This window comes from Phaseolus vulgaris, chromosome 4, assembly GCF_051622355.1.
Source record: "Phaseolus vulgaris cultivar YP4 chromosome 4, ASM5162235v1, whole genome shotgun sequence".
Lineage (NCBI taxonomy): Eukaryota > Viridiplantae > Streptophyta > Magnoliopsida > Fabales > Fabaceae > Phaseolus > Phaseolus vulgaris.
In genome coordinates this window covers 39,406,866-39,478,954 of record NC_143501.1, presented here as the reverse complement: position 1 = coordinate 39,478,954, position 72,089 = coordinate 39,406,866, and the positions used below count along the sequence as shown (strand labels likewise).

The following is a 72,089-nucleotide window of genomic DNA, read 5'->3' as shown; positions in this document are numbered from 1 at the left end:
TAGTCTTTATTTTTTTTAATAATAAATTTTTATGTGATGATAAAATAAAATAGTTTTTTTATGAATTATTTTACACAAATAATAATATTTTTAAGAACATGTTTGACAAACATCCTTGATATATATATTTAGTATTTTATACACAAAATTGATAAAGTTAGTTTATATAAACTGGTCAAATGACCAACTTGATTTAATAAAAACATTTTAAAACACCAAAACCAGAAATTTTAAACTTAAAACTTAATAGAGAAAAAAAAAATATTACTATGAGAGATTAGAGTTTTTAATCATTTGCAAATTCGTTACAAGAATAAACTCATTAATTGTCATAAGTATGAGTAGATCTATAAACGGAAATTAGGAACCCGTTAGAAACATCCCAACGTAAAGACAAACTGGGATATTAAAATAACAAATTGGGCGAAGAATCGAACCCAAGTCCTTCCAATAACCACAAAAGTTTTAACCAATAACTAGAGATGTTATTTAGTCATATTATCATTTTTATTATACTTATTATTATTAACATAATTTATACATATTAATATTATATTAACATTATTATTAATATTAATATTATATTAACATTATTATTAATATTATTATTATAATTAACATTATTATTAATATTATTATTATAATTAACATTATTATTAATATAATTATTATAATTAACATTATTATTAATATAATTATTATAATTAACATTATTATTAATATTATTATTATAATTAATATTATTATTATAATTAATATTATTAATATTATTACTATTATTATTATTAACATTATTAATATTATTAATATTATTAATATTATTATTAATATTATTATAAATATTATTAGAAATATTATTATTAATATTATTAATATTATTATTAATATTATTATTAATATTGTTATAAATATTATTTGTAACAGCAACTTTTCTTTTTAAAAAAAAGCAGAAACTGAGACCCCCCCACGCACAGTTTCTCTTCTTCTTTTTCTTCCTTATCTCCATTTCTCTCTCTCTCTCTCCAATTCTCTTCTCTCCCTCTCTCTTAATTTCTCTCCCAATCTTCATCTATTTTAGAATCTGATCATACCACGCTGTAGCTGAGGAGTTCAGGAACATTTCTACCCGATCAGATTTTCAAACAGAGTAAGTTCATTTTTACTCTAAATATCTTTTGTTCTTTTTTTTTCCTTAGGATTTAGTCATCAATCTTGGTGGGGTCAGTTGAGAAGTTTAATCCTCTCAACTTATTATATTATATACTGAAATTTTGTTCTGTTTGGATAATTTGCATTAGGTCCGTAAATCTTGAAGCTTATCCAAACGGTGGGGAATAAAATTCTAAAAGTTGCTTGGAAAGCAAGCAATTGAGGTAAGGGAAGCTAAATTTAATTTTTAATAGAACCCTAGGCTAGAAGATCTGGACGTGGAAGGGACGTGGTCCCAATATTCAATTTCTCTTGCAGGGATGTTGTGTGTTTATATATATTGGATTGTTTGTTTATATATTATTTAAATTTGTGGAAATATTCGGTTTTGATGATTTAGTAGTAAAGTGTTATTTTTTATGTCAAATAAAATTTTGAATGTTGTGGATCGTATTTGGAATGATATTGTATGATGAAATGGTGTGAAATTGAATTCATACATTTGGGATAATGTATGGACTGATGTTTGATGTGTATTAAGTATTGATGCCTATGTGGTAACAGAGATCTCCGAGCTTCCCTGATGATCTAAGTCACATAGACTAAGATATCAGGTGGTGAGAAGCTGATGGGGGAGTTCATGCACACCGTGACATATAAGATGCAAAACTTGGGTTGTATTGAACTTACCCTGATCCTGTCTGTTGGATTCGCTGGTAATCTTTAGATTAGGTGTTAGTCTCTGGTAGGACTTACTTAATACGGGTCTTCCGGAAGATGTTGTTTGTTGAATATCTTGGATGTGTAGATCCATGTGAGATCTATGTGATTGTTTTAATGTTGGGATTTGAAGAAGATTGTATAATTTGAGAAATTGATCATGTAACTTGGTTTTCTCTTTTGATTTAATTGCGTATATTATAAAATTCTATTTTCACTAGCTTACCCTTACTTTTCTTGCTGTGTTTGAACTGCGATGACTGTACTACGTACACGAGCAGATGATCTTACAGGTGTCTGAGGATCAGAAGAGTTTTAAGGCGTTGATTTTGAAACTTATATTGTAAATATTTGTATTTCTATATGTCATAATCACGTATTAGGAATATTTTGAAAAACTGTAAGCTTGTATAGAAATATGTAGAACCGGTATTGTAATAGTTATATGTAAATTATGGGGTGTTATATTTAATGGTATCAGAGCGATTCATCCTTAGGATAACCTGAGGGTAGTGGGTTTATTTTGTTTCTCTTGCGTGTAGATTTTTGTTTAAGTCTAGCCTCAAGACTTAGTTAAAAGTTTCTATTAAGATGTTTGACAAAGTTGTTTTTCTTGAAACCTTGTTTGTGTTTGAGTCAAGTTAATTGTTATGAATAAAGATGAAGTTATTAAGAATGAAAAAAATCTTGATAGAGTGGTGAGGGTGCACATTCATGACTAGATAAAGATTATTTTCTATCTTAATTCTAAGTAGCTAGAGTACATTTTAGAGATAAGTTTTGATTGTTTTTTACCTGTTTTGTATGATTATTTCTTTGAAGTTAATTTGTCTTAAAGATGTAGTTGGAAATTTTAGTAATTTCTAACCCAATTCTTTATGTGCTTAGTAGATGGCACGTAGACCACCTACTCCTACTCCACCAGTAGATATGCCCAACTTAGCTTGGGCAATAGAGATTATGGCAACAACCTTGCAACAACAGAGTGCTACTATGGCACAACAGCATCAGGCCGCACTTCATCAATTAGAAACAGCTAGATTAGCAGCAGAAGCATCTCAGCTTCATCAACAACCCCATACCTTTAGTCTGGAGGATTTTCTGAGACACAATCCACCCAAATTTAATGGCAAGGTAAATCCAGATGGAGCAGGCCAGTGGGTGAGAGACATAGAAAGAATCTTTGAAGCTACTCAATGCCCTGAAGAGAGAAAGTTATCCTATGCCATTTATTTACTAACTAAAGAAGCTGAATTCTGGTGGATAGGCATGAAGCAAATGATGGAAGACAAAGGTGAAGATGCTACTTGGGAGAACTTCAAAGTAAGATTCCTAGAGGAGTATTTTCCTGATAGTGTCAGGTATGCAAAAGAAATTGAATTCATGCAGCTGGAACAAGGAAATCTTTCAGTCACTGAATATGCTACTAGGTTCAAACACCTAGCTAGATTCTACACCCAGACCATAACTGAGGCTTGGAGATGTAGAAAATTTGAGTTTGGATTGAAGCAAGAACTTAAAGAAGCGGTGATTCCTATGTCCATTAGAGATTTTCCTGCTCTAGTGGAGAAAGCAAAAGTAGTGGAGAGTTTGAAAACTAGTAGCAGACTTGCTAAGCCTCAAGTGGGAGGACCTTCTAAAAGCATGCCTAAATATGAAGATAGAAAGAAACCTTATTTCATACCTCAATCTTATAGCAGTGGAAGACCCAGTTCTCAATCACACCTAGTTTCAGATGTTTTCGATGCGGTGGGCCACATGTTGTTAGATTTTGCCCTCATCCAGTGTCAAATGTGACATGTGATAGATGTCACAGGTATGGTCATGCAACAAAAGACTGACGTGTCCAATTGAGAGCTCCAAATTCTGGCGGAGTGCAGCAAGTACAACAAAATAGTAATCAAAAACCCAAAGTTGCTGGCAGAGTTTTTGCTATTAGTGGAGCTGAACCTTCACAGTCTGATAGCCTTGTTAGAGGTATTTGTTCTATCCTTGGAACACAGTTATCTGTATTGTTTGATTCTGGGGCAACCCATTCTTTTATATCTTTTGATTGTGCTAAGAAACTTAAGTTTCCAGTCCGAGAATTAGAATTTGAGTTGGTGGTATCTACACCAACAGAAGGTATTATAGTAACTTCTTCCATGTGTGCTGAGTGTCTAGTAATTATAGATGGGCAGAGATATAAGATCAACATGATTTGTATACCTCTAAAAGATTTGGAGGTTATATTGGGAATGGATTGGTTGTCTGCTAATCATATCCTTATAGATTGTGGTCGGAAGAAGTTAATTTTCCCTAAATTAGAAGGAGTACAGGTTATCTCAGCTCATCAGTTTGAGAGAGAGATACAAGAAGGTGCAGAATGTTTTATGCTCTTGACTTATTCTTTAGTTACTGATAAAGTACAAAAAGATATATTTGTAGTTCAGGAGTTTATGGATGTATTTCCTGATGAGATTCCTGGACTTCCACTTAAAAGAGAGATAGAGTTTGCAATAGACTTGATTCCCGGAGCAGGCCCTGTGTCAATTTCTCCATATCAGATGGCACCAGCGGAGTTAGCTGAATTGAAGAAACAACTAAAAGACTTATTGGAAAAGCAATTCATTCGACCTAGTGTTTCTCCATGGGGAGCTCCAGTGCTATTAGTGAAGAAGAAAGATGGTTCGTCACGTCTATGCATAGATTACAGACAATTAAACAAGTTAACATAAAGAATAAATATCCTCTTCCTAGAATTGATGACTTGATGGATCAGTTGCATGGGGTAGTTGTCTTTTCTAAGATAGATCTGCGCTCAGGTTATCACCAAATTTCAGTGAAAGCGGAAGATGTTCAGAAGACTGCTTTTAGATCAAGGTATGGTCACTATGAATTTCTGGTTATGCCATTTGGGGTGACTAATGCTCCAGCTATTTTCATGGATTATATGAATCGGATATTCAGACCTTTTCTTGATAAGTTTGTGGTAGTGTTCATAGATGATATCTTGATCTATTCTCATACAAGGGAAGAACATGCAAAACATCTTAGAACCGTCCTGAACATTTTGAGAGAAAAACAGTTATATGCTAAACTTTCAAAATGTGACTTCTGGATGTCAGAAATACAATTTTTAGGACATGTCATCTCTACACAGGGAATATCAGTAGATCCTTCTAAAGTGGAGGTTGTACTTAAGTGGGAACATCCTAAAACAGTTACTGAAATTAGAAGCTTTGTCGGGTTAGCAGAATATTATAGGAGATTTATAGAAGGTTTTTCTAAAATAGTGGCCCCTTTGACCCAATTGACTAGAAAGGATCATCCTTTTGCATGGACTGAACAATGTGAGAGAAGTTTTGAAAAGTTGAAAAGAAGGTTGACTAATGCTCCTGTATTGATAATCCCTGATACCAATCAGTCTTTTGAAGTTTTCTGTGATGCTTCCTATCAGGGAATGGGTTGTGTTCTGATGCAGAATAAGAAAGTTGTTGCCTACGCTTCTCGTCAGTTAAAGGTGCATGAAAGAAATTATCCAACTCATGATCTAGAATTGGCAGCAGTTATCTTTGCTTTAAAAATATGGAGACATTTTCTTTACGGAGTTAGTTTTAATGTGTTCAGTGATCATAAAAGCTTGAAGTATTTGTTTGATCAGAAGAAGTTAAATATGAGGCAGAGGAGATGGATTGAATTTTTAAAAGACTATGATTTCCAGCTAATATATCATCCTGGGAAGGCAAATGTTGTTGCAGATGCGTTGAGTCGTAAAAAGATACAAATGTCTTCGCTTATGATTAGAGAGTTAGCATTGATTGAAGATTTCAGGAGTATGAATTTGGAGGTTTCCATGTCTTCAAATTGCATTAGTTGTAATACCCTTGTTATAACTAATGAATTTCTGGAGAAGGTGAAGGAGAAGCAGTTGGAAGATTCAAAATTGAAGAACAACATGGGCTTATTCAATACTGACAAAGCTAAAGACTTCTCTTTCGGAGTGGATGGTATTTTGAGATTCAAAAATAGAATATGCATACCAGAGGTTAATGAACTAAAGCAAACAGTGTGATGAGAATAAAAAAGATGTTATCAATAGAAGAAATGGACAAGGGCCAAAGCATTTAAAGTTCTTCTTATTAGTCTTTGCAAAAGATGAGGCCCAAGCCCAAAGCCCAAGCCCAAGAAGGCCCAAGCCCAAGAAGCCCAAGTCCAAACCATGAGGGTCAAGGCCAAGCATTAAATAAAAGAGCATCATTTGAATGACTCTTGTAGGAGGTGTGGATATTAAATAAATAGGTGTGAATGTATTAAAGAGAGTCACTTTGTCCATGTGACTTAGTAGGGGGGTGTAGGTGTAGTTTTAGGAGGTGTCATAGTAGAAAAAGGTCACACCTCCCATGTGACTTGTTTTTTGTGGGAATTTCAAATGAGTTTTATTTGAAAATTCCCACCTATTTTTCAGCACCTCTAGGCTATAAATAAAGGTGTTTAGCTTGTACAATTCAGATTGGAATTTTATAGTAGAGAGACTATACTCAATTTGGGAGAGAATTTGTGAGTTTTTTGAGTCTTCCTCTTCTTTGCCTTATCTTGTGAGCTATGGTGAGCTTCAAGTGGTGGCACTCCATCACTTATCTTGGTTCAAGGTTCCAAGTGGCGTGAATGGCTTCTTCCAATCCTCAAAATCCAGCAAGCATCTTCATATAAGTGTCTTCTTTCCTTTCTTCAATTTTTCCATTCGGTAGTTTCATTACCTAATGTGCTTCCTTCATTTTCTACCATTTACATTCTGTTTTCCAGCTTTGTTCTTTGTTTCTTTTTCGGTTCAGTAGCTAGTTTCTTAATTCTGTCCAGTTTTTAATTCTTGTTCTTCCTTCCTTTTGTTTTGATTCAATTTGACAATACATGGACTTCAATATGAGTCTTGGTTGGTGCTTAGTTTTGGTGAGTTCTTGAATTTAGAACATTGATCCAATTCTAAAGTAAAGTGCCTTTTCAAATCCAGCTCAAGTTGTTCCTAAGAATGTCAAGAATCATGTGTTCTTGTAGTTACATTCACATCATGTGGTATCTAGAGTCTAGGCTTGTTTTTGCTTAATTCTTGAGTTGTATTGCACTTTACTTTCAAGAGCTCTTTAATTCAAGTTGTTTACCATTCTGTTTTAGGATTTATTTTGAGTTTTCTTGCTGTTTTCTTTTGTTACACCATGTGTTTGTGAAAAGGATTCTAGCACTCATTGTTCATATGAGTATGGCTGCTCTTTTGGAATGGCATTCTCCTTCCTAGAGCTGACCTTAAGCTTCCTTTCACTTGTGGTTATATCTTGTTATATGTCTTTTAATTTTGTAATCATGTCAAGTTTTGTCTTAAGTCATGTTATTCCATAATTGTCATTACTTCTAGTAGTACTTTTTTTTTGCTTTGATTGTTTCTTGCTTTGGTTTACTTTCTGTTTTGCGTTTATTGCTTGATCCTTTGTGCATTTTCATTTTTAGATTTGAGTTCATGCTTGTATTTGCATTCTATACAAGTTCCTTTACACAATTTCCATTATGTCTTTGCTAGTTCATCATACTGTTTTTCATTCCTAAATAGGCTCCTCTGTTTTCTTACAAACGTGCTACTGTTTTCAATTTACTGCAATTAATTGGCTCATAGGAAATTTGTGAAAATTTGGATTTAAATACTTCAAAGTGTTACAAAAGCATAGAAAAAAGAATCACTCAAAAATTCCAAGTACACAAAAAATGATAAATAAAATACGAAAAGTGTACAATACTGCCGAAAAGAATACGGTAATTGGGCAGCAATTTTGAAAAAATTATTTCTCTCAATTGGCTTACTGTTTTTACCTCATTCCAGTGCCATTTTTGAGTTAAGACATTGAAGTTTCTGTGGTTAATTTTTCACATTCCAGTTCGCTTTCAATCGGTACAGTTAAATCTGTAAACATAGCACAGTTTGCTTTAAAAAATAAAAAATAAAAAATTTCCAGTAGCTGTTTTCTGTTTTCTTTAATCTACTCTAGCACTTTTCTTTAAGACTCTTTTTGTGTGCCTTCTTTATTCATTGAGTTCCTTATTTTTCTTGATTGTCTTTCATTCATATTCTTTCTAGTTTGTCATACATTCCTCTCTGTTTTTAGTTTAGCTTTTATTGTTTACACCTTTTTCTTGCTTGTCTTTTTGTTCTTCTTAAAAGTTGTGTGGAGACTTGTTCTTAAGTAAGTTGGTTTGCTGTAACATATTTCACTTGAAGCTACTCCATTTCACAAGCAAGGCTTGGTTGAGGACAGAATATTTTCTTGGAGTGGTTTGAGTGCTTTCTTGGGCATTTTTCCAGCAACCTATATCTCACTGTTTTTAATTGTTTAACAAGTTTCTTTCACTGTTTTGTTTTCTGTTTTTGTGTATTTTCTGCTCATGGCTCATTTCTCTAGTGGAGAGTCCTCCAAACCGTGCTCACCACAAAAGGTAGCCCTTTATGAGGACTTAAAGAATGCCAAGCAATCCAATGCTCACTATCTTGAGGTGATAAGGAAGATGGAAGCACGACTCCAAAGTTTGGAGTTAAACCGAGAGGAAATGCATCAAAACCGTGAGCAAAGAACTCCTCCTCCTAGTCGGCATTCTTCAAGGCACTCCCATGGTTATTATGAAGACAATCCAAGGCCAAGACATCATCACCATGAAGAGAGGCGCCAACATGTGGCTGGCCCTTGTTCTCCTAATGTAAAACTTCCTAGTTTTAGTGGTGAAAGTGATCCCAATGTATACTTAGGATGGGAGGCTAAGGTGGACCAAATTTTTGATGTAAATGGGGTTAGGGATGAGCATAGGGTTAAGTTAGCTTCTTTAGAATTTTTGGACTATGCCATGCAATGGTGGCATCAATACCTCATGGACATTGACCTACACAAGAGGCCGCCCGTGGTCTCCTGGAACGATTTGAAAGCATGTTTACGTGCTAGATTCGTACCCCCACACTTTAGGAAAGACCTTATGTTGAAACTCCAACGGTTTCATCAAGGCGCGCTAAGTGTGGATGATTACTTTAAACAACTAGACACGCTTTTAATTCGACTTAATATGGATGAGAGTGAGGAAGCTAAGATAGCTAGGTTTGTGAGTGGCCTTCGAAGGGACATTCAAGACGTGGTAGAGTTACAAGAATATTCTTCTTTGGAAAATGTGGTGCACCTTGCTAGCAAAATTGAAAATCAACTTGCAAGGAAAAATGCTTTCAAAAATTCTTCTAAGGATAACTACTACCACTCTTGGAAAAATAAAAATAACTCTTTTTCAAATATCCCTTCTAAGGACTCTACTTTCAAACCTAGAGAGTCTAAGCCTTCCACTTCCAATTCTAGGCCTAAATCACCACCTAAATCATCTAGTAAGAAGTGTTTTAAATGCTTAAGCTATGGACATATTGCTTCTAATTGCCCTTCTAAACGAGCTATGTATATGCATGATGGGGTAGATAGTAGTGAGCATGAGTCCGAATCTTCTAGACATTCCTCACCTTCTAGATCCCCAAGTGAGAGTGAGAGTGAAAACCCACATGAGGGTGACCTATTAGTAATAAGACGCATGCTTGGACAAGTGTTAAAACCTTTTGATGAAACTCAAAGAGAAAATATTTTTCATTCAAGGTGTCTTATTAATGATAGAGTTTGCTCTTTGATTGTGGATGGGGGGAGTTGTGCAAATGTGGCAAGCACAAGAGTAGTAGACAAACTTGGATTGCCTACCATCTCTCATGCCAAGCCCTACAAGTTACAATGGTTGAGTGAAGTAGGTGAGATAGTGGTGAACAAACAAGTCCTCATTACATTTTCCATTGGCAAATATAAAGATGAGGTCTTGTGTGATGTTGTCCCAATGGAAGCCACACATATTCTTTTAGGTAGGCCATGGCAATTTGATAGAAAAGTTTTTTCATGATGGCTTTACCAACAAAATGTCTTTTAACTTCCATGGGCACAAAGTCATTCTTAAGTCTCTCTCTCCAAAGGAAGTTTATGAGGACCAAGTTAAAATGAGAGAAAAGAAAGAGAAAGAAAATGATATAAAAAATTCCAAGAGAAGCCTTCTCATGTCCACACAACAAGTTAAAAAGGTAATAGTTACTCAAAAGCCTATTTTTTTAGCTATTCCTAGGACTATTGAATGTGAGTCGGCTAAGGATAGTCCCACATGTTTGGACAATTTGGTAAAAGAATATGAAGATATGTTTCAAGATCCTCCTGAAGGCTTACCACCTCTAAGAGGGATTGAACACCAAATCGACTTCATGCCCGGGGTTTCTTTACCAAATAGCCCTGCATATAGGACCAATCCCAAAGAAACTAAAAGAGAAAATGAAAAAACAAATGAAGTACATGATAAACCGAGTCATAATACCTTCTCAACTAATTCAATTTTGTTGACTCGTGCTACGCCTACAAGGTATCCTTCTTCTTTGTCTTGTTCATTACCCAAGGTTCCTACTTATACACCATATTGGATGAAGAATGTTAAGGATGATTTTTTCATACCTTCTAGTTTTCCAAATAATATCATTTCTAAACAATCTTTTCCAACATGGGCTATGTATAGGACATCTTTTTCTGAACTCCCAACATTTCAACGTACTAAGTCATGTTTGCCTATTTCTTCTTGTATTCTCTTATCTAATTGCAAACTGACTTTGTTTTATGCAGGAGTACTGAATTCGTGGACGAATTCTCTCCAACTTGGGGAGTATGATGAGAATCAAAAAGATGTTATCAATAGAAGAAATGGACAAGGGCCAAAGCATTTAAAGTTCTTCTTATTAGTCTTTGCAAAAGATGAGGCCCAAGCCCAAGAAGCCCAAGTCCAAACCATGAGGGTCAAGGCCAAGCATTAAATAAAAGAGCATCATTTGAATGACTCTTGTAGGAGGTGTGGATATTAAATAAATAGGTGTGAATGTATTAAAGAGAGTCACTTTGTCCATGTGACTTAGTAGGGGGGTGTAGGTGTAGTTTTAGGAGGTGTCATAGTAGAAAAAGGTCACACCTCCCATGTGACTTGTTTTTGGTGGGAATTTCAAATGAGTTTTATTTGAAAATTCCCACCTATTTTTCAGCACCTCTAGGCTATAAATAAAGGTGCTTAGCTTGTACAATTCAGATTGGAATTTTATAGTAGAGAGACTATACTAAATTTGGGAGAGAATTTGTGAGTTTTTTGAGTCTTCCTCTTCTTTGCCTTATCTTGTGAGCTATGGTGAGCTTCAAGTGGTGGCACTCCATCACTTATCTTGGTTCAAGGTTCCAAGTGGCGTGAATGGCTTCTTCCAATCCTCAAAATCCAGCAAGCATCTTCATATAAGTGTCTTCTTTCCTTTCTTCAATTTTTCCATTCGGTAGTTTCATTGCCTAATGTGCTTCCTTCATTTTCTACCATTTACATTCTGTTTTCCAGCTTTGTTCTTTGTTTCTTTTTCGGTTCAGTAGCTAGTTTCTTAATTCTGTCCAGTTTTTAATTCTTGTTCTTCCTTCCTTTTGTTTTGATTCAATTTGACAATACATGGACTTCAATATGAGTCTTGGTTGGTGCTTAGTTTTGGTGAGTTCTTGAATTTAGAACATTGATCCAATTCTAAAGTAAAGTGCCTTTTCAAATCCAGCTCAAGTTGTTCCTAAGAATGTCAAGAATCATGTGTTCTTGTAGTTACATTCACATCACAGTGTTATCAGAAGGTCATAAAAGCAAACTCAGTTTACATCCAGGAATGACCAAGATGTATCAAGATCTTAAGAAGTCTTATCTGTGGCATGGCATGAAGAATGATGTAGCTAAGTTTGTAGCTGCTTGCTTGACTTGTCAGAAATCGAAGATTGAACATCAACGACCTGAAGGCATGTTAACTCAGTTAGACATTCCATGGTGGAAGTGGGATAGTATCTCAACGGCCTTTAACACTGTTTGCTATAGTTCATTAACCTCTGGTATGCATATTCTATTTTTGAATCTCAAAATACCATCCACTCCGAAAGAGAAGTCTTTAGCTTTGTCAGTATTGAATAAGCCCATAATGTTCTTCAATTTTGAATCTTCCAACTGCTTCTCCTTCACCTTCTCCAGAAATTCATTAGTTATAACAAGGGTATTACAACTAATGCAATTTGAAGACATGGAAACCTCCAAATTCATACTCCTGAAATCTTCAATCAATGCTAACTCTCTAATCATAAGCGAAGACATTTGTATCTTTTTACGACTCAACGCATTTGCAACAACATTTGCCTTCCCAGGATGATATATTAGCTGGAAATCATAGTCTTTTAAAAATTCAATCCATCTCCTTTGCCTCATATTTAACTCCTTCTGATCAAACAAATACTTTCAAGCTTTTATGATCACTGAACACATTAAAACTAACTCCGTAAAGAAAATGTCTCCATATTTTTAAAGCAAAGACAACTGCTGCCAATTCTAGATCATGAGTTGGATAATTTCTTTCATGCACCTTTAACTGACGAGAAGCGTAGGCAACAACTTTCTTATTCTGCATCAGAACACAACCCAATCCCTGATAGGAAGCATCACAGAAAACTTCAAAGATTGATTGGTATCAGGGATTGTCAATACAGGAGCATTAATCAACCTTCTTTTCAACTCTTCAAAACTTCTCTCACATTGTTCAGTCCATGCAAAAGGATGATCCTTTCTAGTCAATTGGGTCAAAGGAGCCACTATTTTAGAAAAACCTTCTATAAATCTCCTGTAATATCCTGCTAACCCGACAAAGCTTCTAATTTCAGTAACTGTTTTAGGACGTTCCCACTGAAGTACAACCTCCACTTTAGAAGGATCTACTGATATTCCCTGTGCAGAGTGACATGCCCTAAAAATTGTATTTCTGACATCCAAAAGTCACATTTTGAAAGTTTAGCATATAACTGTTTTTCTCTCAAAATGTTCAGGACGGTTCTAAGATGTTCTGCATTTTCTTCCCTTGTACGAGAATAGATCAAGATATCATCTATGAACACTATCACAAACTTATCAAGAAAAGGTCTGAATATCCGATTCATATAATCCATGAAAATAGCTGGAGCATTAGTCACCCCAAATGGCATAACCAGAAATTCATAGTGACCATACCTTGATCTAAAAGCAGTCTTCTGAACATCTTCCGCTTTCACTGAAATTTGGTGATAACCTGAGCGCAGATCATTTTTAAAAAAGACAACTGCCCCATGCAACTGATCCATCAGATCATCAATTCTAGGAAGAGGATATTTATTCTTTATTGTTAACTTGTTTAATTGTCTATAATCTATGCATAGACGTGACGAACCATCCTTCTTCTTCACTAATAGCACTGGAGCTCCCCATGGAGAAACACTAGGTCGAATGAATTGCTTCTCCAATAAGTCTTCTAGTTGTTTCTTCAATTCACCTAACTCCGCTGGTGCCGTCCGATATGGAGAAATTGACACGGGGCCTGCCCCGGGAATCAAGTCTATTGCAAACTCTATCTCTCTTTTAAGTGGAAGTCCAGGAATCTAATCAGGAAATACATCCATAAACTCCTGAACTACAAACATATCTATTTGTACTTTATCAGTAACTATAGAACAAGCCAAGAGCATAAAACATTCTGCACCTTCTCGTATCTCTCTCTCAAACTGATGAGCTGAGATAACCTGCATTCCTTCTAATTTAGGGAAAATTAACTTCTTCCAACCACAATCTATAAGGATATGATTAGCAGACAACCAATCCATTCCCAATATAACCTCCAAATCTTTTAGAGGTATACAAATCATGTTGATCTTGTATCTCTGCCCATCTATAATTACTGGACACTCAGCACACATGGAAGAAGTTACTATAATACCTTCTGTTGGTGTAGATACCACCAACTCAAATTCTAATTCTCGGACTGGCAACTTAAGTTTCTTAGCACAATCAAAAGATATAAAAGAATGGGTTGCCCCAGAATCAAACAATACAGATAATTGTGTTCCAAGGATAGAACAAATACCTCTAACAAGGCTATCAAACTGTGAAGCTTCAGCTCCACTAATAGCAAAAACTCTGCCAGCAGCTTTGGGTTTTTTATTACTATTTTGTTGTACTTGCTGCACTCCGCCAGAATTTGGATCTCCCAATTGAACACGACAGTCTTTTGTTGCATGACCATACCTGTGACATCTATCACATGTCACATTTGACACTGGATGAGGGCAAAATCTAACAACATGTGGTCCACCACATCGAAAACATCTAAAACTAGGTGGTGATTGAGAACTGGGTCTTCCACTGCTATAAGATTGAGGTCTGAAATAAGGTTTCTTTCTATGTTCATATTTAGGCAAGCTTTTAGAAGGTCCTCCCACTTGAGGCTTAGCAAGTCTGCTACTACTTTTCAAACTCTCCACTACTTTTGCTTTCTCCACTAGGGCAGGGAAATCTCTAATGGACATAGGAATCACCACTTCTTTAAGTTCTTGCTTCAATCCAAACTCAAATTTTCTACATCTCCAAGCCTCAGTCATGGTCTGGGTGTAGAATCTAGCTAGGTGTTTGAACCTAGTAGCATATTCAGTGACTGAAAGATTTCCTTGTTCCAGCTGCATGAATTCAATTTCTTTTGCATACCTGACACTATCAGGAAAATACTCCTCTAGGAATCTTACTTTGAAGTTCTCCAAAGTAGCATCTTCACCTTTGTCTTCCATCATTTGCTTCATGCCTATCCACCAAAACTCAGCTTCTTCAATAAGCATATAGATGGCATATAGATGAAAGATTCTCATAGCATTTCTTTGCTTCCTTCTGATCGGACTTGATGGTGATAACCACCCCCTCCATGGACGGCAACTTCACCTTCATGTGCCGAGTCGACGGTATGGCACCTATCCTGTTGAGCGTGGGTCTTCCCAACAGGATGTTGTATGCTGAAGGAGCGTTTACAACGAGGTATTTGATTTTCTCCGTTCTTGAACCCGCCACGTCTGTAAACGTCGTCCTCAATTCTATGTACCCCCTGACCTCCACCTGGTCACCAGCGAAACCATACAAACACCCTCCATAGGGCCTCAGCTGGTCAAGGGGCAGCTCCAACTGTGTGAAAGTCGGCCAGAACATCACGTCTGCCGAGCTTCCTTGGTCCACCAGTACCCTGTGGACCTTTCTTCCTGTCGTTATCAACGAAATTACTATGGGATCGTTGTCATGAGGCACAACATCCCGGAGATCTTGCTTGGTGAATGTAATATCCACTTCTGGCGAGTGGTCTTCAAACATATCCACCGTCATCACAGACCTAGCGTACTTCTTCCTCTGTGATGCGGTGCATCCACCTCCTAAGAAGCCCCCTGCAATGGTGTGGATTTCTCCGTGCGTGGGCATCTCGTGCTGCTGAGCATCAGCACTTGCTGGTTGGGAGCTCGACGCGCCCCCCGTCTTTCTGTCTAGCAAATAATCATTTAGGAACCCGCTCTTTACCAGATCGTCGAGCTGGTATCCTAATGCTAAACATGAGTCCACTGTATGGCCAAAGCCTTGGTGAAACTCACACCAGGCGTCTGGCTTTGGTCCCAGCACCTTGTCGCCCACCTTCTCTGGCGCTTTCAACCTAGCGGATATGTTGGGAATGGCGATCAGATCCGCCAATCCCATGACAAACTTGTGCTTAGGCGGGCGATTGTATTCCCGACGTGCTGGTTGCTGGCGTCCTTGGCCCCTACCCTTGTTCTTCCTTGGATCATAAGGATGGCGAGTCCTCTGATCCCTCCTGGCCGCCGCTGTCTCCAGCACCCTCTGTGGCTGGATCCTTGTCTGGGCGCGTGGCCTAGCGGGAGCCACGCTTCCTCTCTTCTCGGCGACTTCGCTCTCGTCGGCGATGTGGGCCACCGCAAGTCGCCTAACCTCAGCAAACGTGGCGGGGTGTGCCCTGATCAACGCCTCGCAGAATGGTCCCGGCAACACGCCCTTCTTGAATGCATAGACTAGCATTTCTTCATCTTTGGCCGGCGATCTGACCATCTGCGCCCCAAAGCGATTCAGGTAGTCTCTGAGGGACTCTCCCTGATATTTCCTTATATCAAACAAATCATAAGACACCCTGGGCGGTGCCTTATTCACAATGTACTGCTCGACAAAAATCTTCGAGAACTGTTGGAAACTGGTTATGTGACCGTTAGGCAGGCTCACAAACCATTCCAGCGCCGTTCCCTGGAGCGTGCTCACGAACATCTTGCAATACACGGCGTCTGATCCCCCTGACAGCATCATCTGCGTATGGAACGTGGTGAGATGAGCCTCAGGATCCTCCACGCCGGTGAAAACAGCCTTAACAGGAACCACACTCGCAGGAATAGGCGTGTCAGTAATCGCCTGAACAAAAGGCATAGGAAAAACACGAGGTGGCGACGACGGCGCAACCTCTTCAGCAGAAGAACGCCCTTGCTGCTCCTGAAGAGCTTGACGCAGCTCCTCAGTCACCTTGCTAAGCTCCTCATTCCTGGCACGAGAGGCGACCAGGTCCTCATGCATTCTCGCCTGTTCTATGCGCGAGGCTTCCACAGTTGCCTGCAATGAACGCATCATCTCTGCCATCTGCGCCATGGTCATGGCGGCGGCGCCTTCAGCAGCGACGGGCGCAATCGGACTTGAACGATTGCTTCTCATTTTTCTCATGAAACTTAGCGAATCACAGAATGCAGCGAACAACACTTACTTCAGCTACGATCGATTCAGCGATCAATCGGAAAAACTGCGCGAAACTCTGCAAGAAACTCAAGAACACCTCGAGCCTCCAAAGAAAACTGCAACTCCACCAGAAACCACCGCTTCTCCCACGGATAACCAAACGAACGAAGGAACTCAAACTCCTCCGAACAAATCCCGCGAAAACAGCAGAAAACTTCACTTCACCGAACAAAAATCCAAACGAACGGTGGAAAATGCGAAAACACCGAACAAATCTCAAGCGAACAGCAAACTACGGTTGCACCAGCACACAACCACATAGAAAATCACGAAAACCTCCAAGAACTCACGTTGTGGATGGGAACAGGTTTTACACGGCCCCACGGTGGGCGCCTGATGATCCTGCCTATTGACCAGACCGTTGGAACCTGCCTCGTCAAAGGATCGACTTGTGCACAGCTTCGAACCTCCGTCCTTCTTCAAGATCCACCTCAAGAACCTGCAAAAGAACAGAGCGGCGCCGTTGCGGCCGATCGCACTCCAACGCCCAAGTCAGTGACCGAACCACCAAATACTAAGAGCAAGAACACTCAAGAAATCTCAAGGAACCGTGCAATGTTCTCTCTCACAGTAAGCTCTAGAACTCGCAAGCGTAAAGAGTATAATCTGAACGTGCGTACCTCAGAAAGTTCGTTGAGAACTCTTATATACCTGGTTACTTTCTCTCTCCTGGCAGTTACAGACTTGGACACGTGGCTCGCATCCAGTCGTGCACGTGCCATCATCTGGAGCCTCCTTGACTTGGGCGCTGCTTCTGACTCTCTTTTTGGTTAAGTTATTTATGCATGGTACTGCCCAGTGCATAGCTAACTTGGGAGTGCAATCTCTACTGGAACTGGCGAGTTAGGGTGCTCTCGTACACCTTCCCTGTGGTCTCGCCGGCCGCCTTCATAATCTGCACCACTTTCATCTCTGGCGATGTGCTTGCTCTGGCGATCTCCAATCGCTTGGTCGCCTGAGTTTACATCTGGCGGCTTCACCTTCTATTGGGCGATCGCCTGGCATGCTGGAGATCGGAACACGCCAACTTAATAGCTGGCGACTTCACGAGCCCCCCGACTTCCTCCCCTTCTGTCAACCTGGCGCCTTGTCAACACGCCTACACTGTAGCTTGGTGCCACGTCATCACCTCCGACTACCAGGACGGTACACTATCTATCTATCTATCTATCTATCTATTCGTCCATCTATCTATCTATCTATCCATATTCATCAACATATTCTGTCTACACAAATTTTCACAAATTTTGAACTGTTCAGTGCCATTTTTACTCTATATTTTTTGGTTTGTAATCCACTCTAGTGCCTTTGATACGTTCCATTGCCATCCATTTTTATTGTGCTTTAATTTTTTATTGTCAATTCTTGAATTTCATTTCAGTTATGTCTATATCTAATTATGAAATTTGAGTTTAACCTTTTCAAATTTAGTTTTTTTTTTGTTTTATTGCTTAAAATCTTTAGAGAAAGGTGTGAACATTCTTGAAAGAAAGTTGAGGCAACTTTTGAGATGTAACTTTTGGGGCTTTCTTGCGAATTTTAGAGTGCTATCAAGGGAGAAGAAGAGACTCAAAAAGGCGGTTGAATAGGTTGAATTCAAAAAGCACACTAGATGTTACACAACAAGTTTCAAGAAGAGTGAAAGTATTGAATTTGCTTATACCACTGAACATTAGAGTTTATATTTTTGTGCATTTAAAGAAGAGTCTTTCTTTGGTTTAATAGGTTTATTTGCATCTTCACCCACACACATTTAGTAGCTTTTTAAAAAATTATTTTGGAAGTTACTTAAAGGGTCTTTTGTGAAGAACATCTAAGGAACACTCTGACTAGGAAAGACTTGGTACTTAAGTAATCCTTATAACTCACTTCTTTTTCCTATGAGTCTACTTAAAGCTATTCTCTCTTTAAAATCTTTAGGTGATGGTCACCCAAAATATTAGTTTTTGTAAACTTCTTTGTTTCAATTTCCTTTTTGAAAACATAAATATCTTTGTGAAAACCTTTTCATTAATTTTGTTATACCTTAAACTTTTTGTTAAAACCTTTTGATTTCCCAAGTCTTAACAATGAGTAATATATCATATGGTTCTAGTGTTTATGGGCAAAATCGAGGTAAAGAGATTAAAAGGAAAATGCAAAATACTATAAGGGAAATCTTTGATCTCAAAAATATATTTGCTCATTTTTTGGAAAAATAAGATAGATCTGGGAGTAGACAAGGGAAATAGTGGATAAAAATAAATAATCTTATACGAAAACCTATATTACATGATCATGGAAATGGATACTACATTTTTGAGTATCCAAAAGAAAAATTGTTTTTAAAAGAACATGATGATGAAAATTTGAATAATAGTATTTTGGATTCAAAAGGAAAAGAAAAAAGGGAGAAGAAGAAATCAAAGAGAAAATTTTGGAAGAGAAAAAGAGGGAGAAAATAGAAAAGGAAGAGGAAGAAAGGTAACAACATTTTTGTCTGAAGTTGAACTTGACAATGACATGAACTTCTCCATAGAAAACCCTTGTGAGCGCTAGATTATAGAAAAATCTTGTGAAAGGTTGACTAATAAAGAGCAGAAAGAAAAAGAGTATAGTTTTAGTACTTTTTATATTGATTACATTGACTCTTTCTTTGATAAAAATATTTTAAAAAATGTTAAAGCAGGTTGATAATATTCATAGAGAAAATGTTTTTCAAACAAATTGTCAAATTCTTAAAAGGTTTTCTTTTATGAATAGTTGTAACTTTATCACTATGTTTATTAAAATGTTGAAACACAACATAGATGTCCTTTTCCATCTTATAGAACTTCTTGAATTCAAAATGATGGGGATCTAGTTATGAGTTGATAAGTGGAAGTCAAACCTTCTTTAGGACAATATGCTAAAAATGTTAAGTTAAATTGTCTCCGTAAAAGCTTGTGATATTTTATTAGAACGACCTTGACATTTTAAACGTACCTTATTTTACCATGATTGTTTTAATAACATTACTTACACTCTCAATGAAAATAAGTTTGTGGATAGTTTTTCAACACTTTCACAAGTATTGGAAAACTGACTACAAACACAGTTTAATTTTGAAGAGTCTCTACATTGTGCTAAATCAGATATACATGAAAATTCTTATAAAGAAAAACCTAGTGAAGTGTTTCCTAAAGAACATGATCAAAAGATTAAACAACTTTAGAAGGTAGAAAAACAAAAACATAATTGTACTCCAAGGATTAATCTTATCTACCTATCACGTAAGGGGTATTGTTGACCTAATTCGGCAAGTGGACTAAGTCAGAAGTAATAGTTTGTCTCAAAAGACGAATATCAAACCCACACGGAACAATTCTTTTAAATTTCAATGTATAACCTTCACTAAATATTAAGAGAAGTGCAAAAGTTTAATTCAAGGTGTAATTTAAATAAAAAAAAGTTGAATAAATGATTATGAGAAGTTGATTGATAGAATTGGGATTGAAGTTAATCTTTCTCACTCGTTTGCATTTTGGTAAATAAAAACATACAACATTCTTACTTAACTGATATTGATGCAACAAAAAGAGTCATTGACATTGATTCCTCAAATATGAAATTATTAAGATCATCTCCTAAACATTGATTCGTCGACTATTTAGAAAAACTTCTTATTATTAAGAAAAAATGTTATAAAGAGTTTGATATATTATAATATATTCCTAGTATTAAAACCCATCAAGTATTTTCGTTTAGCTCATATCATCATAAATACTTCCCAGTCTATTCCAATGATCTAAATCAAGAATAAAAATTCAATCTTTAAGCATAAAATGAAAATAACAGTATCAAATAAGAAAAAAATATTATATATAAATATCACCTCAATATTTAGAATTTAAAACGGTTACATTCAATCCCAAAAGAAAGGAATTAGCCACTCATGGAAGTCTTTACTTGCACCAAAAGATTATTGAAAGCAAGAGAAGAAGATTCACAACATTTCTCCTTAACGATTACCTCATAGGGTTTCATTCCTCCCCCTTTCTCTTTGCCTTACGCCCTTATTTACCTCATTGAACTTGGGCTAAGTGACATATTTATTCATAATATATTTGTTTGCGTCATCTCTCCTTAAATTCCTGAAAATAACACAAAATTGGGAATAAATAACTCTATTAATCTCATAACTCCAAAATATATTAATAAATTCTAATTTTTTAAATTACATTTGATTAATAGCTTAATCACCAATTAAAATCAATAAATGTCTAACTTTTCACATGAAATTTCACTAAATGATGACACTTATAAGGTACCATGACCTTGGAAGCAAGACCCTTTGTTTTACTCTTGTTATTATTCTTTTTGAACAAATACTATGTGTTTTAATATTTGTTTATTTCTACAGGATGGTGTTTTATCCTGGAGGATAGTGAAGAAAGAAAGAAAGAAAAAAAAGTGGTATCCCTACAGTAGAAGGCCAAGATCTGAGGACAAATCCTTTTGAAGAGAGATATTGAAGGAGGACCATCTCAACCACCAAAATAATAAGGCTCAGAAGAGAAGAAATTTTGATAAGAAGATTATTTTCTAGAGAAATCTTATTGCGAAACCTTGTAAAAATTGCATAGAGTAGATAGATTTTCAATTTTTGTTTAGGGTATTTATTGGTGTATATTAGTCTTTAATTGTATAGAGTAGATAGGTTTTCCTATCTATATTAGTCTTTAATTTTTGTTTAGGAACTTTGGACCTTCTATATGAGTCATTTTTAATCTAAGATTATAGAATTTTCGAAAAGTTAGAAGGATGCCCACATGACACACACATGGCCCTACATAAGCATCCTACATGGTGCTTTCCTTCTCCTTCATTCCTTCTCCACAAGTGACTTTTCTCTTTTTTAAGGAGAACATGAAACGCCTCATACTTGTCTTCTATTATTAATAAAAATTTATAAAATAGTTTTTAAAGTAGTATCAAACACTAGCGACAAAAATTTTAGTTACTAATTACTATAAATTGTAAATTAATTTCTACTCGTGACACCTAATTTCGGGGGAGGGGGTTATAGATTTGGGAGAAAAGGAAGAAGTAGAATTTAAGGAGAAAGAGGTTGCATATCTTCGGACTTTGCAGACAGGGAAAAATATTTATTTTTTAACATTATATTGCATCCTAATGATAATTTTCTTTAGACACTTTGTGTGTTTATGATGGTTGATCCTGCCTGTTGACCGGAACGCTGGAAACTGCCTCGTCAAGGGATCGACGTGCGCACCGCTTCAAACCTCCGTTCCTCTTCGAGATCCACCTCAAGAACCTGCAAAGGAACAGAACGGCACGCCCAAGTCAGTGACCGAATCACCAAATACTAAGAGAACAGGAACCGTGCAAATTCTCTCTCACAGTAAGCTCTATAACTCGCAAGCGTAAAGAGTATAATCTGAACGCGCGTACCTCAGAAAGTTCGTTGAGAACTCTTATATACCTGGTTACTTTCTCTCTCCTGGCAGTTACAGACTTGGACACGTGGCTCGCATCTAGTCGTACACGTGCCTTCATCTGGAGCCTCCTTGACTTGGGCGCTGCTTCTACTCTCATTTTGCTAAGTTACTTGTGCATGGTACTGCCCAGTGCATAGCTAACTTGGGAGTGCGATCTCTACTGGAATTGGCGAGTTAGGGTGCCTTCGTACACTTTCCCTGTGGTCTCGTCGGCCGCCTTCATAATCTGCATCACCTTCATCTCTGGCGATGTGCTTGCTCTGGCGATCTCTAATCACTAGGTCGCCTGAGTTTACATCTGGCGACTTCATCTTTAACCGGGTGATCGCCGGTTCTGGTATGCTGGAGATCGGAACACGCCAACTTAATAACTGGCGACTTCACGAGCCCCCCGACTTCCTTCCCTTCTGCCAACCTGGCGCCTTGTCAACATGCCTATACCGTAGCTGGATGCCACGTCATCACTTCCGACCACCAGGGCGGTACACAAGCCCCCCAGTCTTAAGCGAAGACTTGTCCAGCGAAAAGACTAGAAGAGTCACGTCAACACCGGTCTACGTGGCACTGTCGCAGAATTCCAAGCGGTTGTACCTTCTGCTTCTCTGACGCTCCACCAAACCCCTCACCCATCGTTCGACACGTGGCTTCATCAACGGTTACCTTCAGTTACCGTTTGCGCTTCCCAAACCCATTTCGAAAAAACTCTTAAACCCATTTTCACTCCACACTGTTCCATCACTTTTCTTCGTATTCACAAACGCTCTAACTTCCTCCTGCAAAAAACTCTCAGCGCCCTCCAACATCTTGAATCACCATCATCCTTCGACGTCTTCCTGATCATCAAAAGGTACCTACTTTCTTTCTTCCACTGGTTTTTCTTGCATTTTAACCGTTTCGCATCATCCTGTAACTGTCTGGTGCATACGCTGTGGGTTGCTTTTTCCATTTCTCCTTCTGCGTAACTTAGGGCTTCGTCAATCGTCGCAACGAACCTTCGTTCGTTCGCTTTTACCCTCTTCCCACGATCGAGTCAGCCTCTGCGAACCCTGATCATTTTTCCTTTTCTTCTTCCTTTGCAGCTTCGAGAATGACCCGCTCAAAGATCACCCCGAATCCTCCTCCTTCATCGCGACACCCCTCTTCTCAAGCACTCATCCCATCGCGAGCACGCGGTGCTTCATCTTCCCAGGCTGAGAGGCCTGCACCTTCCCGCCCCAACCTGGCCCAGGCGACTCCACCTATCGCCGGAGGAGCCCCCGTTCCCCTGCCAGACTTCGAAAAACTCTACCCCTGGGCCAACTCGACCCTGTTGAGGGAAACGTCTTCCGTGAACACTGCTGGAGCAGTCTTGCGATTGACTAAGGGGGATGAGCCTCACCAATCATTTCATAAGGAGCACGATGAAAAGATGATAGTGCTACCTTGCCCCCCCGATCTGCCCGTTTGTGCCGATGATAAGGTGAGCGCTGACGGGCCCTTCTGCTTCGTCTACACAACCTTATTCAAGAAGGTGAAGCTCAAGTTCCCTTTCACCCGCTTCGAAAGGGAGCTCCTTACCGAGCTCAACATCGCCGCCGCCCAGCTCCATCCCAACAGCTGGGCGTTTGTGCGAGCGTTCGAAGTGATGTGCGACCATCTGGGGTTGCCTGCATCCGTAGACGTGTTTTTGTTTCTCTTTGAAGCCAAGCACCCAGGAGACCGCCTGTGGGTTAGCTTGAATGCGATTGGTGGGAGGTCAATCTTCTCCATCTTCCAACAATCCTATAAGGACTGGAAAGGGAAGTTCGTCCAAGTGCGCCCTAACGACAAAGACGACTCCCTACTCGACGGCTTCCCCTTGTACTGGGTGGACAAGGGGAAGAAAGAGTCCAAGAGCTGCTTCAGGAGACCCAGAAGTCCTGATAGCATGGGAGCGTTGGACAGAGATCTCTGCCTTTTCTGGAAAAGGGTGGCGGATGCCAACATCACCTTCCTTACCACCACCCTGATCTGCTTCGAATTCTACGAGGACCAACTCGAAATTCGAATAGGTTAGAACATTTGAACTGTTGTTTTAATACTGCTTCTGTTTAACTGTTTCTGGGCGTCTTGTGCGTTATGCGCAAGACTTTGGTTTTGTTTTTCTGCACCAATCATCTGCTTTGCTGCATACTGCCTTATGCACTTATTTTCTCTCTGAGTTAACTCATGCATTTTCGTTTTATGCAGATAACATGTTGGGCAAGGGTATGCTCGCTGAATTGAAGGCGCTCGCCCGAACCCACGGGTTGGCGACGGGCTCTCAAACAGTGCCGAATTCCATGGTGGAGATCGCCGCCACTCAGGGTCGATCGCCACCTAAGGGCCCAGCTCCCTCTGACGTCCAACCTGCCGCCCAGCGAAAGAAACTTGTCCTCAAGAGGCCTAAGAGGAAAGCTCCCCAGACAGTCCACGAGGATGAGGAAGAGGATGACGAGGTCACTGAAGACGGCCTCGTTACAAAGAGGAAGAGGGTGGCACCTTCTTCACCACCTGCCCCGCCCCCTCTTCCAACCTCAACACCGCCATCTACGCCTGCTCCGCCTCCAACAATGCCATCTCCACCAGCACCCGCTTCCCCAGTCCAAGCCATTCCATTGGCAACTGCGCCACCTGCGGTTGAGGCTGCCGAGGACAATTTCTTGGAGGACCCCCCAAGCGCCTCCACGCCACATGTATCAGCTGGAGGGGGTCCTCCCTCTAACGCCTCAGCTGCAGATGCCGCTCCAATCGGGGATGAGGTTGCCCACACCTCTCCGATTCTGATCACCGAGTCCCCGACGTCGCCACCACGAGCAGAAGCACCCACTGAAGAACCAACTAAAGAGGGTGGCGACGGAAACCAACAACAGGCCCCACCAGCGCCTCTCCAAGCAGCAAACCTCCCTCTCGAGGTCACGAGGATGTGGGAGCCTTTATCTGCTAAGCTGAAGACGATAGCAGAAGACATTCCCGCCATCATAACTAGGGCGGTGCAGAGCTCCACCAGGAAGCTCCAGGACGACCTCTTCAACCTCAAAACAGAGAATAGCACCATGAAGGTTGAGGTGGAGAAGTTGTCCTTCAACTTGACGCTCGCGGAGATTGAACACTCCCGAGTGGAAGACGCAATGAGCACTGAGCTCAGATTGGCGCGCAAGGAGGCCACTGATCTCCGCCATAAGGTGCAGCAACTGGCTCAAGAAAAGATTGAACTGGAGAGCAAGATTGTGCCTTATCGCGTCAGGGTGGCTGACCTGGAGGCTCTCATAAAAACTGACGCCGCCAAGGTGAAGAAATTGGAGCAAAGGTCAGCCGACCGAGAGACCCTCCTTGGAAAGGTGGAAAAGGCGAGGGATGACGCCATGGCTGAGCTCGGTGAAGCCAACAAGAAAAACGGGGAGCTTGCCGCCGAATTGGGACAAGCGCAAGCAGAATCCAAGAAGGTTGCTGAAGACCTTCTCCAAGCTCAAGAAACCAATGAACAACTCAAGAAACAAGTTGAAGAGCTGGAGCAGCAAAATAAGGAGCTGAAAGAGCAAACTGAAGATCTCAAGAAACGGATTGAGGAACTTCAGAAACAAATTGAAGAACTCAAGCTGAATTCTGCTCAAATTCTGGCTGCTGGATTCGAAGCTGCGCGGGAACAATTTGCCTGCTTGTTCCCCGACCTGGACCTCAGCATGGTGTCTCTTGATAACGAGGTAGTGGATGGAAAAGTGGTCCCCGCTGAAGACTAATCGATTCTCTCCATCTGCTACCTTCGCGCCTTTCCCTTGTATATAATTCTGTAATGAACTCGCATTTTCTTGTACATGTACTTTTGAGCTGATACTTTACTTAATGAAATTACTCTTGCATTTCTTCTTGTGACCTCTTTGTCTACTTTTAACCTTCCTTGCGTGATTTACTTCAACGAAATAACTTAGTAATCTCGTAGGCACGATCTTGTACTTAGCTGTCTCGAACCATCTCAACTTCGAATAATGATCACATTTATCAACTCGTAACTTAAGGCAATGAACCTTAGCGTGAAATGATACTTCAAGCCATGGACTTTAACTCAACCCCTGGCTTTATAACGTCGCTACACCCGATCTGCTTCATCAAAACGGGTCTTTGACTTCTTGCCGTTGCTTGAACGTTTCCTGGTCGCCAGAGACTCTTGGCGACACCAGCTTCTTCCTGCCTTCACACCTTGGCCATTGCTCTTTCATCTCGGGGTAGAGGCGCCTTTCGGATCCTTCTCTACCTCCTTGTGCTTCAGAGCAAGAGACCGGGTGGCTAGGTGTTCTCTTCGAACCTACCTTAGCCACCCTCAGAACTTCTTCCACCCTCTACACCATACGTGAACTCGTTCGAGACGAGAAGGATTTTAACTTACCTGAACTCGCTCATAGGCGAGAAGGTCTTTAACTCGCCTAAACTCGCTCATAGGCGAGAAGGTCTTTAACTCGCCTGAACTCGCTCATAGGCGAGAAGGTCTTTAACTCGTGCCTCTAGATTGCCCCAGGGGTTACATCTTCTCGCCCCCAGAAACACTGAGGACTTTTACTGGCGCCTCTACATTGCTCCAGGGGTTACATCTTCTCGCCCCCAGAAACACTGAGGACTTTTACTGGTGCCTCTACATTGCCCCAGGGGTTACATCTTCTCGCCCCCAGAAACACTGAGGACTTTTCACTGGTGCCTCTACATTGCCCCAGTGGTTACATATTCTCGCCCCCAGAAACACTGAGGACTTTTCACTGGTGCCTCTACATTGCCCCAGGAGTTACATCTTCTCGCCCCCAGAAACACTGAGGACTTTTCACTCTTTCTCGCCTACACTCGCTCGACGGCGAGGAGGTCTTTAACCTGCCTCAGGACGCGTGAGGGCGTTGAGGTCTTTCATCTGGTGCCTCCGATCGCCGAAAGACGATGAGGACTTAAAAACTTTAACTGATGCCTCCAATCGCCGAAAAACGATGAGGACTTAAAAACCTTTTAGAAAGCATGCAATATATCTTTAACTCGCCTTGAGTCACGTACAAGTGACAAGGTCTTTCTTCAAAACCTTTCGAAAACAACAAGCATGCAATCTGAAAACGCCTTATACTTCGAAAACTCTTCTTTTATTGGGTGGCCTCATTAAAAACCCTCCTTAGGGAAAAAAGAGTGCCCCCTTCAAACTGTTTTATCAGAGACATTGTAATATAACTTTTGTGTTTGTCTTTACTTACAAAGCTCTTAACTATAGTACAACTTCAGGTGCGTGGCGTTCCAGGTGCGAGGAATCGCCCCTCCTTCCAGCGTCTCTAAGCGGTAGGCGCCGTTCCCGAGCGCCTCGGTTATTCTGAACGGTCCCGTCCACTTAGGCGACAGCTTATTCTCCATCTCGTACTGGTGGGCTTTTCTCATCACCAGGTCGCCTTCTCTAAATTGCCTTGGCATCACCTTCGAGTTGTACCTTCGTTCAATCCTTCTCTTCACCGCCTCAGCCTTCAATCTTGCCTCTTCCCTGACTTCGTCCAGTAGATCCAGGTTCAGCCTTCTCTCTTCATTCGAGTCTTCCTCTACAAAGTTCTGGAATCTCGGCTAGCTCTCCTGGATCTCTACTGGAATCATCGCATCACACCCATAGACCAAACTGAACGGGGTCTCGTGGGTTCCTGACTGCTCGGTGGTGTGGTATGCCCAGACTATACGGGGCACCTCCTCAGCCCAGCTTCCCTTGGCTTTTTCTAGCCTTCTCTTTAAACCTCTCAACAACACCCGATTAGCTGACTCCACCTGGCCATTTGTCTGAGGGTGCTCGACGGATGCAAACACTTGTTGAATTCCCACCCCTTCGCAAAGCTTCTTCAACAGGTGACTTGCAAACTGAGTCCCATTGTCCGACATCAGGCGCTTAGGCACTCCAAACCGGCACACGATGTTTTTCCACACGAAACCTTCGATCTTGTGTGCGGTGATCTGGGCCACTGGTTCTGCTTCGATCCACTTGGTGAAATACTCAATTGCCACCACCAAGTACTTCATCTGCCTGATCGCCAGCGGAAAAGGTCCCAGGATGTCGATTCCCCAGGTATGAAACGGCCAAGGGCTGTAAATCGACTTCAACTCCTCGGGAGGCGCCTTGTGCCAATCGGCGTGCTGTTGGCACTGTTTGCAACACTGCGCATACTTCTTGCAGTCTTCTCTCATCGTTGGCCAGTAGTAGCCTGCACGGAGAGTCCTTGCGGCCAGAGCTCGACCCTCGACGTGGCTTCCACATATACCTTCGTGGAGCTCCGCCATGATCCTCGTGCACTTCTCGCCATGTATACATTCCAGGAGCGGGTGAGTGAACCCAAACCTGTACAGATCGCCATCAATCAGGGTGTACTTGCTAGAATTCTTCTTTACTTTCCTAGCCTCAGTCGGATCCAGTGGGAGAAGGCCATCTGCCAGGCACCGCTTGTACTGTGTTATCCAAGTGTCTGGCTCATGGGTAGTGCAGACCTGCATCACGTTTACCTTCTCTCCCTTACATGCTCTAACTCTCGGCGATCTCAGAGTTTCTTGCGTCAGGGACTTATGGCTTCTCGCTGCTTTCTCCGTCGACTTGCTTCTCTGAAGGACCAGGTGATCTGCCACAAATGCTCTCGGCGTCTTCAGAGTTTCTTGAATCACCGTCCTCTGCCTACCCCCTTGCCTGAACTGGCGAGCTTAGCTAGCAAGTCAGCTCGGGCATTCTGCTCTCTGGGCACATGCACAACTTCAAAGGAGGCAAAGGCACTCTTCAACTCCTGCACATATTCCAGATAGGCCGCCATTTGTGGATCTTTAGCCTGGAACTCGCCTGTCACTTGCCCTGTGACTAGCAGCGAGTCACTCTTAGCCATCAGCACCCTAGCTCCCATCTCCTTGGCCAGCAAAATTCCGGCGATCAGCGCCTCATACTCTGCTTGATTGTTACTGGCTTTGAAGGCAAATCTCAAAGATTGCTCGATCAGCACGCCATTGGGCCCTTCTAAAATGACTCCAGCACCGCTACCCTGCTGGTTCGACGATCCATCCACCGAGAGTACCCAACGGAAACCGTCCCCTTCAACTCGTGTCGCCTCAGACGAGAGCTCGACCACGAAATCTGCAAAGATTTGCCCCTTGATCGGGCCTCGGGGCTCATACTTGATGTCAAACTCTGACAGCTCCACTGCCCATTTCACTATCCTTCCCGCAACGTCGGGCTTCTTCAAAACTTTCTGGATGGGCAGGTCAGTCATCACCAGTATGGTGAAGCTATGGAAATAGTGGCGCAACCTCCTCGCCGAAAACACCACAGCCAGCGCAGCCTTCTCCAGGGCCTGATATCTCGTTTCGGGGCCCTGCAACACCTTACTAACAAAATAAATAGGCTTCTGAGCCTGATCTTGGTCTTGGGCGAGCACCGCACTCACCGCCCTCTCAGTTACAGCAAAATACAACCTGAGAGGGATTCCCACCAGCGGTTTGCACAAAACCGGTAGGGTTGCCAGGTACTCCTTCAGCTTGACGAAGGCTTCCTCGCACTCCTTCGTCCAAGCAAACTTGTTATTGCGCCTCAAGCACTGAAAATAGGGATGTCCCTTCTCTCCGCTAGCTGACACGAAGCGAGACAGGGATGCCATCCGACCTGTTAGCTGCTGGACCTCTTTCACCGTAGCTGGGCTCCTCATGGCCAAGATGGCGACACACTTGTCGGGGTTGGCCTCTATGCCTCTTTCAGTCCAGAGAAAACCCAAAAACTTTCCAGCCTCCATGCCGAAAATGCATTTCTCTGGATTAAGCTTTAATCTGAACTTGGCGATCGTCGTGAACAATTCTTCCAAGTCCGCAACGTGCTTGCTTTTTTCCGGCGAGGTCACGACCATGTCATCGATGTACGCTTGCACGTTCCTTCCCAGCATTGGTGCAAGCACTCGATCCATCAACCTCTGGTACGTGGCCCCCGCGTTCTTCAGCCCAAACGGCATCACCTTGTAGCAATAGCACGACCTCTCCGTCATGAAGGCTGTCTTCTCTTCATCCATGGGATGCATCTTAATCTGATTATACCCCGAGAAGGCATCCAGGAAGCTCAACAGCTTACACCCGGCAGCACTATCCACCAGGGCGTCTATGCTTGGTAAAGGATACGAATCCTTCGGGCAAGCTTTGTTCAGGTCAGTGAAATCGACGCACATGCGCCATTTCCCATTACTCTTCTTCACCAGCACGACATTTGCCAGCCATTCAGGGTACTGAACCTCCCTGATGTGGCCTGCAGCAAGGAGTTTCTGTGTTTCATCTCTAATCGCCTGCCTCCTTTCCTCGTTGAACTTTCTTCTTCTTTGTCGCACTGGTCTCACCAAGTTGTCCATCGCCAGATGATGGCACAAGAAGTCGGGATCAATCCCGGGCATGTCCGAAGCGGACCATGCAAACGCGTCCAGATGCCGCTCAATCACCTTGGCGATCTGGTCCTGGAGCTCGACCTCCAGAGATCTTCCCAGCTTGAAGATCTTTCCCCCGATCTCTTTCTCGAGCCACTGCTCGACAGGTTTTGGCCTGGATTCTCTGGCGATCACCGCCCTGGCGATTCCCTGCTCTCTGGCTTCCTCAGGGCGATTCCGCGCCTCTTCCTCCTCCACGGTGGGCGCCTGATGATCCTGCCTGTTGACCGGAACGCTGGAAACTGCCTCGTCAAGGGATCGACGTGCGCACCGCTTCAAACCTCCGTTCCTCTTCGAGATCCACCTCAAGAACCTGCAAAGGAACAGAACGGCGCCGCTGCGGCCGATCGCACTCCAACGCCCAAGTCAGTGACCGAATCACCAAATACTAAGAGAACAGGAACCGTGCAAATTCTCTCTCACAGTAAGCTCTATAACTCGCAAGCGTAAAGAGTATAATCTGAACGCGCGTACCTCAGAAAGTTCGTTGAGAACTCTTATATACCTGGTTACTTTCTCTCTCCTGGCAGTTACAGACTTGGACACGTGGCTCGCATCTAATCGTACACGTGCCTTCATCTGGAGCCTCCTTGACTTGGGCGCTGCTTCTACTCTCATTTTGCTAAGTTACTTGTGCATGGTACTGCCCAGTGCATAGCTAACTTGGGAGTGCGATCTCTACTGGAATTGGCGAGTTAGGGTGCCTTCGTACACTTTCCCTGTGGTCTCGCCGGCCGCCTTCATAATCTGCATCACCTTCATCTCTGGCGATCTCTAATCACTAGGTCGCCTGAGTTTACATCTGGCGACTTCATCTTTAACCGGGTGATCGCCGGTTCTGGTATGCTGGAGATCGGAACACGCCAACTTAATAACTGGCGACTTCACGAGCCCCCCGACTTCCTTCCCTTCTGCCAACCTGGCGCCTTGTCAACATGCCTATACCGTAGCTGGATGCCACGTCATCACTTCCGACCACCAGGGCGGTACAATGGTAATTGATACTCACCTTTATTATCAATTAGGATATGTAAAGTCTTGTTATAACACTACAAAAAAAAGTGTATATTGTGGCGGTTATTTTTGTATAAACTGGCATTTATAACCGCCACAATATACACTTGTGGCGGTTTCCCAAACCGCCATAGAACTGGCCGCCACAAAGTTTAATGTGGCGGTTTTACGCTACCCGCCGCAACACCCGCCACTTTAAACATAGTGTAAGTAGTGGCGGTTTTTATATGTAAGTAGTGGCGGTTTTTATATATAAGTAGTGTCAGTTATAACTGTCGCAATTTAATTCATTGAAGAAAATTCTGGCAACATAATATAAGTAATGACGTTTTTAACTGACGTAATTTTAATTTTGAATAAATAAAATTTAATCACCACTTTTTATAATCTTTTTTTTAATCTGTTTTATACAATTAACCTAAATATAATATATTTTCATAATAAAATAAAATAATGTATAAAGTTATAATTATCCATTCATTTTATTGAAAGTTAAAGTACACATAATATTGTTCAAAAGTTTATACATAATTAAAAATTAAAACACATAAAAAATTCATACATCCCTAATCAAGTTTAAAATTACATCACATAATTGTTCAAAAGTTCATACATCCCTAATTAAGTTTAAATTAAAAAACACATCCCTAATCAGTTTTGCTTCCATAACTTGATCCTATTATTTGATTAGGTGATGGACCACCACTTCCAATATCTGATACCTGAAATAGATAGTTTTAAGTTAATGAATTTGAATGTATAATTATAAAATAAAAAACACCAATATATATTTTAAATATATTAATACCTCATTGATGGATGCATGAACAAAGTTAGTAGCCATTGTAACAAAATGTTCGGGATCATCTTTAAATCACATGTCCTCCTATACTTGGTCAGACCATAGAAAATCCTTCAGTGCATCTTGATGATATTTGTGTCAAATGTTTGTTGGTCTATGATAACAAGTCACTTATCTTCCAGTTATGTTATTCATAGGAAGTGTTCCCCTGTTCATCATCAAAGACAGTAAGGTTCAAGATTAACAGGATGTAAAAGATACTGATACTAACTTCATATCAAGATATCTAAATGGAATACAAATTTTTTAGTAAAAGAAAAAAAATGTTTCACATTTATGTATACACCAAAAACTAAAAAAAACTTACATAAATATTAATCTAGAAAACAGATTAATCATACTATACAAAATTAATAAAAAAGGACAATAAAAAGTTAGTAACAAGCGGCAGTAATTACTTACCCCACTTGAGAATCATAACTATTATTACTATTAGCCCCTAGCACATAAACATGGCCATTGGGCACACTCTGCAAGGACACAAGTTGTACAAGGAAAGAAAAATATGCATCAATAAACAGAAAGCTTTCATGCTCACCATTGTTTATTGGAATATGACTCTGGAGAGTATCAATATGGTGAATGGTATATATAAAATAGTAATAATAAATAAAATTATAAGTTTTCAAATCAATATAATAAATAAAATAACAACTATCTTAGTAATATATTCATAATCGAGGTGTTTGTAAACTAATAAAGTGTGAAGCCTATCATTAACTTGATTCGTTTAAATTGTCTTGCCAAAGTTTAATGAATTGACCTTGAATAAATTAACTCATTAATGTCTTATTTCCATTTTTCGCAGTATGGTGTTCATTAATGTGATGAGTGATCAATTCATAATTGTTGAATGAAAAAAGATTGTAACAACGAACAGGGATCTCATAGTTAATGGGATTACTAAGCAACACCATTGATGTAGAGTACCCCATCATGAACCTGCAAGGTGACGGAAGATTCAAGTGAAAAAGACTTAATGATATTTTCCTATGCTCATACAACATACTATTACTAATTGCGAGGACATAAAACATATTATTTGAATTAATTTATTACCAATGGTTTTCATGAGATATGAATTTGTGGCTAGTCTGCACGGTAGACTAGATCACTAAAACAAATAAAAAGAAACAAAACAAAGCCTCAGTTTCAAAGATAATATATTTGGAAATCAATTTTTCATGCCATTAACCTGTACCACACCATATATGAGGAAGAACAACACTATAAAGCACCAACTATTAAGCATAGGAAGGTCTGCATTTGGAGCTCAAAAGGAGAGAACTTCTCTGAGTCTAACTAAGCACATAAACCTACTTCCTTAGAAAATGTACATCAACACTTACAACTCCAAAAACACTTGCAGCAATTATGCAGTATATTTAAACCAAAATTGAGGTTACAACAATCATTGTTTTTGGAATATTCAACATGAAGAACTGAAATTCATCAAAGTTAACCAAAATTAAGGACCTTAACATGTCTGAGCACAATAGCCTAGCTATATATCTATACCCCATGCATGGATCAAGTCTTTCTGCAAAATAAAGTAAACTACAAATGATGAATAAAGGGAGTAATCATAGCAAAGAAATGCTTATAAATGCTTCGGCAATAGAAACATTAAAATGAGAAAACGGTGCACCTAAATCATATACCATACGCAACGCCAAGCACCTCGTGAGAAAACAGGAGCCATCATTTCAACCCACCTGAAAGAATTGGTGAACCTTTCTTAGACAATAGTAATGTTAAAGGAATCCTCATTAAATTTCAAGTTACCACACAAATTTTACCCTGTGCAAGGAGGACCACTGCTATTTTCATCACACCCTTTGTCTCTACCACCACTTTTGTAAATCCTTCTGTTTGAACAATGACCAAAAGCATACTCTGTATAGACACAACTATCTACTTTAAAACTTTGTAATTTAATAATATGATTTATGAATTAAAGTTCACTATTGCAGGTTGGGGAAATTAACAAAACATTTGACAACAGAAAATAGGATAAATAGGAGAACCTGTGCACATTTGACTTCCCCCATGTGAGGTAATTTGATGATGTACCTCTAGTTTTTCAGTATCAAGTGTCGGTTGTGATATCTCCAGTCCTTCACTTTTTATAATATAAACATACCTAAAATCATTGAAGTATATAATATCAACCCCTAATTCTTAAGATGATGTACCAATAATGTAAGACTTTTTCAAGTATTTAGAAGTTATTATAATAGCTAGTTTTAAACTGTTATTTACTATGATCAAATTTGTGTACAAAATAAATTGAACATACAGATAAATATGGATCGCTTGAATTCAACAAATCCAGCTTTCCAAGGTCACCGCTGAACTCCATCACTGCTCCACATTTGGAATCTAGAACTAGAAGGAAAACAAAGTCACTGTAGACAGAACTAATCTTGCTCAAACTCCGAGAAACAAAAATATGGAAACCATAAAAGAGAGTTTCACAAATAGTGCTGATTGATAGTCTCACTCTCTGTCAAGAAATATCTAGTCTATAATACATCAGAGAGAGAGAAACAACTAATTTCAGTTTTCCATATGTTGAATATCGGAAAGTGACTATTGTTAAATAAAGGGATAAATCGGTACTGAACCGCACTGAGGAACCTCGTCGACTCCGCGACGGCCGCAATGTCGATGTTGTGGATGCCGACGGTCGTACCGTGCTCCTCTTTGTAGCGGGACTAGGCTCTGAATTGTGCGTGAAGCTGCTTGCGGAAGCAGGCGCGAATCTGTACCACCGCGACCGCAACGTCTCGCAGCGCTGCACATGGCGGTGGGGTACGTGAGGCCCGACGTGGCGAAGTTGCTGCTTGATCTCGGTGCGGATCCTGAGGTGGCGGATGACCGTGGAAGACTAGCATTCGATATGGCTATGTTCAAGTACGTGGAGGTGCAGGAGATTCTTGAACGGAGAGGTTTCGTGAGTGTTTTTGCAAAGAGAGGGGGGAAGAGTGGTAGGATTTCTTAGCAAGGAGAGGGCGGGAAGAGAGGGAGGGAAGAGAGGTTTTTCAAAAGAAAAATTGGAAATAACGAGGGAGGGAAGGGAACGTATGATTTGTGATTTTTATTTTGAAATTTTTAACGACACTTCAAAAAGACACATTTTAAAGAATAATTGTGGCGGTTACTAAAACGTCGTATTATACGAAAAATTGTTGCGGTTATTAATAACCGTCATATTAAAATCATCACTTTTTACATGATTTTTTGTAGTGTAAGTTCTGAAATTGAGTTCAACCTTGATGGAATCCAAAGCAAGGTTGGGTTCTGCCTATATCAATCTAATTATGGATATTGGTTCGTTATATTTGTTTTATTTAATTTAGTTGTATGACATAACTTAAAAAAAATAAAGTTAAATTTTTTAAACAAAATATTAATTATTCCTGACGACACTAATATTCTCGTTAATCCATCAAAATTTAGCTTACTAAAAATTAAATTTCATCTAATTTTTTCAATTTTTATTGCAAATGAAAAAAAAAGTAAGAAATGAGAAGAGTGTTTCGACTAATTATATATATAAATAGTAAACAGGTATACTTTTAAAATTAAAATTAAAATAAATTTATTTGAATAATATTTTTTAAATGAGAAAAAAAAACTCCCAGAACTCTCTTTCTCTTATCTTTTCTTTAGTAGCACCACCAATTCTGCACACTCCTCAACTACAACTGTTGTGTGATATTTAGTGGAAAAAATTGATAGAAAATTTTGAAGAAGTTAAAAGTTTAAAACAAAATTTTAAAAAATAAAAATATAATGTAATATATATATATAGTAAAAATAATTTAAAGAGAAAAGTTTGGAAACTAATATCCTTTGCCAATTAATATTTTATTTGGTTCTAGATAAGTACTGTTTATCCTGATAGAAAAATAAGTGTGAAAATGGTTTGGTTTGGATAACTAATTTGCAAGGAAATGAGAGCAGGGAATTGAAGCAAAAGGACTTGTGTTACTTTTTTGCAAGGATATGAAGAAATAAGAAAAAGAGAGTCGGTGTTGCTTGATATTGATTCTGTATGATAGATATTGTTATGGTTAGAAAAAATTCAGTTAACTTCATCACCATTGTTTGAAAGATATTACGTTTACCAATTACAACCCTCCTGTGTTTATGTTTGAACTATCAATTTCTATTTATTAATAATAGAATTTATTTATTTTTTAAAAATTTTATGTTAGGCATCACTATGCAACTTGACATCTCAGCTAGGTTGACACCTCAATTAACAACAATCATCTGCCATCACATGAAAAAACTGTTACTAAAAAAGAAAATACAAAAATATGGAGGTATAGACCAAAACCCATATGTTAACAAAAACCATACATAGGTAAATTATACCTATTCATAAAGAATTTTAATAAGAGACTAGATTGGAGCCTATTATACCAATGAAATGATTCTCTATGAATAAATCCTAAATTATCCAACTTATCAGCACACGCATTCCATTCAAGAAAAATATGAGTAACCCCAAACCTAATTTACTCGCAGTAATTAAGACAAGTATTCCATCGATTGCGAAGCATCCATAGAACATTAGTCTTAGCAGTAAACGCAACACAAACCAAGGCAGAATCACATTCTAGTCATACATTAGTAAGCACCACTTTTTGAGTTTCCTCCAAAGCATGTATAGCTCCATAAAACTCAACAACCATAGCAGTTTGAACTTCAAGAAACGCAAAGAAAGAACCAATAAACTCCCCCATACTCCCATGGAAAATACCTCTACAAGTAGAAAGACCAAGATATCTCATAACAACCCCATCAGTGTTAATTTTAACCTAGCCTAGAGAAGAGAACTTCATCTAACAGGAAGAGAACAAAGAACTTTACCAATACAAGTATTAATAGCAAAAAACTTAATCACATTGAAATCCAACATATCATTCTTTATTGAAACTTTAGACGAATATCTCACTAGACAAGTTAAATCTTTAATTACCGAAATAGCCCTAGAAACATCAATCTTATCCTGAAATCTAGCATAATTCCCCATACGCCATATCATCCAAATAGAAAAAGTTATCACAACAAACTTAATCAATTTAACCAAAGTACTACCATCACTCTTAATGAACTAAAGAAGATCATCCTTATTAGAGAAATGAGAAGTAAGAAAAATATGTCGAACTCAACTCAACATATGCAAAGCATTAGAACATTCAAAAAATAAATGTTGAATAGATTTCTCATGCTTTTCACAAAGCATACACATAGGACATATATGCAAACCTTTATTCTGAATATGTTGACATGTAGGAAGCCGCTCATGAAAAACTTTCTAAAGTACTAAAGTTTTGGAAAGAGGAATATATGAAGACCAAATGAATTTACCTCAACCACAGAGAACACCTAGTTCCAAGAAAACAATCCTAGCCAATTTAAGAGTGAAACGACTAGACTCATCTAGAATCCAATTAGGAATATCCTATTCTTCCCTAACCATGATATGGTTAAAAAAATAATAGAAATTAATTTAGATACCAAATTTTTTTTAGTCTCTAAAATAGTATCTAATTTAGTCAATATAGCGATTAATTTTTTTTCTCTCTTAATTTGTGTTTTTTTAATGATTTTCTTGTAGTGGATGTGATAAAAAATTAAATAATTATTTTTTATAAAAAATTATTATGAGATTTATTAAAAATAATTTTTTATAATTTTATAGTAGGTAGTTAATTGACTTAAAAAAATATTAAATTTAAAGAAAATAATAATAAAATGAGATATCTTGGTAAGGGTAAAATTGACAATCAATTGTGTACACTACAATAACAGTTATTAATAAGATTTTATTACTAAACACATGAGAGATGAAATTATGGAAGTTGGGTCGAAAAAATGTAGTACAAATTGTAATTGATAATGCAATTATACGTAAGGTAACATGTATACTCATACAATAAAAAACATTTGATTCCTTATTTAGTGCAAACCTTGAATCTTGCATTGAAAAGATTTGTGCGACAAAAAATACTAAAAGAAATATTGATACTTCACAACAATGTTCTTATGTAACACAAATTGTAAATAAAGTTACCTTTATTGAAAACTTTATTGTGAGACACTCCGTGAGATTATCAATGTTCAATAACTTCAACCTATTGAAGTTGTTTTATGTTGTTTCGATAAGACTTGCTTTAATCAAAGTCATGTTCAAGAGGTTTAGAAGTTTGAAAAAAGAACTTCAAAAAATGACTATTAGTAATGAATGGTCTTCTACAAAGAGGATAATGTGGATGATGCCTAATTTGTGAAAAAAAATTTGTTAATTGATGATTAATAGATGACGATTGATTATGAAAGAAAGAAAAAAATTGAATATTATTCATCACATTTTGGAGTAATAAACTTATTAACAATTGACCATTGGATGAAGTCTAGCACATTTCTTCTTTTTCTTTCTCATTCTTTAAATCTAATATAATACATTCTATTATTCAAACTTGTCACCGTGCCTTTTTTTATGTTGTTATCAGGGAGGTTTGATGTAAATGCAATGTCATAAATACCTTTTTTTTCCACTAGTGAAATGTGATAGTCAAACATAATAGCTTACATAAGTTTTCTTTTGTTAAAATTTTTTATAATTGTTTCTTTTGAGTTTTAAGATTATGAAATAGAATTTATAATATATATATATATATATATATATCATTGTGTATTGTGTCCTATTATTTTTTTTAATTTAGTCGTTTTTTTAATTGACGGAGGAAATCACTAGAGTCAATATGAACATGGCTAGTTATGATAGGTGAACACAAGTGGGGCACTACAAAAAAATATATTTTAAATGGGGTTATATTTGGCATTTCCAGTAGTTTTAACCTTGTTAATAGCGTTATCTGCGGTTTGTTTTTCCCTTGTTAGATCCAATGTCGCTAACCGATTACCGGCAATTTTTACGAATCCCTGGAAAATAGTAACTTTCCGACGGTTTTGAAACTCTATTATTCTCGACGATTCTGAACCCCCACTATTCCCGACGGTTTGAAAATCTCCCATTATTTCTAGGATTTTGAAATCCCGTTATTTCTGATAGTTTTCAAAACCCCCCATTAATTCTAGTAGTTTTCAAACCCCTTAACTTCCAGCAGTTTTCAAACTCTCCAAAGTCTATTGTTCCTCTATCGATCTTAGGTTTCAATTTTCTTGCGTGGAAAAGTTTTAATTCTAAAACAAAACAAGCTTGTGTTCAAAATGAATCTACAAGGACGTGAAGATTTTTAGTTCAATTGAAAAAAAAATATGAATGGTGTTAGAATATATGGCTTTAAATTAGAGGGGGGTGAATTGTTTAAAGAGGGTTTTCGAAAACTTTTAAGTCAAGAATGAAATTTCTTCGAGAATCAATTGATAAAGAAATTCAGTTTGCCAAATCACAAAGCAAAAAGCAACTGCACCAGAAAAACAATCGGTTGTTTCACATAAACAATCGGTTGTTTATACCAGTTTGCAAATATTAAAACTGAATTTAAAGAGATTAAGGATAGAGAGAATGCACATAGATGTTTATACTGGTTCACTCTAAACCCAGAGATACATCCAGTCTTCTCAGAAACCACTGAGAAATTCCACTAAGTAATCAAACCTAGATCACTTACAACACAACCAAGAAAGTGACCTTGATCCCCTCAAGACACACACTTCTCTTGGCCAACACACCAACACCAAGAATGTTGATCTTGATCCCCTCAAGAACACACAACACTTCTCAGTAAACACACAAAGATTCTTGTTCAATAGATACAAGGATTACACTTGTTACAGAAGCAAATATGAAATCAATACAAGCTGAAATCCTATCTCACACACTTTGATCAATCTCAATCTCTAAACAATCTCAACTCTTTGAAAAACTCAAAAACTTGTGTTAATTGTTCTTACTCAAATCTGTTTCTCTGAATATATTCAAAGATGTTGTTTGTTATCAAATCTTAACAAACTTATTCATTGCATTTAAAAGATTGGTCAAAGCATTAAAGACTGGAGCGTAATAACAAAAACCATTTTTTTGTTATGGTACCAAAACAAACAATTGGTTGTTTCCTCGAATCAATCGGTTGTTTTGGTTTTAACAGCTCAACCATTTGAAAAACAATTTTCAATCTTTTCTAAAAGCACCTTAGTATAAAACAATCGGTTGTTTCGACAAAACAATCGGTTGTTTTTCACTTAGTTTAAAAAACACTTTTCATTTAAAAAGATTGAGAATGCCTATGTTTCGATCAAGGGTGAATTACAAAACTCAATCTACCCCAGATCCTATCTAAGACAGCTCAGCAACAGCAAGCACAACCCTTCAACATCCTTCAAAGGGTTTTGGATTTTTCAAAGCTTGAACACCACTTGGTTCAACAAATGGGTAGTTTTCAAATGTGTTTAATTTCTTGAACAAATTTGAATATTTTTATTTGCACATTGTTCTTTTTTTTTCTGCAACGGATCAAGTTATAAAATCAGCGTCTAACTTTTCTACCCAAATCAAAGTATTAATTTAAGAGCTTTGATTAGTAAAGTTTTAACTTTAATGAAAAAAATCAATGTGTATCAATATATTATATAAGATCATCTTAATAACATTGTGTCCACGTTTTTTGTTTTAAAATTTTATGTAAAATTGAAAATAAATGTTAGTAATTATTAAGTTTCAAGTACGGTTACTTTTAAAATGATGTCAGCTACAGCATTTAGATGTTGATCTTAATTTACTTTTAATAATTTGACCACAATTGAAAATATCACAATAAAATCGATAATATGTTATTAAAAAGTTATTTTCATTTTCATTAATAACAAATGTTTTTTTTACATTTGGTATGGTGGGACAATTTCTCTAACTTTAAATGAAATCTAAAAAAGAAATAAAACTCTACTTAAGATCCAAAATAACTAAATTTTGTACTATCAAAGAAAAAAAAATCTTACTAAAAAACTTTTCCTCCAAATTAAAGTTACTTCTGTAAATATACATTAAAAAAAAATCAGTAAATATAATTGATTTTTAATGTTGCATCATGATTATATTCAAATTACATTATAAATTAATACATTGGTATTCATTACCGAATTGAAACAACTACTCTAATATGATAATAAATACAAAAACAGTACAAAAAGATGCAGAACCCCATGAATTTCATCATTAAATTCAACTAAGACTCTACTATAGGAAACTAAGGTTAAACAAAAATCAGGCAAAGAACAAATTATCACAGAAGAGCAGGAGTTGAGAGGTGCAAGCTCAGGTTCCTAGAGTAAACAGATTGTTGAATGAGTTTATTGATAAGAATGTGTTGGTGGAGCTACGGGTAAAAATATGGGTCTGCCAAAAGTAGACTAGATAGATTTCTAGTTTCCTTGGAGTGGCTTCAAATGTGACCTATGAGTAAGCAGTACGTACAATCGAGGGAAGTCTCAGATCACTGTGCTGTAGTGGCCAAATCATGGGTTAAAGATTGGGGTCCTAGACCATTTAAAACAATAGATGTTTGGCTGTCAAAATTTGGATTCAAGGATTTGGTGAAGGGAAAGTGGAATAATTATGACGTGCAGGAAAATAGAATGTCCAAGCTCAAAGATAAATTGAAGTTTCTGAAAGGTGACCTTAAGGAGTGGAATAGGTGTGTCTTTGGAAATCTTGAGGAGAGTAAAAGTAGGATCACGATGGAGATTGAGAAGCTTGATGTAAAGGATGATGAATGTGATTTAATGGAGGGTGAAAACCTGAGAAGATTGGAGTTGCTTAGTCAACGGAAGCTGTTAGAGAAAAAAGTGGAATCTTTAAGTAGGCAGAAAACTAGATCTACTTGGTTTAAGCGTGGGGATTCTAACTCCAAATATTACCACTCTATTATTAGGTGGAGAAAACTTAGGAATGAAGTTAAAGGTGTTGAAATAGACAATCAGTGGTGTGAAGAACCGGAATCTGTGCGAGGGAAGCTAAAAGAGTGTTTGAACAAAGGTTCATGGCCACTTCCATGATGGTAAACGCTTTTTTTGAGGAGGAAGTAAAGGCTGTAGTTTGGCTGTGCGAGGGATCTAAGAGTCCGGGTCCAAACGACTTTAACTTTAATTTCATTAAGAGTAATTGGGAGATCTTAAAGGAGGATATCATGGAAGTTGTATATGCGTTTGAAGAATCTGGGACCTTTCCAAAGAGATGTAATGCGTCATTCATTGCTCTTATTCCCAAAGTGAAAGATCCTGTCATGATCGATCATTTCAGATCTATATCTCTAGTGGGAGCTCTATATAAGATTATTACTAAGGTCCTGTCGTGTCGTATTAAGGACGACATGCACTTGGTTATGGACGATGTTCAGTCAACTTTCTTGGAAGACAGGGGTATGTTAGACAGTGTCATGATGGCCAATGAGGTAATCGAAGAGGTTCGGAGGAGTCAGAAGAGTGGGGTGTGCCTAAAGGTTGACTTTGAAAAGGTGTACGATTCGGTTAGATGGAGTTTTTTGTTGGATATGCTACTGAAGATGGGGTTCCATAGGAAATGGATAAAGTGGGTAAAAGGTTGTTTGGAGACGACTACGGTGTCTGTGTTGGTTAACGGTAGCCCAACGGAAGAGTTCAGACCTACGAGGGGTTTGAGACAAGGTAACCCCTTGGCACCGTTTCTCTTCCTCATCGTCGCAGAAGGGCTGGCTGGCTTAGTCCGCAAAGTTGTGAAGGAGGAATTGTTAAGTGGTATCAAGGTGGGGAGAGCTGAATTAGAATGTTGTTTGTTACAATTTGCAAATGACACTTTGTTCATGTGTGAAGACTACTTCTCCAATGTGTTTACAATTAAGGTCATCCTCAGGGTCTTTGAACTTGCTTTTGGGCTGAAAGTTAATTTCTATAAATCAAAGTAATTGACAGGCTTGTAGGTAGATAAAAATACCCTTGAGATATATGTGAGAACTCTTAATTGCGATGTCATGCAGATACCTTTTATATTTCTGGGGGTGCAAGTAGGTGGTAACCCAAGGAGGATGCAGTTTTGGGAACCAGTCGTGGAAAAAGTTAAAGCTAGACTTAGTGCTTGGAAGGGGAAATGCTTATCGTTTGCAGGTAGGCTATGCTTGATTAAGTCGGTTTTAACATCCATATTGTTATTTTATCTCTCTTTTTATAAAGCCCCGAAATCAGTCGGTGATAAAATTTTTAGTATTCAAAGGAGTTTTCTCTGGGCTTGGGGTAAAGACCACAAACATATATCTTGGGTCCGTTGGGAAAATATATGTAAATCACAGGAGGAAGGGGGACTAGGGGTCAAGGATATTAGAAATTTCAACTGATCTTTGCTAGCAAAATGGAAGTGGAGATTGATGAGTGAGGAAAAGGGGAAATGGAAAGAGATCTTGTTATCTAAGTATTATAGTGGAGATGGAAGTAATCAAGGTTACGGTAGCCAACATTCTTGGTGGTGGAGTGATCTTGGTAAGGCATGTGATGAAGGAGAAGGTGAGGGGTGGTTCCATAATCATGTTGCATGGAAAGTTGGAAACGGAAAATTAGGTTTTGGGAAGATGCATGGATGGACAATGTTGAAGATGGTTGCTGCCCCCTTCAAGATTGTGTTTGATGAAGACTTATATGTAGTGTTTGATGAAGACTTGTATGTACTTTTCATGTATTTTTGCTTTGCTTTAAGTATGTCTTAGTTAGTGCTTAGAGGTTGTCTAAGAGTGGGCTTTTTGCTGAGTAACTCACCTCATAACCACTGGCCATGTGTTAAGAACAAGCATAAGTTTTCTTAAACTGGTTTTCACATGTTTTACACAAAAACACGTTTACTGCATAAAAATAAATCTGTTCTTTCCTAACTAAACAGATTCATTTTTCTCACTGATGCCTTGGCTAAGTCTTGTAAAAATTAGATTTTGTGCATCAGGTATTTTGACTAAGTCTTCTTCTTTTCAAAACGACTGAGTTTTAAATAGTTAAACTTTCTCTGTTTTCGTTTTGAAAAATAAATCTGTTCATCTGTAAATGAATAGATTCTTTTTTGTCTCTGGTGCCATGTCAAGCTTAAACGTTTTTCAGTTTTATCTCAGCACCAGAATGGTTGACTAAGTCTCCTCACTTAACAAATTCTCTAACTGCTTTTGAAAATAAATCAGTTCATTTTATTTTCAATCTGTTCATTTTATAACAGCTTTAACTGTTTTTCAAAATTCTGTTATAAGCTGGCTTTCAATAAAATGCAAACTTGTTTTCTGAGTTAAAAAAAAAACAATTCAAACAATTCATACATTTGCAAAAACAAGTTTTGACAGCAGAGAGTTAAGTGTTTACAAAGGATTAGCATTTGTTCTTCAAAGATTTCGAAAATCACAAAGTGCTTGTTCTTAGGTTGGTTCCAAAAGCTTGGTGTGAGGTGCAGCTACTGTTCTAGCAATCTTGCCTACTGGTTTAAGGCAGATCTTTGTAACCTCAATCAGGTGTAGTCGTTTCACTTCTCATTTCTTGTAATAGTTTGGCTGAACACTCTTCTTGATAGGTGTTCTTGGAGAGTGTGTGTGTGTGAGCTGAAATAGGTTTTTTCAGCAAGAGTACCTAAGTTCTTGTAGGTTTCAAGAACAGTGGGAATTGTACTTGGTTGTACTGTGTTTTAGTGATTTCCACCTGTTGTTGGTGAAGACTGGATGTAGCTCAGGTTGAGTGAACCAGTATAACTGCTTGTGTTCATTCTCTCTCACTCTCTGTAATTTCGTTTCTGCATAATTGATAAAACAGCAAAGAAATAAATCTGTTCAATTGAAAATAAATCTGTTCTTTCTGGGCACTGTGCATACTGTTCTTGATTTCTGAAAAAGTTGTTTGAATCTGATAAGAACATATATAATCTGCTAAAAGCCATTGGAACAGATTGACTGTGATAGGTTGCTCAAGAAACTGTCAAAGCTATTAATTGAACCTTAAACAATTGCTTAAAGTTGAAGCTTGCTGTTCTGTGATTCATTGTTCTTTATTTCTAGAAAATTGCTTGACATCAAGAAGAACACTCATAGTCTGTTAAAATCCACTGGAACAGGTTGTTTGCAAAGGTCACTCAATTAATTAGCATGCTATCAATTGAACCTTAATCACTTGCTTGAAATTGAAGCTTGCTGTTTTGTGTTTCACTGTTTTTCAATCTGATATCTGTGTGTGTGCATCTGGAAAATCTATCAGCATAGGCTTATGATTAACCTTGTTGTATTAAAAGCTTTTCAAACAAAAACAGTGCTGAAATAAATCTGTTCATTTTAACATAAATCGATTTATTTTCTGTAAAACTGTGTTAAACACTGTTTCTGCGAGAAAGTTTTAAAAGGTCAATTCACCCCCCCTCTTGAACTTTGGCACTATTAAACCGAACAATTGGTATCAAGAGCTAGGACTTGTATTTTAATCAAGTTTGTTTGTAATAATGTCTGAGTTTAATGTGCTTTTTGCTGAGGGTTCTGCTGTTAATAGACCACCTATGTTCAATGGAATGAATTATGCATTTTGGAAAGTTAGAATTAGAATTTTCATGGAATCCATTGATGCGTTAATTTGGGAAGCTGTGGTCAATGGACCTTATGTGCCAATGCAGGTTGTCAAGGATGAACAAGTGGAAAAACCAAGATCAAAATGGAATGAGACTGAAAGGAGGAAGGCTCAACATGATCTTGTGGCCAAGAACATCATAACCTCTGCATTGACAATGGATGAGTTCTTCAGGATATCCCAATGTAAGTCAGCTAAGGAGATGTGGGAAGTCTTAGAAGTGACTCATGAGGGTACTGAAGATGTGAAAAGGTCAAGGAAACATGCACTCATCCAAGAATATGAGCTGTTCAGAATGCAACCCGAGGAGAGCATTGCTGATGTGCAGAAGAGATTCACCCACATTGTGAATCACCTCACTGGCTTGGGAAAAGAATTTGACAGAGAGGAACTCAACATAAAGATATTGAAGTGCCTCGACAGAAGCTGGCAACCAAAGGTGACAGCTATCTCTGAAAGCCGTGATCTGTCAAAGTTGGGAACTGCTGCATTGTTTGGAAAACTGATGGAGCATGAGCTAGAGCTCAAAAGACTAAAAGAGCAGGAAATAACAGAGAGAAAACCCAAAGGTCTTGCACTAAAAGCAACTGAATTGGATGAGATCAAGGAGGAAAAAGAAGATGCTGAAGATGGTGACACAATCAGCCTTCTTACAAAAAGATTCAGCAAATTCCTGAGGAAGAAAAGCAAAAATAGGAACCAGCAGAAAAGAAGGTATCCTAAACCCAATGATTTAAATTCCTCTAAATATACTTGCTTTGGATGTGGCAAAACAGGGCATATCAAAACAGATTGTCCAGACAATCAAACTAAGGACAAATCTGCCAGCAAGAAATTTGAAAGGAACAAAGGAAGAAGAGCCTACATCTCATGGGAGGAAAATGAAGTATCCTCAACTAGCAGCTCTTCAACAGAAGATGAGGAGAACAATCTGTGTTTCATGATGAAGGATGAGGAGTCAAGCTCTGAATCAGTAAGTAATTTTTCTGCTGATTCTGATAACTATGATGATTTGCTTGCTGCCTTCAAGGAAACACATGATGAAGCCAATAGGCTAGCTGTAATATGCAATAAGCTACAAAAGGTAAATAATGTGCTTGCACCTAGAGTAAAAACACTTGAGGAAGAATTGCATAAAGCCAAAACAGATTTGGTAAGCCTTGAACTGACTTGCTTGCATGCCTCTATTAAAAACTGTGAAACCTGCAAAAGATTGGAAAAACAAGTGGAATATTTGCTGAAAACCCTTTCCAACTTCACCAAGGGAAGAGAAAACCTTGAGTCTCTCCTTGGATCACAAAATGTTGTTTTCAATAAGAATGGACTTGGTTATACCCCTGGAAATACAACCAATGTTAAAAAGCTTTCAAGTTTTTTTGTTCCAGCAAAATCAGGTTTTTCAGCTTTTAACAGTGGCAAAAAGGCATCTCATGTAACCTGTTTTTACTGCATGAAATCTGGTCATACATCTAGGTCTTGCATTGCTAGAAAGCATCTTGTTCCTAAGAACTTAGCAAAATGGCTACCAAAGAGAAGGTTTTAATCTGTGCTGGACCCTATACTGAAAAGGGTACCATTTGTATATTTTTATTCTGTTTTGCAGATTGGAAGCAAGAAAAACCAGTGGTACTTGGACAGTGGCTGTTCCAAGCATATGACTGGAGATCTTACAAAGTTCACCAGCCTAAAGCTCAAAGCAGAAGGACATGTAACCTATGGTGATAATAACCGAGGGAGGATTTTGGGCAGAGGAACTGTTGGAACAGGGAACTCAACAATCATTGAGAATGTGCTGTATGTATAAGGACTTAAGCATAGTCTTCTCAGCATAAGTCAGCTTTGTGACAAAGGATACAAAGTGAATTTTGAGTCAAATGGCTGCACAATCTCAAGTAATTCATCTAGTAAGGTACTGTTTACTGGTAAGAGAGTGAATAACATTTATCTGTTGAATATCATGGAATCTAACTCTTCAAATGAGTGTTTGCTGTCCAGAAGTGATGAGTCTTGGTTGTGGCACAGGAGGTTAGCTCACATACACACAAATCACTTGAATAAATTGAAATCTAAAGATTTAGTTTCTGGTTTACCTAACATTAAATTTCAGGACAACAGGCTTTGTGATGCTTGTGTGAAAGGTAAACAAATCAAATCTTCTTTCAAGTTAAAGGATATTGTCTCTACAAAAAATCCATTGGATGTGTTACATATGGACTTATTTGGTCCATCTAGAATTGCTAGCTTGGCTGGAAATTTGTATGCTTTAGTTGTTGTGGATGATTACTCTAGATGTACATGGACTCTATTTCTTGCACATAAACATGATGCTTATTCTGCCTTTAAGAGATTAGCAAAAATTCTGCAAAATGAAAATGGTTGCTGCATTAAATCAATTCGAAGTGATCATGGGGTAGAGTTTCAAAATGCTAAGTTTGAGAGGTTCTGTGAGAAGCATGGGATAGCTCATACCTTTTCAGCCCCTAGGACACCTCAACAAAATGGTGTAGTTGAAAGGAAAAATAGATCACTAGAGGAACTAGCTAGAACTATGTTAAATGAATCTAAGCTTCCTAAGTATTTTTGGGCTGATGCTGTTTATACTGCAGGTTATGTCTTAAATAGGACTTTAATAAGACCAATTCTTAAGAAAACCCCATATGAATTGTATAAGGGCAGAAAACCTAGTGTGAGTCACCTTAGAGTGTTTGGGTGTAAATGTTTTGTATTGAATAATGGCAAAGAAAATCTTGGTAAGTTTGATGCTAAATCTGATGAAGGTGTGCACATTGGTTATGCTTTGAATGGTCATGCATATAGAGTCTTCAATAAAAGGCTGCTTATAGTAGAAGAATCAATGCATGTTGTTTTTGATGAAATTGATCATAGCCTATCTAAAACTGCTGATGACCCTGACAGTAATGAATTTAAAAATCTGTTTTAAATCAAAATGAATCGATTCATTTTGATACTGCTGATACACATGCTATACAAGAATCTACTGCAGCTGCAGGTTTGCCAAAAGAGTGGAAAACCCCAAGAGACCTAACCCTTGATAATGTCATTGGGAACATTGAGAAAGGAGTGTCAACTAGAAAATCCTTGAACAATTTCTGTGAAGCAATGGCATTTGTATCTCAAGTTGAACCCAAGAATTTGAATGAAGCTCTCAAGGATAGCAACTAGATTTTAGCTATGCAAGAGGAACTGAATCAGTTTGCTCTTAATGAGGTCTGGACTCTTGTTCCTAGAATACCAGAGATGAATGTAATTGGAACAAAATGGGTATTTAGAAACAAGATGGATGAGCATGGAGTGATCACCAGAAACAAGGCTAGGCTTGTAGCTAAAGGGTACAATCAAGAAAAAGGAATAGACTATGATGAGACATATGCACCAGTGGCTCGGTTAGAAGTTGTTAGACTGCTGCTTGCCTTCTCCTGCATCAAAGGGTTCAAGCTATTTCAAATGGATGTGAAAAGTGCCTTTCTAAATGGCTATATAAATGAAGAGGTATTTGTCTCACAACCACCAGGTTTTGAAGACCATCAACATCCAGAATATGTGTTCAAACTCCAAAAGGCTCTCTATGGACTCAAGCAAGCTCCTAGGCAATGGTATGAGAGGCTAAGTGATTTTCTCACCTCACAAGGCTATGACAGAGGCACATCAGATAAGACCTTGTTCATTAAGAAGAAAGGAGATGACTCAATTCTAGTCCAAGTATATGTGGATGACATCATTTTTGGATCGAAGAATGGAGAATTGTGTGAAGCTTTCGTGAAAGTCATGAAGAGTGAGTTTGAAATGTCAATGATGGGTGAGTTGAACTATTTTCTAGGTTTGCAGGTCAAACAACTCAAGGATGGCATTTTCCTAAGTTAAGCTAAGTATTGCAAGGATTTGCTGAAGAAATTTGAAATGGACAAGTGTAAACCAATCAGCACACCCTTCTCAACAAGCTGTCATTTGGATCATGATGAAGCTGGAATTTCTATTGATGAAACCAAATACAGAGGACTCATAGGATCACTGCTGTATCTTACTGCCAGCAGGCCAGATATAATGTTTGCAGTGTGCATGTGTGCAAGGTTTCAATCTGCTCCTAAAGAATCACACTACAATGCTGTCAAAAGGATTTTGAAGTATTTGCAAGGAACTAAAGAAGTTGGCTTGTGGTATCCAGGTAATATTTCATTAAGCTTAACTGGATATTCTGATTCAGATTTTGCAGGTTGCAAAATTGATAGAAAGAGCACAAGTGGAACCTGTCATTTGCTTGGATCAAGCTTGATCTCATGGCAATGCAAAAAGCAGGCTTGTGTAGCTCTTTCCACTGCTGAAGCAGAATACATTGCAGCAGGGAGTTGCTGTGCTCAAACTATATGGCTAAGACAACAATTGAATGATTTTGGTATCTTACTTAACCATATACCGCTGCTATGTGATAATACAAGTGCAATCAACTTAACCAAAAATCTTGTCATGCATTCAAGAACCAAACACATTGAAATAAGGCATCATTTTCTAAGGGAACACATATCTAATGGAACATGTGATATTAAGTTCATTGGTACTGATTTACAACTTGCTGATTTGTTCACAAAACCATTAGCCAAAGATAGGTTTAATTTTCTGCTTAATGAATTGGGTATTATAAATGTCAATTGTACCTAGCAGTGAAAAATTAAATCTGTTTATTCGCAATTAAATGTGTTTATTTTCTGCACTGATATGCATTGATGACTAGGAAAGAGAAATTCTGATCTTTGACTGCTTGACTGACTTAGTGGGCATTAACCTCTGTACCTTTGACGGTTTTGGTCATGGTTATGTAACCGATTTGATGGTTTGGGTGCTCAATAAGAATTTGAGTGTATGCATCGTGACCCTAAATATTTGGTGCATATTTTCAAAGATTCTCTACACAAATTCAGAGCATAAAATCTTCATGCATATCCACTCATAACTGCCATATCAATCCATTTATTCTGCTATAAATCTGTGTGAATACTTGCTACCCACATTGGCCATTCTCTTTCTATTCTCACCATTTGAAATCAAGAAAAGAATTCAGGTTCAAACATGGCTTCGTCTTCAAGACAAAAACAGAAAAGCAAGGGAAAGCAAACCACTTCTCAAGGTGTATTAGAAGGTTGGTTCGCTGGAAATGAAGAAGGCATCAATGCCTACATTCACGAAACAAGCAGGAAGCAGATCAACATACCCAAGGTGCTGGATTTCAACTGGCTGAAATCTGAAAAATTGGTAGAAACAAGGACTGTTTTGAAGCACCTGAAACTGAAAAAGATGTTGGAATTAACGGGTAATGTTTATCCTGACTTGGTTAAGGTGTTTTATACTAACCTCACATTGGATGGGAAGAATGTTGTCTCTTATGTGAAAGGAATTAAGATGAAGATCACAAGTGAAGTGTGGAACTCTGTGGCTGGAATAAAATATGCTGGATTGAAAGTAGGAAAGGGAAATACCAGTGGAATTTCAGAATTCAACAAGCTGCAATATTATAAGAGTTGCATGAGGAATCCTACAGAGAGTATAAACAGGTTTCATGCAGGGCATTTGAACCTCATTCCACGCCTAGTTGCATACATCATAGCATGGCAACTGATTCCAAGAGGGACAAACCATGCTGTCTTACATGAAGAGGATCTCATTCTCCTATATTGCATCATGAACCAGATTAAGGTAAACTGGGTGTTCATTGTCAATGAACACATGCTCAAGTAAAAAAGGTTGGCTGATTACCGATTTCCCTATGCTATTCTTGTTTCCAAATTAATTGATTACTTTGGTGTTGATGTTACAAATGAGAGAAATGATCCTATCAAAGCTGTAAGTGAGATTGATACTTCAACTCTCACCAAAATGGGTTTTCACAAAATTGAAGACAAGTGGGTGGTTCTCAAGGAGAAGGACCCTCAAGCAGAACATGATTATGAGGAAGAAGCTGTTCCTATGGATGATGACTCACCTGCTGCCCAATCTGAACATGAGGAAGTTGCTGCAAATGCCATAGTTGCCTATCAAAGTCCAGAATACCGTGGAGAACCAATGTCTATGTTTGAGAGGCAAGTGCTGTATCGTCTAGATGTAATGTCTGCAAAACAAAGGGCACACTTTGAGACTACTCATGCAAGGTTCCAACACCTTGATAATCAGATTGAAGGGGTTCAGGCACAGCTTGCAAAGCTTTACTATAAGGATCAGTAGTTTTCTGTTTTTAATGCTTTCTTTATCAGTTTTCAAGTTTCTGTAATGCTGAACAATTTGGTTTTCTGTTTCTGAACTATTATGGTTATGGTTTCTGCTTTATATCCCTTTATTCCCTATGCTTATATGCTGTTTGATGAATCCAAAGGGGGAGAAAAATAGCTCACCATGCTAGGTGAAGCTAGCTGAAACAGGGAGTTAATTCTGCACCTTAAAACCATGTCTTATGCTATGCAATACTACTGTTCTTTCTGGTTTAAAATCTGGTGCAGTGCAGGAGCAATTCTGGTTTAAAATCTGGTGTAGTGCAAGTGCTTAAAGCAACAAAGCTATGAGGTTAGCTATGGGGATTTGTCTCCATCAAACAGGGGGAGATTGTTGAAGATGGTTGCTGCCCCCTTCAAGATTGTGTTTGATGAAGACTTATATGTAGTGTTTGATGAAGACTTGTATGTACTTTTCATGTATTTTTGCTTTGCTTTAAGTATGTCTTAGTTAGTGCTTAGAGGTTGTCTAAGAGTGGGCTTTTTGCTGAGTAACTCACCTCATAACCACTGGCCATGTGTTAAGAACAAGCATAAGTTTTCTTAAACTGGTTTTCACATGTTTTACACAAAAACACGTTTACTGCATAAAAATAAATCTGTTCTTTCCTAAATAAACAGATTCATTTTTCTCACTGATGCCTTGGCTAAGTCTTGTAAAAATTAGATTTTGTGCATCAGGTATTTTGACTAAGTCTTCTTCTTTTCAAAACGACTGAGTTTTAAATAGTTAAACTTTCTCTGTTTTCGTTTTGAAAAATAAATCTGTTCATCTGTAAATGAATAGATTCTTTTTTGTCTCTGGTGCCATGTCAAGCTTAAACGTTTTTCAGTTTTATCTCAGCACCAGAATGGTTGACTAAGTCTCCTCACTTAACAAATTCTCTAACTGCTTTTGAAAATAAATCAGTTCATTTTATTTTCAATCTGTTCATTTTATAACAGCTTTAACTGTTTTTCAAAATTCTGTTATAAGTTGGCTTTCTATAAAATGCAAACTTGTTTTCTGAGTTAAAAAAAAACAATTCAAACAATTCATACATTTGCAAAAACAAGTTTTGACAGCAGAGAGTTAAGTGTTTACAAAGGATTAGCATTTGTTCTTCAAAGATTTCGAAAATCACAAAGTGCTTGTTCTTGGGTTGGTTCCAAAAGCTTGGTGTGAGGTGCAGCTACTGTTCTAGCAATCTTGCCTACTGGTTTAAGGCAGATCTTTGTAACCTCAATCAGGTGTAGTCGTTTCACTTCTCATTTCTTGTAATAGTTTGGTTGAACACTCTTCTTGATAGGTGTTCTTGGAGAGTGTGTGTGTGTGAGCTGAAATAGGTTTTTTCAGCAAGAGTACCTAAGTTCTTGTAGGTTTCAAGAACAGTGGGAATTGTACTTGGTTGTACTGTGTTTTAGTGGTTTCCACCTGTTGTTGGTGAAGACTGGATGTAGCTCAGGTTGAGTGAACCAGTATAACTGCTTGTGTTCATTCTCTCTCACTCTCTGTAATTTCGTTTCTGCATAATTGATAAAACAGCAAAGAAATAAATCTGTTCAATTGAAAATAAATCTGTTCTTTCTGGGCACTGTGCATACTGTTCTTGATTTCTGAAAAAGTTGTTTGAATCTGATAAGAACATATATAATCTGCTAAAAGCCATTGGAACAGATTGACTGTGATAGGTTGCTCAAGAAACTGTCAAAGCTATTAATTGAACCTTAAACAATTGCTTAAAGTTGAAGCTTGCTGTTCTGTGATTCATTGTTCTTTATTTCTGGAAAATTGCTTGACATCAAGAAGAACACTCATAGTCTGTTAAAAGCCACTGGAACAGGTTGTTTGCAAAGGTCACTCAATTAATTAGCATGCTATCAATTGAACCTTAATCACTTGCTTGAAATTGAAGCTTGCTGTTTTGTGTTTCACTGTTTTTCAATCTGATATCTGTGTGTGTGCATCTGGAAAATCTATCAGCATAGGCTTATGATTAACCTTGCTGTATTAAAAGCTTTTCAAACAAAAACAGTGCTGAAATAAATCTGTTCATTTTAACATAAATCGATTTATTTTCTGTAAAACTGTGTTAAACACTGTTTCTGCGAGAAAGTTTTAAAAGGTCAATTCACCCCCCCTCTTGAACTTTGGCACTATCAAACCCAACAGACAATACCAAGCTTAAATCTTTGTTTCCTAGATTGTATTCCATATCCCTAGATTAAGGAAAGCTGGTGGGCGAACTAGGTTCTTGGGGGGCGTTAGGATGGTCATGGAGGTTAAGGTGGCGAAAGACTAGATTCGAGTGGGAAAAATCCATGGAGGCAGATTTGATGAACCTCATCATAGGGAAAATTGTGAACAAGGATTCTGAGGATTCTATTGTGTGGAGTGGGAATAATAAAGGTGTTTTTTCTGTGAAATCTGCATACCTAACTTTGTGTAACTCTTTCAATCACTACAAAAAAAAAGTGTATATTGTGGCCGTTATTTTCGTATAAACTGGCGTTTATAACCGTCACAATATACGCTTGTGGCGGTTTTTCAAACCGCCATAGAACTGGCCGCCACAAAGTTTAATGTGGCGGTTTTGCGTTACCCGCCGCAACACCCGCCACTTTAAACATAGTGTAAGTAGTGGCGGTTTTTATATGTAAATAATGTCAGTTATAACTGTCGCAATTTACATTCATTGAAAAAGATTCTGACGCCATAATATATGTAAGTAGTGGCGTTTTTAACTGACGTAATTTTAATTCTAAATAAATAAATTTTAACCACCACTTTTTTATTTTTTTTATAATTTGATTTATACAATTATAAATTATGTGAGACCTTATGCATCCTATAATATCCATGTCCCTATGAAAATATCTTGTATATCTCTTATGTATTGATTCTTTATTCAATTAAACTAAGGAATCTAACATTCATCTTAATATTTGTTACTGCTTTGTCTATCACAATATTAAATTCAGATTATGTGAACAGATTGCTCTGGATATATTTGTTCTGACTGCAAAGTGCTGCAAATGATGTGAACAGATTGCTCCACGATAACAGTTCAAGCCAGCATCATTCAGTAAAGGTAATAATCTCTCTTAGACAATCTTTTACTTCTATCTATCTTCTTATCCATGTAACATTTTAAACCTTTTTATTTATGAAATATTATTAAAGTAGAAATAAATTTTACTCCTTGTCTCCACATTTATATTTTTCAATCAAATTCAAATAATAAAAAATATATTTTAAAATGAGTAAGCTAAAATTTAAAAGAAAAGAGAAGTCAATTGTATATTCGTATAAAAATGTATTATTTTAATTAAAATGAATACTTTAAAAAGAATTAATAAATTTTAATGAAATAAAAGTTGAGATAGATACATTGGCATGAGAACAAAAACTAGAATTTATAGGCTATCGGCGCTGAAGAAGCTGAGAACCATGTCCATCAACCATACCAGGGAGCATTCCTGGTACCTACTTATTCCATTGATGAAAACACATCAGTAACATTTATATGCATAGTATACTGCCACTGTGCATTTGGGTCTTTTTTCTTCTTCTTCTGTTTTTCTATTTTCTATCCTCATCATCTTTTGATTTCTTTTTAGAAGTAGATGCCTTAGAAGGCAAGTCCTACTTTATTTCCTTCTTGGCAGGCTTCTGAAAATTTGCCATCATTAAGGTATCAGACACACCATAGATTTAAGAATAGATAAGTACTACTAAGATAACAAAGGCAAAAAAGAAAAGCAAGTGCCTCTTTCTCATCGCCATTTTTAATGGCATCAGAATCGTCTGCCCCAAAATCATCAGTAGGAGAACCTTCATCATCCTTGTCAGCAACAAAATCTGAATCTTGTAGACATTTACCACAATTTAATAATATAGAAACAAGACTAGAAAAACCTTGCCACATTAAGCTCCAAATAGGGGGATCAAGGCTAATAATGACAAAGGTATGTGGTTGATTAGACTACACATACATATAAGAAATCGTCACTACACTTAACAAGTCTAAAAAAGATTCAATTTAAATACATGGCTGGCTAATGTAATTGAAATTTTATTGGTCACTTAATATGAAAACAAATATCAGTCGAATGAAAGTACAGAATCAGGAAATGAACCTTGGGAAGTAAAAATAGGCGAACCACACTGCTATATTGGATTTTGAAATCATTAGCCTGTCCCTAAAGCCGCAAGAATGACATGTGTAACTCAACAATGTATCGTCCTCTACATAAAAGAACAAAGTTTTATTATTAATACTTAATTGGAGGGACAATAATACAAGTGGTATAAACTATGAGAAGCCAAAAGCCCAAAAATACTTGAATATATGTATATGCCTTTAAATACATTACCTTGGTGTAAGGATCAGTCAAATACTTCACAATTAATAAGGCAAATTAGGGATCTTGTTTCAACAACGACTCACTTGTTCCTCAGTTGAACCCTTTGTATATGCCTCAGGAATATCTGAAGTTGGTGGGAGTATATTCTACATTAAACATGACAATGTCCAAAATCAATAAAACAAATAAATTCAATATAATCAAATGATTAAGAATGCAGCATATTTTACAAAAATGGAGATCAAGACACACGTGAAACTGGACCATGAATATGTTATACCATATATACCAAAATATGTACATGGGAAAACCATATATACCAAAATATTAGGCATGGTGTAGGAAGGTTCACCCAAGGTTTTGTTGCATTCCTCTGCAGACAAGCATTTCATCTTATTTGGTTTCTTGTGATAAGTTTGTCATGGTTTCAAAGATATTAGTGTGACTATTTTATTCCCACTTTTCCTTTCTACTCCCTATATAACTATACATCACCAAGTTCATCCTTTGTTTTTGAAGAGGTAACATGGAGATATCAAGAAACTTACAAGTGTAACTTTATATCAAACAAGGGTAAGAATATTCCAAACAAGTGGCATCTAACTTAAATAAATCAATAAATATTCAAATGAACATTATAATCCATAGAATCTGGAAGAAATGACAAACTACCATAAGATTGTTACTCTGCATCATCATGATACCATAAGCTGCTGGTCAAACATTTATTTTAGTTGCCTTCCTTGTTCCTCAATTCTCAACTGTAATTTTCTCTGAACCTGCACCACCAGAGTAAGTTATATGAAAACTTGAAGTGAGGAAAGAGTGTTAAAAGAATCCAAATATCGCCCCTCTCATTCATTAGTTTTAGCATCCAATTCCTCAAAATATGTGCCTAACTTTTATCCACATTTTAGCACATGATAGTGCAAATTCACATCATCACCTATGCCAAAATGAGTATGTCTTGCTTTAGTAAAAGACCAAAATGTTTTATAAGAGGTTTGAAAGGATCACAGATTCAGTACAATGTAAAAACCTTAAAAGTTTGGAAAGCAAGAGAATATACTAGCATAAATAAAAATTCGCAAGAAAAATGATAGTGCGGATATACCTTTAGTTGTTTGTGAAGACACCTCTGAGACACATCTAATTGAAGCTTAAGTGCCTCTCTAATTTGTAAGCCACTGAAGATCAAGAACAGTGTTAACTTAGCAGATTATAAAACGAACTAAGCAACTTCATGGAAATACAATTATTATAGGAATATAATGAGTAGCATTACGTTTTTACATCAAGATGATGCAAATTCTTTATGTGGGTTCTTTTTTCATATTTCCCTGAAACAGAAGAAAATTTTCGGTTCAGTATGTGGAGTTAACCTGATATTTGAAAGAATTGAAGAACAACGAAGATCATGAATAACTGGTTGGAAGAATAAAAGGGAACAATAAGTCATATCCTAAAGGAGAACAATACTAGCAGAGAGAATTGTACCTTGGAAATTTAGGTTGCTCTGATTTTGCATTTGAAAGAGATATTGCATTTTCTTAGAACTTAAAATGAGTTTTAGAATTCTCTCACCAATTATATAAACAATATTCTTATATAAAGAACACACACATATCAGTTATTGTAACAACATCAAACTGCACAAAAACTTCCTTTTGAGTTTAAGACCTTCATAACCAATTTGTAGGTTCTTCACACTGTATAATCAAGGAAACAAGGGGTTAAGATTGAAAGGATTGTTATTACCTTGGGTGAAGGCTATTCTTCACAACTTTCTGACCTTACTTCCTCCATTTGTAACCATCATCAAGCACATCCACATCACTTCTTGTCTGGAAACAAAACTGTGGTTCTCTCAGCTTCCTCCTTACTTTCACCTTGTTCTTCTCTGACCTGAACTTCTGCACCTACCATCACATCAACACAGTAACATTTTTTTATGAGGAAAAAAAACTGAATAAATTGCTATACAAAGTTAAACGGCTTTTTTTTCTTAATCACTTCAAAACAAGATTAATTAACCTTAAACTATACAAAGTGAAGTATAAAATTAAGAACAAGGATAGATTGCACACGGTTTTGAACAATCAAATAAGAGAACACTAGATTGCACACGGCTTTGCACAAGGATTTGAACAAACCTGAAAAAATCCTTCCACGAAGGCGCCGATGGTGGCGATTTCGATGCGGTACAGCTTCGAGCGTTTAGGGTTCGTGACTGTGAGGAGCGTTTGAGCGTTTGAGCATTTAGGGTTCGTACAACAGATAGAGAGGTTTGAGCGTTTGCGCGTTTAGGGTTTGTACAACAGAGAGAGAGGTTTAAGCATGAGAACGTTTAGGGTTTATTTTGCAGACCTAAAAAGATGTTTGTGAGGAGGGTTCTTCGTGAGGAGAGGGCTTCAAACCAAATTTTTAAAATTATTTTAAAAAATAATTAGAAATAATGAGGGAAGAATTTTTTTTTTTTTCAGAAGGATAATTATGGCGGTTAAAAATGACATATTTTATAAGATAATTGTGGCGATTAGTGAAATGACGTATTATACTGAAATTTGTGGTGGTTATTAATAACCGCCATATTAAAACCGCCATTTTTTACACGATTTTTTGTAGTGAATGGTGCACTGCACAATGTGTTTTCGATGTTGTGGCAAGCTAAAGCGGTATCAAAAGATGTGTTTACGGCATGGAGGGCTCTTCTCGGTAGGCTACCAACTTATGATAACCTCATCAATAGAGGTTTGGCTGTAAATTCTTCCAAGTGTGTGTTATGTAAAGCAGCTGAAGAATCATCCCAACATATCTTTATGAATTGTATTTTTGCACAACGGGTATAGTTCCTTTGCCTCTGGTGGATTGTTATTAAGCAAAATCAAGTCTGGAAGGGTTTTGTGGGTTGCTATTGTCCAGAGCATATGGGATCAGAGAAATCTGATTGTGTTTAAACAAGGGATACCAGATGCTGAAGAAATCTTCCATTCAGCCCAACTATCAACATGGCTGTATGTAAAGTATGGGGCGGTCACTTTTCAATGCTCTTTTTCGGATTGGATTCTCAATCCGGGCCTTTCTCTACAAAGCTGCTGAGGTGGGGATGTTACTGAGAAGTGGCAACCACATGTCATGTTCACGGTATTTGTGCTAGCTAGGAGAGGTGTGAGGATGACAGAGAGTTGTAGTCGTGCCGATGTAGGGATACCGTGGACAAGGGGAACTGTGACTCATCAAAAGTTTGAGTAAAACAGAGGTTCTGCAAGGCAGGACAATACGCTTCATAATATCTTTGAGGATACGAAGCAACAAATTTGGTGTTTGTTTTTTTATGCAGGGTATGAGGGGAAGCAAAGGAGTTAACTGTAAGGAGGTGTAATTTGCTAGTTTTGTATCGGGGGTGGAGGGCCGGATAGAGGGATATGTAGCAGGTGATGTCAGAAAAATCAAAATGTTCCTTGTGGTGAGTATACGCAGATTTAAGGAAGCATAATGGAAGGATGAAATGATGAAGGTTCAAGTATTGGAGTGTTTGGAAGGAAGAAATGCGGTTTTACGTGGTATACAGAGAAGTCAATGATAGTCAATGATATTCTGGAAGCAACATAAGCATTCAGAGAGTAATAGATATTGGTTATTCGTTTTTCTCTGATTTTTTTTATGCATTTCAAAAGATGTATTTGTGTTGAGTTTTTTTTTTTTGAAGGCACGTGGTGATTCTCTAGGTCCCTATAGCTTTATTCTACAGCGGTGAGCGGTCACATTTCTTTCCTTTATAATAGGATAAGAAGAATGTGTTTTTAGGAGGTGATGGAAGCGGGGCTGCTGGGAGCTTACAAGAAAGAAAAGGGGTTTTGAAATTATCATGGTGTTGAGCCGGTTGTAGGGCTCCTTTTTAGAAACAAATTGCTATATCTGTATTGAGCTGGATGATCTTGTATTTGGGTTGAGGTACCATAAGTATCTCTTTTATTTTATTATATTTTTTGATGATAAAAAAAATATTGTTGGAACCAGACCTCAACCAATGGTGAAAACCTGTGCCAATCAGTTTTAATCCAAATAAATGCTTTAGGTGATTAGTGAAAAAGAAATATAACGTTAACTGTAACCCCCATAAATAAAAACCAACAGCCCCTGCCCCATCATTTTCCTCTTTACCTTTTTTTCATGCTTTCTCTCTCTACCCACTTCTCTCATCTCCCTTCTCTCTTCATTTTCTCTCTCATACCTCATCTATACCAAAATTTGATCATGCCATGTTGTAGATGAGGAGTCAGGCTACATTTCTACCCGATCAGATCTTCAAACAGAGTAAGTTCATTTTTGCTATAGAGATCCTTTGCTCTCTATTTTTCCTTAGGATTTAGTCATCAATCATGGTGGGGTCAGTTGAGAAGTTTAATCCTCTCAACTTATTCTACTATATACTGAATTTTTGTTCTGTTTGGATAACTTGCATTAGGCCCGTAAATTTTGAAGCTTATCAAGACTGTGGGGAATAAAATTCTAAAAGTCGCTTGGAAAGCAAGCAATTAAGGTAAGGGAAGCTAACTTTAACTCTCAATAATACCCTAGGCTAGGAGATAAGAATATTGAGGGGACATGATCCCAATATTCAATTTCTCTTCCAAGGATGTTGTTTGTTTATATATTGTGTGTTTGTTTAGATATTATTTAAACTTTATAAATATTATATTTTGATAGTTTGAGAGTTAAATATTGTTTTTGATATTGGAAACGTTCTTGAATTATATGAATTTTTAAATCTTATGTGATTGAATGATATGTTTTATATATGAATGATGTGAATTGTATGAAATTGATGTCATACATGTGGGATAATGTATGAGTTGTTGTTTGATGATACATTAAGTATGAAAAGCCTATGTTTAACGGAGATCCTCTGGCTTCACTGATGATCTAAGTCATGTAGACTAAGATATCAGGTGGTGAGAAGTTGAGAGGGAGTTCATACACACCGGGTCCCGCTATAGACACTCGGTATTGGATGTTTGAACTTACCCTGATCCTTTCTATTGGATTCGCTGGTAATCTTTGGATCAGGTGTTAGTCTCTGGTAGGGGCATACTTAATGAGTCTTCCGGAAGATGAAGTGGGATTGAAATGAAATCCAATGATTGTGATTGAAAATAGATCCATGTGTGGTCTATATGAATGATGAAATTGATATTGAAATTTTATATGACAACATTTAAAGAAATGTTTATAAATGATTTGTTTGATTGGTTGTTTTTGCAAAAAAAATAGATAAGATATGAAATTTCTTTTCACTAGCTTACCCTTGCTTTTCTTGCTGTGTTTGAACTGCGATGACTGTACTATGTACACGAGCAGATGATATTACAGGTGTAGGAGGGGCTGAAGAGCTTTAGGGTGTTGACTTTGAAACTTATATGGTAAATATTTATATTTCTATATGTCCTAATCATGTATTATGAATGTTTTGAAAAACTCTAATTTTGTACGTAGAACATTTTAAATAGTTAGATGCATTTTTGGGGTGTTACATTTAATGGTATCAGAGCAGTTCATCCTTAGGATAACCTGAGGGTAGTGGGTTTATTGTTTTTCTCCTGCGTGTAGATTTTTGTTTAAGTTTAGCTTTATGACTTAGCTAAAAGTTTCTAATTGGATGTTTAACAAAGTTGTTTTCTTGAAATTTTGTTTGTGATTAAGTCAAATTAGTTGTTCTGAATAAAGATGAAAGTATTAAGAACGAAAATAATGTTGATAAAGTGGTGAGGGTGCACACTCATGACTAAATCAAGATGATTTTCTATCTTAATTCTAAAAGTAGAGTATATTTTTATTTTTATTTTTGGTATATGTTTTGGGATGGTTATTTCTATATTATGTGAAGTTGATATTGAATACATATTAGGGAAATAAATTTAATCAGTTTAAGTGTTTGGTTGCAAGTTTTAAAGCAATCTTTTCAGGTAATAGTTTTACACCAACATTTGTTTTAGTGTAGTAGTTTTTGTACATATATACATGGTAGGTGGTTGTTATTACCGTTAGACTCAAATTCTAAGTGAGTTTAAGACATTTGTTTTGAAGGATTTAGATATAATCTTTGGGGATGAATTAACTTTATGTCGATCACTTTCTTTTTAATTGTGAAGAATAAAAATGTGGCATCTTCAGATTGGAATAATATGGAATGAGCAATTGCATAACGAGTATGGAACGGGTCACAAATTAGAGTAACTTGTTTCATAATCTGACTTCAAATAGAGATAATTAATACAGGTTAGACAAGTAGTACTTAAACAAAGTGGAGTTTTATACATAGTTTTCCAGAGTAAGTGTTAAGGTAGTCTTCAAAGATTAAAGTGGAATTTTCTTTGGTCTGGTGCTTGAGCAAGGTTGACGTTAATGACACGTTATAAAATGACTTCATCTAAGTAGTAAAGATGAAAAATTAAATTGGAGAAAATAGATTGTTGGGTCGAGTATGGTACTATGAGGAATATCAATATTGTTGGTGAAGAAGAAGGATGAGGAATCTAGATTATGTGTGGATTTTTGAAAGATAAACAAGTTTGTTGAGGGATAATAGTATGATGGATCAAGTTGCATGAAGCGTCAATGTTTTCCATGTAGACATGAGATTCGAGTATCCGAAACTCTAAGTAAAAAGTGAAGATGCGTATAAGACAACATATAGATCTAAATATGATCGGTAAGAGCAAGTAATGATGTCGTTACATGGCTAGCATGGAAACAAAATTTTTTTATGTGGATTTAATTTATTGTTATAAGAGGTTGATTAGATACATTCAATATTGTAAGAGTCTTAAGTATTTGTTTGATCTGAAGAGACTAGACATGAGACAAAAGATATTGGTGAAGTTATTAAGGGAGTAAGATTTCAAGTTTGTGTATCATCTGGAGAAGAAAAATTTGGTTGAAACTGGCATGAGCAAGGAGATATTTCAAGTGTCAAATGTAATGGTTAAAGAGTCAAATTAGTGGAAAGTTAAGAACTAAGTGAATTGAGAATTTCATTATGGAATTAAAGGAGAAATTATTAGGTTTAGGATAACTTGTTTGTATTTGCAAACAAGAAGTTAGATAACATAGTCTAGTATAAAAGTTGTAAAGATGATTTAGTGTGCATCATGCATAGCTAAGATAATATTTGAAGTTTTCTTGATGGTTCAACATAAAGAGGAAGTGGCTCCATAGGTCCTTGTTTGTCATACTTATAAAAGACTGAAGTGGAGTATCAAAGACTTAGGAAAATGTTACAAATATTGGAAGTGACTAAGTATAAATAAAGTTGTTTTTGTTATACGTGTGGTTCCTTTTCCACGGACAATAAGAGTACATAATGGAATCTGGATTGTGGTAGACCGAGTAATGAATTATGCATAATTTCTTTTGGAGAAGATAGACGAAGTTTCGAAAGATTATTAATTTTAATGGAAGTACTATCCTAGGAAAGAAAATGTTGTTGCAAATGGTTAAAGTCACAAGGAGACATAAGTATCAACACTTAAGATTATATGGTTGGAGTTGAGTGGAAGTTTCAACAATTTAAATTTGGAAGTTGTAGTACATTTGTTATAACTAACAAGTTTCTAGGAAAAGTGAGAGTAAGGAAATTGATGAAATTGAATTTGAAAATTATTCTAAAATTATTGTGTGCTGATGAAACTAAGGAGTTCTCTGTGAGAAACAAATGGTATATTAAGATTTAAAAACAAAATATGTGTGTCATAGGATGATAAATTAAATCAGATAGGTTATCTAAGAGTCATGAAAGCAAACTTATTTTACATCTAAGTATGAACCAAGGGTATTGAGATTTAAGGAAGTTTATTTGGTGACATGGTATGAAGGAAAATATAGTCAAGTATGTAGCTACTTGTTTATTTTGTCAAAAATCAAGATCCAAACAAATAAGGACCAGGAAGTATGCTAACATAGTTTTGACATTCACGAGATGCTAGTGAAATAATATTTCCATGCGTTTTATCACCTACATGTCACATACAGTGAAGAAAAATGACTAAGTATGAGTAATATGGGATGGATTAATGAAGACTACGCACATTCTACCTATGCAAGGGAATTATATGCTTGAAGTTATGAAAATAATTGGGTAAGCTAAGAGGTCTCAGTTTGACAAAAGTGGTGAAGAGGTGACATTGGGTACTAGAATTAATGTTAAGGAAGTTTGTTTTGGCTAGGTTATTTTTATATTTTCATAAGGTTGGGAATGAATCTTTTAGCACATGGTATTGGATGGAGTGAGATGGTGGTAGATCTTACTTTTAGTTCTAAGCAGAGATCTCTAGTAATTAATGTTGCACGTCCTTCCGAATATGAGAATATTATCGCTCGAAATTGAAGAACAAAATGAGCTAGTGATGTTGACACCCACATATGACTATTAGAAAGTAAAAGAGGTTCTCCCAATAAATATGGGAAGAATCCATGTTGATTTAGTTATACCTATCTCAAGGTTCTGTGGATTCCTTTTCTTTGGAATTTGGTGTTGCCTGTATTAGTATAAGCTTGGATTGGATATCATGAGTTTTATTAGAGCTTTCTTGCAAAGAGATTGGTGTGAGGTGTCTCTATTCATGTTAGAATACAACAAAGTCATGGATCATTAAGTTAGGTCACATGAAAATCTCTTAGGCAATTGGACAAGAACCTTTTAGCAGAAATATTGCAAAACACTCAAAGGTCAGGGGTTGACCTAGATCGTCTGTTTAAGATGAAGGAAAAAGACATTGAAGCATAAATTTGATATGCACTAGGAGGAAGTTAATCAAGAAAAAAAAAACTCAACGTATTTTTTTCATTACCTCAGTTATCAACAATTGTGAGCCAAATTTTGAGAACTATGATGATTAAAGACATCTTCGATCAGGCAGACATCTGATGTAGATAAATGAAGTACTCATGACTTTTTGAGAGTTATGTCATTCCTTAGTGTAAGGAGAGCAATCATATCTTAGAAGATGACTCCAAAGTTCATAGGTTCTTACTAGATTCTCAAGAGAATAGGTTCTATTGTTTATAAACTTGTTTATCTTTTCTGTTAACCAACATTCATTATGTCTTTCGTGTATCGAAACTAAGGAAATATATATAATTGGTCATAATCATATTCTATTGTCTGATTTAGTTAAATAAAAGATCTCTCTTTTAAATAGGAGTTAGTTAAAATTTTGGATTCTCAATTAAGGTAACTTTAAGGTAGAAACATCAGCATAGTCAAAGTATTATGAACTTTCGCATGTTATGATTCCCCTTGAAGAATAAAATAAGAGAAGATAAGATAAGATAATCCTATCCTAATTTTACTTGGTAAGCTGATTTTCAAGGACGAAAATTTTTGTTGTTGGGGATAATTGTAACCCCCGTAAATAAAAACCAACAGTCCCTGCCCCATCATTTTCCTCTTTACCTTTTTTTCATGCTTTCTCTCTCTACCCACTTCTCTCATCTCCCTTCTCTCTTCATTTTCTCTCTCATACCTCATCTATTCCAAAATTTGATCACGCCACGTTGTAGATGAGGAGTCATGCTACATTTCTACCCGATCAGATCTTCAAACAGAGTAAGTTCATTTTTGCTCTAGAGATCCTTTGTTCTCTATTTTTCCTTAGGATTTAGTCATCAATCTTGGTGGGGTCAGTTGAGAAGTTTAATCCTCTCAACTTATTCTACTATATACTGAATTTTTGTTCTGTTTGGATAACTTGCATTAGGCTCGTAAATTTTGAAGCTTATTCAGACTGTGGGGAATAAAATTCTAAACGTTGTTTGGAAAGCAAGCAATTAAGGTAAGGGAAGCTAACTTTAACTCTCAATAATATCCTAGGCTAGGAGATCTGAATATTGAGGGGACATGATCTTAATATTCAATTTCTCTTCCAAGGATGTTGTTTGTTTATATATTGTGTGTTTGTTTAGATATTATTTAAACTTTATAAATATTAGGAATGTTTTGAAAAACTCTAATTTTGTACGTAGAACATTTTAAATAGTTAGATGTATTTTCGGGGTGTTACATTAACCCCCAAAAGAAAGAAATACATGTAAACAACATAAGTTACAGAAACCCAATGTATAACTTGATTTTAACTTGTAAAAAGTAGATTGATTTATTTTACTTCTCTATTATTAAGTGTTTGGAAAGAAATTTATCCAAAATAAGTCATTATACCTATAATTTTATGGATTACAACAAGGAGTTAGCTGGTTTAACTAGGTAAGTCAGTTATTCTTTTCATTCATGAGAATAAATGAATGACTTGCCAAGTGATGTAATTAGAAGCTTGATTAAGAGTCAAGAATTCCACCAGTCCAACAACTTCCTCTGGTTGGCCCAATCTTCTGAATCCAAGTTGAAAACGACAAGTTAACAAAAATATTCAATAAATTAAAACCTCCATTATATTATTTCTTGTGTTCACCTTATGAGATTGTCTCCAATATCTTTTTTCTCAATGTCCTGTCCTAACTTAGCAGTCATGTCAGATAAAATAAACTCTAGAGCAATTGCATTAACCTGGCAAAGGAAACCGGGTTTAAGTTAATTTCGTCAATTCATAAAACTTTGATGACAGAAGGAAAATGCAATGATTCTTAGTAAATTATGATGATGTTTCTACTATCATATTCCTTTACAAAGGTTTTTGTCAGGCTAATTACTCCTGCTTTTGCAGCACTATAATTGGGTTTTCCAACATTAACAACTATTGCTTCCAGCATTCACATCAACTTCGTTAAAAACATCTCCACCATATGTAAGAGCTTGTCCACCGAATTCCTCAATCTAAAAGGAGATACTTAAACAAATTAATACATAATTAAAATCATCAATCGTTAATCTTATTTTAACTTTTTTACGAAAATGAATAGTTCATTATCAAATTACACTCAACACTGCCAAAGGCGAACCTTTCAACTTGATTCACCTAAATTAAATATTTTTGTAGTGGGGGAGTAGGATGAGACTTTTTCACTGAAAATGCCTATGGTTACATGCAACAAAAGAATATCAATATAAACATGGAACAATTTCAGTGTTTTTCGTCTATTAAAATCCTGCCAAATGCTCAGTATCTAGCCTGAAGGGTTATTCTGGAGAAAGTGGCAACCAGAACAAACTGGGCAAGAAGTGGAATAAAGTTAAACACGTTACTTTTCCCTTTATGTTTGAAACACAAAGAAGTTAATATCCATCTTCTTTTTACCTGTAATGTAGCGTCTTTGGAAAATGTGTAATAGCTGAGTAGGAATTCAAATTGTCACAAAACTCACAAATAAGTCATTTTTTGCAATTTAGTTGTACTCACCTTAGTGAAAAACAAAAATAGTGTGTAGAAAGGACTATGAATCTATTGTAGGGAGTACATGGAGCATATAAGTAGTAGAGTTTTTAAGAATGTTAGGATAAATGTTGAGGATGTTTTATATATGACACAACTCAAAGTATGGACTTCATGAAATATAATCTGTACCCTATTTTAATTATTCTTTTTCAAAATAGTATTTATGTTTGATTCAGTGTTTGAGGTGAGAGTAAAATGTTTTCCGTGTTTGTATTTATGTGGCTACCAGCCATTTCTACTATCACAATATTGGTTGATCTTGGACTTGGAATTTTGTTCTTTGGTTCCTTTATGCTTGTCTTGTTACATTTTTTCACCACTACTACAACTGTTTTTTGGATGTATTAGCACGTTTGTTACTGAATTTAGTTGTATAGAGATGTTAGGTGATTGGGTGGTCCATGCAATTTGTGTTAGATGGTTGTTTTTTTTAGGTTATGCAAAATTCACAACCTATCTTATGTAACAAGATTGAAATATTTCTAAAACACTTTATATTATTGTATTCATTTTTTTTCTTAATAACTTTTTCTTTATAAAAAAAATATATATAAATGAAGTACTTCAAGTGTTTCAATCCATATAAAAAAATATTTATAAAAAAATAAAAGAAAAAGAATAACAATACATTATTTTTTCTATTTTCTTTATAAATATTGATTTTCTTAATACGAACATACCTAGTTATTTTAGTAGAGCTTTCCTAAGATATTGATAACAATTATCGAAGTTTGTTTTATCAACAAAGAATGAATTAAATTAAAAAAGAATCTTTCTACAGGTGTCCCAACTCATATACAAAACCAACAGCAAGAGAATGTCACAGGAACATTCCTGAAAAAAAACAAAAAACCAATCCAGCCAATCCTCGATACTGATCATTCAACTTACAAGAAACCATAAGCTAACCACTAAAGAGCTACAAGAAACCATAAGCTAAGCACTAAAGAGCTGATCCTATTTTACTCCTATCAAAAGCATAACCCATAAACTGCTGTCTAACAAGTAAAGACAACCTGCATAAAAACAACATCCACCAAATCTCCAGCCAAAACCATAACTCAGATTGCCTTATAAATTAACATTTGTTCAAACAAGTCTTAAAAAACTACTTCTTTACTAACTCTTTACTTCTTATAAAGGACTTCATTGTTTATTAGAACCGTTCCTAAACTTAAGTGATCCTTATCGGTTCTTCAACCAGAGAAAATAATATAATTTATGGTCATATATTTATATTTAATAACCTTATTTTATGACAATTGATCTGTATATGATTAGAAATATACTCGTAAAAAATATTATAGGAATTTATATATCATTTAGTTTTTGGTTTAATAACAATTTTATTGAAAATTTTATCTAAAGAATATCCAATTTTGAAATTAACACTTATAAATTATTGACTATTTTAAGGACATTATTATTGATGTATATCATGAATCATTCATATATTTATTCGAATTGCTCGTATCATATTAAATATATCAATTGCTCATATTAAGTATTTATGTATATTAATTATTTTTAAGAATTAATGTTGGAAACTAAATAATTATTTTTCTATAAAAAAACTAATACATTAATCCCTGTCAACACAATAATTAAAAGAATAGAATAAAATAAAAATTTATTTGCTTAACCATGTTTATCATTGGTTATAAACATTATCAAAGAACAAAATAATATCTCTTAAACAATAAACCTTACTCAAGTCATAATTCATAAGCTAAAGATGAGAAATAATTTAAAGCAAACTTCGAAATCTGTAAAAAATAAAAATAAAAAGACATAATAATAATAAAATAACATAAGAAATTAATAACTGGGTGATTGGTTAAGATCAAATTCACGAGCTGACACGAGATTGACTACGAGCATCACGAGCAACATGTGCTCTCTTGTGTAAATTTAATGCTTGTATGGTATCAAAACCACGGTCACATTTAGGATAATCACATAGGAAGGACTGAGGAGGAAAACAAGGCTTAGAGTGATAGGCCCTGTGTCTTTTTAAACCAATCTTCGTTGTCAGTTCTTTACCATATATGTCACATGAGTAATCCCTCCAATCCTCATTCTCCTCCTTCTCCTTTCCCAGACAACTGAACATCTTTTTAAACTTGAATGTTGATAAAATACAAGTGTGGATAATCACATACAACAAATCACACTTTTAAATAGTTTCTGAAAATCAAACATAAATTTTTTCAATAATATCTTATTTTCTCTATTATAATTATAATTATATTTTATGTGATCTAATATTTTTTTGCCAAATATGTATTAAATACCTTTAAATATTTTCTTCACAAATTGATTGAAATTCTAATATAAAGAAAAATAAATATGATATCCCAAATTGATTTTGAAAATTTTAAAGAATGATCACGTTCAAAATATTATGCAAATTCACGATACATTAAATTTTAGATCATGCTTTTTTTTATAAGTGATATGATTCAGAATTCAATATACTGTGATAATTTGTTTGTTTTTTAAAGTGATTTTGTTCAAGATTTAGGGTTTAATTATGTGAATCAATCATAAGAAAATATTTTACTTAATTAAAAACATCACAATTAAGCTATATAACTTTTGTTAAAAAATATATGATTTAAAAAAATCAAACTTACAAATGTTTTTGTTATGAAATATTGTCATATTTTTTGTTTTGGTATTTAAAAATTTTGTTGTCCTTTGTAAATTTATTTTTCAGTTTTATATTTGGTTCTTGAAATTTAATTTTATTTCCTTCCTAAATAATTTTTTTCTTATAATATATACATTATATGTTTTAGTGATTAAAGTTTTTAAGAAAGACAAATTAAAAGTGAAATTATTGTTTTAAAAGAATTAAAAAAGTAATAAGAACTGAAATAAAAATTTCAAGGACAAAGAGTAAGAAAATTATAGAACCTATAAGCAAAAATTGACTACATTTTTCATGACTAAATTTATTAATTAAATCTAAAAAACTAACATATAATTTTTTTTTATTATTATTATTTTGAAATAGTAAATCTCTCGAATTAATTATTACAAACAAAAGAAAAACAAAGCCTAACAACAGTTAACGCAAATCACATGCTAAAATCTCTTACACGATACAGTTTTTCAAATTACTAGAAGGGTTGACAACTAACCTTATAAAAAAAACTAAAAACTGATAAAAGTATTCCTAACAGATTTAAATAAATTATTTTTTATGTTTTTAAAAAATTTAACAACTTAACCTCTGATTAATAACTCAAATAGTATATTATTACCAAAATAAATAAAAGAACGTCATCACCAATAAATAGTGAACAAATAATAAATAATAAACAAATTCTACTCGATCATGGAATCATTCTTATACTTCCATTTTTAACAAAAGTTATATCTATTGGATGCATTACTTCTGTCTTATGTTGCTTTTTATACAAATTACATCCAAACAATTCCAGCATTTGATTGTTCAACTGTCAACTGTGTAATCACAACACCTTCTCAACTGCATGTTTGATTTTTTTAATTTTTTATTTTACCTAGGATTTGCTGAAAACATACTAAATGATGCAATCCGTTTCTCTGTAGTTTTGAATTTTTGTATGGAATTCAAGGAGGTAGTTCGAAAACAAAATGTAGGTAGAATTCAGGTTTTAGAAGCACTAGTGCAGAAATGTAAAACAAATGCGGCTATTTTACATTTACAAATGCGGTCATAGAACCGCATTTGATAAGCACGCATTCGTAAATCGAGCATTTACAAATGCGGTTATAGGACCGCATTTATAAATTAGATTTACAAATGCGGTTACTTAAAATAACCGCATTTGTATATTATTCTGAATGAGGGATGAGGGTTAGGGGTTTAGGATTTACGAATGCGGTCTTGGTAAGAACCGCATTCATAAATCACATTTACAAATGCGGTCATTTACCAAGACCGCATTTGTAAATAGGGAATTCACATTTACAAATGCGGTCTTGGTAAATGAGAAAATAGAAGTTTATATTGTAGATCTCACGTCGAATCAAATAGATATAAGGACATTTCATACTTTAAATGTAATAATTTTTTTTTAAAAAATTTAACAACTTAACCTGTTATT

General features: G+C 36.7%; 1 protein-coding gene and 2 long non-coding RNA genes across 20 annotated transcripts; 1 reads left to right on the top strand and 2 right to left on the bottom strand.

Moving 5' to 3' along the window:
* Positions 1–32,049: 32,049 nt before the first annotated feature.
* Positions 32,050–35,447, bottom strand: LOC137827069 (uncharacterized). 14 transcript variants are annotated; one of them, XR_011083643.2, is made up of 7 exons: positions 34,699–35,447; positions 34,427–34,542; positions 34,199–34,295; positions 34,048–34,114; positions 33,876–33,939; positions 32,346–33,341; positions 32,055–32,259 (listed from the first exon to the last, which is right to left on the bottom strand). It is a non-coding gene; the product is annotated as an uncharacterized LOC137827069 (long non-coding RNA). The 14 variants fall into 14 exon arrangements; XR_016520335.1 differs by having other exon boundaries at positions 34,061–34,114; XR_016520341.1 differs by having other exon boundaries at positions 32,060–32,259; positions 32,346–32,547; positions 34,061–34,114.
* A 6,387-nt stretch (positions 35,448–41,834) lies between these two features.
* LOC137838739 (uncharacterized) lies at positions 41,835–42,434 on the top strand. The gene has a single exon (XM_068647965.2). The coding sequence runs from the start codon at positions 41,835–41,837 to the stop codon at positions 42,432–42,434; it is 600 nt and encodes a 199-aa protein (XP_068504066.2).
* A 13,078-nt stretch (positions 42,435–55,512) lies between these two features.
* LOC137837572 (uncharacterized) lies at positions 55,513–59,004 on the bottom strand. 5 transcript variants are annotated; one of them, XR_011085492.2, is made up of 9 exons: positions 58,759–59,004; positions 58,364–58,524; positions 57,891–57,945; positions 57,720–57,792; positions 57,278–57,384; positions 56,615–56,751; positions 56,378–56,486; positions 56,008–56,105; positions 55,513–55,910 (listed from the first exon to the last, which is right to left on the bottom strand). It is a non-coding gene; the product is annotated as an uncharacterized LOC137837572 (long non-coding RNA). The 5 variants fall into 5 exon arrangements; XR_011085491.2 differs by having other exon boundaries at positions 56,008–56,099; XR_016520583.1 differs by having other exon boundaries at positions 58,364–58,518; positions 58,759–58,988.
* Positions 59,005–72,089: the final 13,085 nt, after the last annotated feature.

Bases quoted from the DNA above. Each gene is read 5' to 3' on its own strand.
- LOC137838739 (XM_068647965.2), top strand. From the start codon at position 41,835: ATGAGTAAGCAGTACGTACAATCGAGGGAAGTCTCAGATCACTGTGCT.